Raw genomic sequence first — 72,089 nt, 5'->3', positions numbered from 1 at the left:
ATTGGAACTTCATAATCTACCTCATAGTCCAAGATCACAAAATCAGTTGGCAAGATAAATTTGTCCACCTGGACAAGGACATCATCAATAATACCAAATGGTCTCTTCATAGTTCTATCCGCCATTTGCAATCTCATAGAAGTTAGCCTCGGTTGTCAATACCCAAAGTCTTGAAAGCTGAGTAGGGCATCAAGTTGATACTTGCCCCCAAATCACATAGAGCTTTTGCAAAGTCCGCACTCCCAATGGTGTAAGAAATGGTGAAAGCACCAGGATCTTCAAGCTTCGGGGCCATTAAGTGCACTATTGCACTAACTTGGTTGGTCATCTTGATAGTTTCACAATACATGGATCTTTTCTTTGTCACCAAGTCCTTTATGAATTTAGCGTAGCCCAGCATTTGTTCTAGAGCCTCCACTAAAGGCACATTAATGGATAAGCTCTTCATCATGTTAATGAACTTTTTAAACTGATTCTTATTTTTCTGCTTCGCGAGCCTTTGAGGATAAGGTGGAGGTGGCCTTGGAAAAGGAGCCTTGGCTTTAGGCACAACCGTTTCCAGCATGTCTATTACGTGTTCCCTAGACAGGTTCACGTCATTCTGAGTCTCCACCTCGGCATCTTGAATATGAATCCTCACTTCTTCATTCACATTCTCATCAATCACATTTTCAATCACCAAAGGAATTTCATCATCTTGCAACTCAACTTCATCACTCAAAATTGCTTTTTGCTTGGAGGCATTCACATCACCGCCTCGTCCACTACTTGTAGTTACCGCCATAACATGATTGTTCCCATTCTTAGGGTTAACTACCGTATCACTTGGTTGAGCCCCCTTAGGACGAGTATTCAAGGATTGTGAGATTTGGCCCAATTAAACCTCCAAGTTTCTGATTGAAGTATTGTGGGAAGCCAACTGAGCATCAGAGTTCGAATTCTTTTTCATCATCTGTTCAAACATCATTTTAATTCTCCCCATTTCGTTGTTGGAAGAACTAGGACCTTGGGATATAAATCGGGGCGGATTGTTCGGTTGTTAATACTTTGGGGGCCTTTGAAAGCCTTGCCCCCGATTTCCTTGATTGCCATTGTTCCAACCTTCCTGATTGTTGTTACCACCCCAATTGTTGTTGTTGCCATTCCAATTACCCTGGTTATTTTGATTATTGTTCTGATTGCCCCAATTGGAATTTTGGTTGTTGTTCCCCCAATTACTATTCCCTTATTGTTCTTGATTGTCCCAATTGCCTTGGGGTCTCTATTGTTGTTGGTTGGAAGAATTGCCCCTCTGGCCTTGGTATTTATTCACATATTGCACCTCTTCATTCTGCCCATCATAACCATCATCTTGGAATCCACGACAATCATTGTCAAATTTATCCGAACTCCCTTGATTATGTTGACTTCTTTGTCTTCTTTTGTCCACTAGCATGTTGACACCCTCTATAGCATTTACTTGGTGCGGATTTTGAAATTGTTGTAACTGTGCCTTTGCTAGCTGGTTCATTATAGTTGTTAGCTCTGCTATAGCCTGCCTATGGTCATGTAGCTCTTTGTGCAAGTGAGTGACCGTGGGGTCACCTTGTGGCACATTGGCTCTAATTTGCCAAGCGGAGGATGTGTCTGCCATCTCGTCAAGAATGTCACAAGCCTCATCATAAGATAGCTTCATGGAATTACCCCCAGCAAGTTAGTTCACTATGCATTAGTTTGTTATGTTAATGCCCCGGTAGAAGGCCTGTTGGATCATTGCCTCAGTCATATCATTGTTGGGGAATTCCTTTACCATGGTTCTATATCGCTCCCAAATCTCATGTAATGGTTCGGTAGGCTCCTGCTTGAAAGCTAAGATCTCATCTCTCAATGTTGCCATGTGCCCCAGTGAGAAAAACTTTGCAATGAACTTAAACTCATCCCAAGTAGTGATGGAATGGTTGGGAAGTCACTCAAGCTAATCTAATGCCTTCCCTCTAAGTGAGAAAGGGAATAGTCTCAATCGAAGTGCATTCTCGGACACATTAGTTTGCTTGCTCCCCCAACAGGTATCCACGAAGCCCTTGAGATATTTGTAAGCATTCTAATTGGCAGCGCCCGTGAAATATCCATGTTGCTCCAGCAATGTCAGCATCACATTTGTAATTTGAAAATTGCCCGCCCAGATCCGGGGTGGGACAATTGCACTTGCATATCCTTAGTTGGGAAGCACTCGAGGAGCCACTCTTGGATATGGCGGGGGAGGGTCTGTAATATTATCATGGGTATGGCGACCTCTCCTTTGGCCTTGAGGTACAATAGGAACCTCATCATCAATATTGTCATCTACCTCCTCCCCCGGTGGAAGATCTCCAAGAGGTGGGTTGTTTGCTGCCATTTTGTACCTGAAGTTGTGACACACACAAATTAGTAACACGGAAGGAAAGAAGAACAATACATAAAACTATTTAAATAGATAGCCAAAACTATTAGCTCCCCAACAACGGCGCCAAAAAGTGATCGATGCAACCCTGCACTACTACAAAGTAGCGAGAGTGGTCGAAGCAGCTTTTACCCGAGAAGGTCGGGAACGATTTCCATAGGGAGCTAGAAATGGGAATTGGGTTTCTATCTAAGTTAGAGATGCGTAATTGCTCTTAATTGCACTTCTAATCATAGTTGGTATTTTGATTACTTCTAATATTATGCTAACAAGATGCTAAATTAAGCTAAGAGTGAAATACTTGAGGTTTGTCTAAATAGTTAAGAAGGCACTGGGGAAGTGACTTTCTCCTAGGTGGATACTTAACGGGTTCTCGAGTCTAAGGCTAGGTTGTCATAATGGGGATTATGATATAACCAATGCACTAAATTTCTTACTATATACCTCTCGGTAGTTTGAGTGATTTTGCCCTAATTGACTTTCTCAAGACCAATTGGGTATGATAATTTGTGCAAGCAATTTAGGTTCAAGTCGAGTATTATTATCTCTAGGGTTAACCCTTTAATTGGGGCTATCAATCTCTTAAATATGCCCGAATTCCTTGTTGGACTAATTTTTCTAGACTCAAGTTCTCTTTCTCAAGAAGAACTCAAGTCAAGTAGGCACAAATTAGTGTTTGCAACCACTATTTCAACGTTGAAACCACAAATTAGTCCAAATATCAAACACCCATAGACATTCAAGCCTTAAAACACTAGACCCATCAAATACCCACCCTAGGGTTGAGCCACAACCCTAGCTAATGGGTCTAGCTACTCATGATAATAGAAGAAAATAAAGAAATAGATGAAGATAAACCCATAATATTTAATTACAAGCTAATACTTGAAGATTTAATGATAAAACTACTCTAAAATTACTCAAAATGGATTAAAAACACTATTCATGAGCGCAGGACAAAGTTAAAATACAACTGATGACCTAAAAATGGGAAAAGAAACTATTTATACTATGCCGAATTTTCTGGAAAAAAATAACCCTGCGGGGGTAATGCGGACCGCACAAAATTGAGTGCGTCCGCATTGAGGCTTCTTGACTTAAAACTCTGCCCTCTGAACTTGGCCACCGCGGGCCACATAAAATGCATCGTGGCCGCGGTGGCTTCTATTGCGGTCCGCATAAAAAGAACCGCGGACCGCATTGGTGTCAACCTCAAAATCCCTTACTCTCTGAACTCCAGCTTTGCGGACCGCACAATATTGAGTGCGGCCGCGTGAAGCCAATGCGGTCCGCACAAACTGCTTTGCGGCCGCATTGCTTGAATGTCTGAAATGAGCATCTCTCTGAACCTCCTCACTGCGTACCGCACAGAATGGAGTGTGGCCGCATTGGACCTTTTGCACTATGCTTGGACTTGTTCTTGGTACTTGTGCATGTTTCACTCCTTTTTGAGCTGGTTTTGACGAATTGTCACCTTGTTGACCAAACCCTGCAAACAAGTACAACATGTAAGCCTTTGAGACTATTTTGTATATATTTTTAATCAAACCTCAAGTAAGAAGGAGTATAAAATTCATCATAATTCCTAGTTATCATCTCCCCCAAACTTAAGCTTTTGCTTATCCTCAAGCAAACAAAATAAAACTCACCTCTTAAGAGTAAATCCAAGAAAATTCAGATGATCTAAAGTGACCTCATGTAGCCTCAATTGGGACTAACAATTGCCCTCAATTCAAATAAATCATTAACAACATTCACTCTTTTAAGCACCATGGATTTAGTGCGACACAAGACCATCAAAAGTCGACTCAACACATCAAAGAAACTCTTTCTATTACTTTGGTCATTGTGGAACCCAAACTCACACATCCTCAACTCTCCCTAAGCAAACCTCACCTTTAGGATTGTAGCACTCAGAACGAGGATAGTGGAAACATGCCCATCTCTCTCAAAGAAGGGTCACAAGTCCGGCTTTAAGTACCATAAGCTTGCCCCTTATGTGAGTCACCATTAATGTAAGCTTCATTCAACTCAACATTATAAAGGGCTTTTGTGGAGATATAGTGAAAGCTTTTAGTTAGGTTAGGAAATGTTTGGTCTAAGTAAGTTCCATCTTCCCTTTAGCACTTCATTTGCTTTATTTTGGCACACATTCACTTGACTTTTTAAGTCATTTGCCTCTTTCTTAGGGGTTAGAGAGATACACTGTCACTCTTTCTTGTTCATTTTAAACTTTTTCTCCTTTTCAACTTTCCACACCTTTCATCTCTTTGCTTTTATTGAATCCCTTCATTCTTTTCTACATTGAACATTCTTTTTATCTTTTTGATTTTCTTTCTTTTTCATTGCCTTTCCTTTTCTTCATTTTGTACCTTTTATCACTTTGTTGCATTCCTCGTCTCTCCCCCAAACTTATGTTTTTGCCTTGTGCTACGGAAAGATCGGGTGCTAAGAGAGGGTATTTTTAGAACGGGTAAAGGCTTGTGTCGTGGTTCTTGAATGAAAAGGTCTATGGCTCAAAAGGGTTGACTAGGGATATTATCATTGGTAGGCTATGGAAGTGTTCAAGATAACATTCAGATCAAGGAGAGCCTATAATCACATCTCAAGTCAAATTACACTTAGAATTTCGCCTAGACAAACATTCAGGGCAAGTCCTAGACTAATGGCTTGGGACTTGGACTTGCAATTCGAATTCTCACCACGCAAGCTATGGGATTGCTAAAGAAACAGAGTCGGGGGCCCACAACAACCTCAGCTAAGATTTGAGTAACACAATGGTCCTAAAAAACCACTTGATGATTATCGGCCAACACAAGAGTCTCAAGGTCACCACTTTCACCATCCTATACACAACGATTTGTTTTTTACCATAGGATCAAAGGCAAATGTGTTAGGCCCAAGTGAAGCTTTGCTTGAGGCACTCTTACCAACTAGCTACTAAAAAGCAAAAAGAAAACAGACTCAAACCCTTAAGAAGGTTGTCATGCCATCCATCATCGGGAAGAGCCACCCAGTTCGCACAAATTCCACCTTTGGAAAGAACCGTGGCATTAAGAAAACCAAAGGCTTATTGCAAAAACTCAAAATAAGAAGCTACGAACATAAAATAAGAAGCTATGAAAGGAAAAATGTGGAAAGTAAAATGAATATATACAAGAGGGGATTTAGTCGAATATACATAAGGGAGAATGAATATATACATAGGAACGCAACTTTATATACAAACCAAAAGTAAAAGTACTAAAAGTGCAATAAAATGATAAAATAATGTACAATCCAAAGGTAAAAAGAAAGAATAAAAGAAAAAATAATGTAATATATACAGTCATCCAAATAGGGCTACCCCCTCAAATGAAATCTAGCATTGTCCTCAATGCTAACTAACCAAAATAAGCACAAAATAAGAGAGAGAGAGAGAGGAAAAAGAAACTCCCTATTGGGCTTCCGTCTGGATAAGGACCTGAGTCTGGGTCCCAGAGTCCTCGGTCTACTCGAGAACCTGTGAATGGCTCCTTGTACTCTGTGTCTCCACTAGGACCTGGGCCTGGACTGAGTCCTGGTCCTGTACTGGAATCTGATGTTGGCTAGAGGATCCTCCGTGCGGGTCCTTCAACTCTATGACAGCATCGTCAGTACGGGGAATCACCCTCTTCCTCTTGGGTGGCCTCTCTTGTGGGGATCTACTCATTGTTGTCATTTGTAATCACAGTCATGCCCCCTTCTTTGGGACATATTGTACCGGCGAAGTCCATGAGCTATCAGAAATGGGGTAGACAACCCCAACATCCAACCACTTAATAACCTCTTTCTTAACAACCTCTTGCATGGCCTCATTCAACCTTCTTTGATGTTCCACGAAGGGTTTGGCATCCTCTTCTAATATGATTTTGTTCAAGCAAAAGGTGGGGCTTATACCCCGAATGTCCGCCAATGTCCAAACTATTGCCTTCTTCCTTTTTTGGAGCACCGCAAGGGTGGAATCTACCTGCGCGTTAGTTAAGCACGAGGAAAGAATGACAGGTAAAGTGGAACAAGGGACTAAGAACTCATACCTGAGGTGTGAAGGCAAAGGCTTCAACTCTAATATGGGAGGCTCCTCGATTGAGGGCTTTGTTGGTGGAGTCTTCCGGTTCTCAAGATCCAAGGAAAGTTTCTGGGGCTCATATGTATATGAACCCATTCCTTGCAAATCATTAACATATTCCACCAAGCCTTCATCATCAGTCATATCATGGTTCAACAACACAACTTCCAAAGGGTATTCCACATTAATCACAGCACTTGTGTCTTCAACAATCACTTCGGTCACAAGATCCACAAATGAACATACTTCGTTGCTATTATGCTGCCTTATTGACTTGCAAACATGGAACACAAAATTTTCATCACCCACCCAGAAGGTGAGCTCCCCTGCTTCCACATAAACTAAGGCCTTCCCTGTAGTTAGGAAAAGTCTCCCCAATATGATCGGCACATCATAGTCAACCTCACAGTCAAGTATCACAAAATTCACGGGAAGTATGAACTTGTCGATCCGAACTAGCACATCATCAATTATCTCCAATGGCCTCTTCATTGTCTTGTCCTCCATTTGCAACCTCATGGATGTGAGCCTTGGTTGCGAATCCCTAATTCTTGAACACAGAGTATGGCATCAAGTCAATGTTTGCCCCCAAGTCACACAAAGCTTTGGCGAAATTGGCACTACCAATAGTGCATGGGATTGTAAAGGCACCGGGGTCTTCTAACTTTGGATCCATGGAATGCACAATAGCACTCACTTGGTGTGTCATTTTGATTGTTTCACAGTTCATTGATCTCTTCTTTGTTACCAAGTCTTTCATAAACTTGGCATATCCCGGCATTTGTCCTAGAGCTTCAACCAAAGGCACATTTATGGACAAACTTTTCATCATTTCAATAAATTTCTTGAACTTGTTCTCATTGTTTTGTTTTGCAAGCCTTTGAGGATATGGTGGAGGAGGCCTTGGCAAAGGAGCCTTGGCTTTGGGTACTACCATTTCCAGTATGTCTATCATGTGTTCCCTAGACGGGTTCACATCATCTTGTGTCTTCTCCATGTTGTCATCAATGTATATCCTCACCTCTTCATTCACATTCTCATCACTCACTTGCACATCATTGCTTGGATCATCATCATCTTGTATCAACACATTATCACTCATAACCTTTCTTGGATTAGAGATACTAGCAACTCCACCTCTACCACTTCTTGTAGTCACAACCATAGCATGACCCGTATTGTTTCCACCCATCGGGTTTACTACCGTGTCACTTAGTAGTGGCCCCTTAGGGCGAGTATTCAAAGCTTGAGAAATTTGGCCAAGTTGGACTTCAAATTTGCGGATAGAAGTATTGTGGGAAGCCAATTGGGCATCAGAATCGGCATTTTTCTTCATCATTTGCTCAAACATTGACTCAATCCGTCCCATCTCATTATTGGATGAGCTAGGACCTTGTGATGGATATGGAGGCGGATTGTGTGGTTGTTGATAAATCAGAGGCCTTTGAAAGCCCGGCTCCTCATTCCCTTGATTATTGTTGTTCCAACCCCCTTGATTATTGTTGCCTCCCCAATTGCTATTATTGTTGCCACCCCAATTGCCTTGATTTCCTTGATTTCCCCAATTTTGATTGTTAATATTTCCCCAATTGTTTTGGTTGTTGTTGTTGCCACTATTCCAATGTCCTTGTTGACCTTGATTTCCCCAATTTCCTTGTGACCTCCACTATTGTTGATTTGGAGCATATTGAACCTCTTTACTTTGATCATCATATGAATCATCTTGATTATACCCGCTACCACTTTGCTCAAATTAGTCCGGATTGTTTTGAACTTGTTGACCTCATTGCCTTCTCTTATTGATCATCATATTCACTCATTCCATGGCATCCACTTGTTTTGGCCCTTGAACTTGTTGCAACTGAGCTTTGGCCAATTGGTTTATGGTAGTAGTCAACTCAGCTATTGCTTGGTCGTGGTCATGGATCTCTTTGTGTAGGTGAATAACATTGGGATCACCGTGGCACACTAGCTCAACTTTGCCACGTCGAAGAAGTATCTGCCATCTCATCAAGTATTTCACATGCTTCGGCATATGGCGTGTTCATGAAGTTTCCCCCGGCGAGTTGGTTAACTACACATTGGTTTGTAGTGTGGATTCCATGGTAGAATGTTTATTGGATCATGGCTTCAGTAATATCATTTTTCGAACACTCTTTAACCATCGTCTGATACCTTTCCTAGATCTCATGAAGCGGTTCATTTGGCTCTTGTTTAAAAGCTAGGATTTCATCTCTTAGCGTCACCATATGTCTCGGAGAAAAGAAATTTGCGATGAACTTCTCGGCCAACTCATCCCAAGTGGTAATGGAATGGTTAGGCAACCTTTCTAGCCAATCCAAAGCCTTCCCCCTTAGAGAGAAAATGGGAAGAGCCTTAACCGCAATGCATCCTCGGAGACATTAGTTTTCTTGCTCCCCCAGCACGTATCAACAAAACCTTTGAGATGCTTGTAGCATTTTGGTATGGAGCTCCGGTGAAAAAAACCCCTCTGTTCCAAGAGTGTAAGCATGACATTGGCTATTTGAAAGTTGTCCACCCTAATCCGGGGTGGGACTATTGCACTTGCATAACCTTCGTTGGGCAACACCCAGTGTGTTGTCCTTGATGGAAGTGGGGGAGGGTTTGGAATATTATCATGAGGCGGTCAGCCTCTCCTTTGTGCTTGAGTTTCGGGTTGAATCTCATCCACATGATCATCATCTACCTCCTCCCCCAATAGCAAATTTCCGAGGGCATCATTGTTAAGAGCCATTTGGTACCTAAAAGCAATTCACAAACAAATAAGGAAAATGGAAGGAAAGAAAAATAAAACATACAAATACTCGGATATATAGCTAAAACTATCTAACTCCCCAGCAACGACACCAAAAATTGATTGGGTCCAAGCCTGCACTACTATTGAGTAGCGAGGATGGTCGATGTAGTTTTATCCAACAAGGTGGGGATCGAATCCATAGGGAGTTAATTTGTTAGGAGTTAGGTTTATATCCAAGTCTAGATGCGGGTTTTGCTCTTAATTACACTTCCACAAATGGTTGATTATATTTTCTACTTCTAATTTTATTCTATAGCATGCAATATTTAAAACTAAGTACAATGTTTTTGTTGTTGATTTCCAAAGGTTTAAAGGGACTAGGGTAGTGACTTCTACCTAGGTGGATATCTAACGGGTAGAAAGAATCTAGGACAATCATGTGATTAATTGGGGTCGTAATATGGCTATCACACACGGGTACTCACTGTATACCTCTTGGTAGTTTGAGTGATTTTGCCCAATTTGGCTTTCTCAAGTCCAAATGAGTATGCATGCAATACAAGTGATATTGCTCAAGTCGGGTATTATCATCTCTAGGTTTAACTCTTTAATTGGGGCTATCAATTTCTTGAGTTCACCCCAATTCCTTGTTAGCCTAGTTTTCCTAGACTTAGTCCCTCTTTCTCAAGTAGAGACTAAGTCATAAAGGCATAAATCAGTGTTTGCAACCACTAATTCAATAGTTCTAGCAATAACTAGGCTAAAGACTACTAACCCATACACATTCAAGCCCTAAAATTCAAGACCCATCAAATCAGTATTTGCAACCACTAATTTAATAGTTCTAGCAAGAACTAGGCTAAAGACTACTAACCCATACATATTCAAGCCCTAAAATTCAAGACTCATCAAATACCCACACTAGGGTTGGGTCAAAACGCTAGATATAGGTTTATCTACTCATGGAAATAACAGAAATCAAAGATGAAATAAAGATAAAATTTATAATATTAGATTAAAAGATGAAAAGCTAATGTTAAAAGTTGAATCTAATACAAAATTTCCCAAAATGGAACTTGCAGCCACCTCACGTGCTCAGCAAAAATAAAACTTAACCTAGAAACGTAAAAAAGATCTATTTATTCTAAGCTAAAATTTCCAAACAAAAATTCCCTTGCGGAGGTTTCCCAGCCGCGTAATTTTGACAGCTGCCGCACTCTTGCTTTCACGGCCGCATAATTTTAATCGCGGTCCGCATTTCTTCACATCTGGGACTGGGTTGAACCTTGTTTCACTGACTGCATAATTTTTACTGTGTCTGCGTGAGAGCCTTCTACGGCCGCGTAATTTTGATACGGACCGCTCTTAACATTTTAGCATAACTTGTGAGTTCTCTTAACCTTAGCAACTGCAATCTGCGAAATTTCAATCACGACCGCGGTGGTACTTTCACGGCCGCCACTTACTGACGTAGTCCGCATCCATGTTTGTGGCCAAAAACAGCCTCTCTGATTCTCCATTTCGCGAGCCACATAATTATGACCGCGTTCGCATTGATACTTTTGCGACTGCACTTTTCTGTCGCGGTCCGTGTTTCATAGCTCTTGGTCCAGTCTTGGTCTTTGTTCAAGTTTTGACTCCTTTATGAGTTGATCATGGTTATTTTGGCTCATTGTGAACAATCCCTGCAAGCAAACATATTACATCAGTTTTCGAGGTTACCTTTACGCATTGTAAGTCCAAAGTGAGAGTAAAAGAAAGCAACTAATATTTAAAATCCCCACTTATCAAAAACCTGCGGACAACACCAACTGCATGAGCAATATTAGGTTTACTGCATATCATGCATACATCAAACTTTTGACGGCAGAAGAATAAGGAACTTTGATCATGCTCTCCTTTTCCTCCATTGTTGTAGGACACATCTTCTTACTCAACTTCAGATGAATAACAAGAGGTTTGTTGACTGGCTTAGCATTCTTCATGTTGAAGCGTTCCAATACACGTTCAATGTACTTCTCTTGAGACAGCCACAACTTTTTGCTTGTTCGCTCTCGAACAATCTTCATTCCTAGAATTTGTTGTGCTGGGCCCAAGTCCTTCACATCAAATGACTTGGACAAATCTCAATTCAACTTTGCTATCAGCTCCTTGTCTTTTCCTACAATTAATATGTCATCCATATAAAACAACAAAATAACAAAGTTGTTGTCAAAAATATTTTGTAATATACACATGGATGAGAATATATCTTTATGTAAGTTTGACTTTTTATGAATGAATCAAACTTCTTATACCACTGCATTGGTGCCTCCTTCAACCCATAAAGACTTATTCAGTTTGCACACCATGTGTTTCCTTTTAGCTACTTCAAATCCTTTTGGCTGCTCCATATAGACCTCACATTCCAAATATCCATGAAGAAATGCATTTTTCACGTCTAACTACTCCATTTCAAGATCTAGGCTAGTTGTTAAGCTCAAGATTGTCTGAAGAGAAGTCATTTTGACAACAGCTGAGAAATTTTTTGTCAAAATCAATACCTTTATTTTGTTCGAAGCCTTTTACCACAAATTGAGCTTTGTATCTGACCAGCTTGCCATTTCCATCTTTCTTGAGTTCAAATATGCATTTGCATTTGAGTGATCTTTTACCCTTTGAATGTTCAACCAACTTGTACGTGCCATTTTTATGCAGAGATTCCATCTCTTCTTGCATGGCTTTCATTCGTCGGTTCTTTTCTAGATGGGACAACACATCCTTAAGACTTTTTGTCCCCCTCATTAGTGATAAGGACATACTCCGTGGAAGGGTGCCTGCATGACTCTACCCTTGGCCTCTCTGAACTCCCCAGAGGTTTAGGTTGTTCTTTTTCCTGAGTGTGGTACTCCACTTGCTCGACATCATTATCAAGTTGCTCCCCTGCTCAATAACCTGACCAGGTTGATCCCTCTGTTCGGCAACCTCATCGGTCGTACTTTCTACACTTGCGGGATAGTTAGAAGTAAAAGAAATGGTAACAAGGTTAGGGATTATACCATTCTTTGTTGTATCTTACTAGTCATCTGCAGTTCCAACTTCACTTTCTCGAAATACTACATCTCTGCTTTTGATGAGCTTCTTCTTTACAGGATCCCACAATCTCTACCCCAAATCTTCATCTCAATATCCGATGAATATGTAGGGAACGGATTTATCATCCAGCTTTGTTCTCTGCTCCTTTGGTACATATGTAAAAGCTCTGCAACCGAACACCTTCAGATGTGAGTAGGACACCTCCTTATTGGTCCAAACTCTCTCTTGGATGTCAAACTCCAATTGAACTGATGGACTCCTATTGATCAGGTAACAGGCTGTCTGAACTACTTCACCCTTGAATGACTTAGGCAGTTTAGCCATTCTGAGCATGCTTCTCACCTTCTCAACAATGGTGCGGTTCATTCTCTCAGCTACACCATTATGGGGTTCTAGGAACTGTCTTTTTCATGTCTGATGCCATGTTTTAAACAATAATATTCAAATTCTCTTAAAGTGTACTCACCTCCATTGTCACTTCGGAGACGCTTTAGCTTTTGCCTTGTCTCTCTTTCCATCAAAGTATGAAACTTCTGAAAAACTTGAAACACCTGATCTTTGGTTTTCAAAATATAAACCCACAATTTTCATGAAGCATCATCAATAAAGGTAACAAAATATTTGTTACCGCCCATTGATTCAATTTCCATTGGACAACAAGCATCAGAATATACCAAAGCAAGTATATTCAATTTTCTTTCAGACGATGTCTAAAATGACACTATATACTGCTTACCAAATAGACAGTAGTCACAAGGTTTTACCATTGTACCTTTGGCATAAGAAATGAGTGATTTCTTGGAAATAAGTTGCAATCCCTTCTTGCTCATATGACCCATTCTTTTGTGCCACAAATCTGTAAAAATCTCATCTTGTGCTGCATTCAATTCACCTCGGCATATTTTTGCATTTGTCCTGTACAATGTGCCACGAGCAACTCCCTTTGCAATCACCAATGATCCCTTGGTGAGTCTCCACTTTTGATTTGCAAAATAGTTCTAGTATCTATCTCGGTCTAAAGCAATTTCCCAGATCAAGTTCATACGCAAATCAGGTACATGTCGCACGTCCTTTAGAACCAATTTGCATTCGACGTTTGTCTTGATACAAACATCACCGATCACCGTAATCTTTGAGTAACTCGTGTTATCCATTCTCATAGTGCCAAAATCACCTACTACCTATCTGTAAAAAAAATTCTCTTACCGGTGTGGCATGGTAAGATATTGTTGTATCAACTACCCATTCTGACTCTAGACCTGCCAAGTGCATGCATTCCTCTTCCTCATTTATAAAGAAGACAACATTATCATTGTTTTGCACCATGGAGGTTGTGTTGTCGTCATTCTTCTGGCCATTGCTTTCACCTTTATGCTTTTTTAGATTTGGGAATATCTTTTGAAGTGACCTGGATGATCACAATTGTAGTAATTTCTGGCTTTTGATTTGGATCGGTTCTCAGACTTCCCACGATCTTTGGATCTACCATAGTTTCTTGAACTCCTTTGGTAACTCCTGTATCTACAATCTGTGATGAGAGCATATCCTTGATTTTCAGGCTTCTTTCTCATCTTTTCATTGAGTAGAAGAGTCGATGTGATGGCCTTCAACTCAATGATGGTTTTACCGTGCAGGATGGTTGTTGCCAAATTATCATACAAAGATGGCGATGAGTTCAAGAGCAAGATGGCTTTATCCTCTTTCTCGATCTTTACTCCGAGGTTGGCAAGCTGCGTGATTAATCCATTAAACACATTTAAATGTGACAAAATTTGTTTACCTTTACACATATGTAGGGCATATAACTGCTTCTTCATGTACAATTTATTTGTCACCATTTTGGACATGTATAGGCTTTCCAACCTTGTCCAAATGCCACATGTAGTATCTTCATCAATGATATTATTTATCGCATCATTTGATAAGTGCAACATGATTGCACTAGCAACCTTTCCATCGAAGTCAGCTTAATCCTCTACTTTTATGGTATTAGGTTTCTTGGCATCATTGTCTTATACCTTGTGTAATCCTTGTTGGATGAGCAGATCCCTTATCCTTCTTTGCCATGTTGAGAAACTGCTATCTCCGTTGAATTTTACTATTTCATACTTTACTCCGGACATTTTATTTTTCCACTGAGTATAGAACTACAGGTCGTGAAGAGTATTTTAGTGAACGGGGAGAACATGTGCTCTGATACCACTTATTGGGAATAACCTCCCATATAAATAATATTTACGGTTATAACAATGAAATAATAGCGTATTACCGAGATACAGTAATCAAGAAAAAGAACAACAAGAACACAAAGAATTTAACGTGGAAAACTTTTCTGAATAAGGAAAAAAACCACGGGCCTGAGAGGAGCAAAGTAATCCACTATAATGAGAAATTTTATACTCCGTAGTCCCGAGTAAAGTACTCCAGGGACCACTAAATAGTCAAAAGAATAACCCTCTTTTGAGATTTTCATCCCACTAAAATATCACTACACTCTCTATTTTCTCTCATAGACTATACCGCCTGTAAATACCACACACTGTTCTCTATGCTCTCAGATATATCTCTATCTGAGATTGGTATGATCAAATGAGAAGCTGGAGGCTTCTACTTATAGGAAGAAGTTGCCATAAATCTTAACCAATCAAAAGTTGATTTCCTGCAACTTGCGATTTGTATATTGCAAATCGAAAACCATAACCAATTTTGGTCAAAATTGTTTTTGGCATTTATTTTCTCTTTCTTTTTTTTTTGTTTTCTTGATGGGGATGGACCCGCACGACATGCTTTATCAAATTCGAACATTAGATTTCTCGTCAAAATGAGGGTTGGAGGGGAGCATAGTGAGTTTAAATTAATTAATATCCATTAATAAACTTGTTACTCATTTTATTCTCATAATGTTTGACAAAATTAATGGCTATAATTGTAACTAAATATATTTAAAAAGTACAAAGGTTGTACACTTATATTATGTGATGAAAAGTAAAAAGTTATGTTAGTTTTTGTATTCAAAAATAACTTTTGCAAAAATAAAACAATAACAGAAACAGAGACAGAAGAATAACAAATTTCGAGCCTAATAGAAAACCGTGTTTCCTTATGGAATTTAATCCTCTCATTGTTTTCCAAGGTTATTGGATTAATTCCTCCCAGGATAGAACGGAACAACTATTCTGTAATACCGATAATAGAAATTACAGAACTTCGTTGAACTCAACAAACGTTGGTAAACCACACTTATGCTTATGTTTTGCTTTGAAAAAATAATGCAGAAATCAGAAGAGTGAGGGAAGAGTTTGAAGATTTTCGATGGTGTAAAAGTGATGCCAAGCCTCTGAATTTATAGCCAAACAATATGGGTTGAATAGGTGTGAAGGTACCTATTCACATGAGGTACCATTTCGGTAGAAAATAGTTCTGTTTGGTCGCGAATTTTAAATTCGAAAACTACCGTTAGGATTTTTTGGAAATTAACCGCGAAATAAAATTTGTGCGAAAAAATATCAGAAAAAAAGAAAATAAATAACAGAATTTGGTCCAAAAATTATCAATCAATCGTATCAATTTTCCAAATCCGAAGCCGAGCGAGCTACTATGACGACGGCGCAAGGCATCACTTCTTCTCAACTTTTTAAGAGCTAGAAGATGTGCTTCTCTATATAAGCACAAAAACTTTCTTTCTATTTTCCGATGAAGGATAAAGTGTCTTAGTAAAAAGAACACTTCAAATATTTTGTTTTCCTGCGTTATCCATTCACACCTGCTTATTTTAATTAAATAAAAAATCCAAAAATCCCCACATCAATGGGGAATGGCTATTTGAAAATATGCATGCATGAAAAACTGTGTGAATTATAAGCAAGGATTAATCGCATATAGATAAGTAGGTTTCTCTTTGAACTTTTCATAGTGAACTTATGCCGGATATACTCGGTTAATCAGTAGATTTGATATTGTTAAATCGTCGAACTTTGGTGTATACCTAGACAGCTATAAGTCACACAATCAAACATTTAACCGTCTTTGATTCTCATTGTTGTATTTGTTTCAGCCATGAACACCGCTTGGTTCATAAATGTGTAGAGAATTGGCCTTACAGAATTTTCCTTGAAGCGGCTTACACTTCACACTTACATAGGTGATTCGTAAACGTGTTATCTCGTAGGTATACTATTTGATATACTTCGCATAAAACTTAGAAATTATTAAAAATCCTTAATGCTTTATCCTGGTATTGAACATTATCTTCATCACGAGAATGGATCAAAGTTTTATTTGACCATGTTGAACCATCATTAGTGACTTTGTTTGATCTCCTTGAACCTATATCATGGGCTCTCCAGTCTTCTAGGTAGAGTTATCGCCATAATGACTTGTTCTCGACCTTAGTCCCATTCTCTTCGATGATGTATCAACCGCCTCTCTATTTAGGCCCTTTATATGTGAATCTGAAACATTATCTTTTGATTTTACGTAGTCAATTGTGATAATTCCACTATAGAGTAGTTGTCTAACGATATTATGTCTTCATCATATGTGACGAGATTTTTCGTTATACATAACGCTTCCATCCCTTCCTATTGTCGCTTGACTATCGCAATATATGCATATAGGAGCCACTGTTTTTGGCCAAAATAGAATATCTTCCAATAAATTCTGGAGCCATTCAGCTTCTTTTCCAGCCTTATCTAAAGCTATAAACTCAGACTCCATTGTAGAGAGAACTATGCATGTCTGTTTGGTTGATTTCCAAGACACTATTTCTCCACCAATAGTAAACACGTATCCATTGTGGACTTTGTTTCTGATGCCCCTGTGATCCAATTTTCATCACTAAATCCTTCAATTATCGCATGATACTTATTGTAGTGCAAAGCATAATATTGGATATGTCTTAGATATCACAAAACTCATTCCATTGCCATCCAATAAGTTTGGTCATGATTACTTGTGTAACGACCCAGTTTACATACTGCACAAGATATATCGGGATGTGTACAATTTATGATGTACATTAAACTTCCCAACACACGAGCATAATCCAGTTGAGATCTACTTTGACCTAGATTCGTTGTAAGATCCATATTTACGTCAACTGGGGGCTTTGCGACTTTGAAGCCTAAACACTTGAATTTTTCAAGTACCATTTTAACATAATGAGATTGAGATAATGCCAACATTGTTTGGTCAAATTTATCACACTATTTGTTTTGGAGTATTTTTAATTTAAGCACATTTATCACACTCATTAGTCTTAAATGTATTTTCCAATATTGTTTGGTCAAATTTTACATGCCATTGTGGAGTGACTTAACAAGTCGGTACACTTTCTTCTCTTTTTCGGGAACCACGAACCCTTCAGGTTATTCCATATAAATTTCTTCCTCTAAACATCCGTTTAAGAAGGTTGTCTTCACATCCATCTGATGGATTTCAAGGCCATACACAACGGCTAACGCTATTAATATCCGAATAGATGTAATCCTCGTTACCGGCGAGTATGTATCAAAGGTTTATTTCCTGAAGGAAGAAAGTATGATTACTTAATATGGATTCTACCTCACTATTAATTGCCTCTTTTCAATATTGTACTTCTGAGAAAGACATTCCTTTTTAAATGTCCGAGTCTCATTTTCCAACAAAATGTCAGAAAGTCTAGTCCAAAGGAAGTAATTGTCCTTTAACGTTTACTACGTCTTGGATTTTCCTCATTAAACATACTTTTCTTTGCTTCTTCTCGAAGTCACTTAGATATTTTACTTGACGACTCACATTCATTCTTATACAAATAGATATTCTCAAAGAATTCAACATTATCAGATTCGATTATCGTATTCATATGAATGTCGAAATTTTTTGATTTATGAACCATAAAACGATATGCCTTACTATTTCTTGCATACTCTATGAAAACGCAATCAAATATTTTCGGTCCAATCTTCACCCTTTTGAGTTTAGGAACTTGCACTTTAGCCAAACACCCCTACACTTTAAAATATTTTAAGTTGGGTTTCCTACCTTTTCATTTTTCATATGGAATGGATTGCGTTACTATGGGAAACTCGATTGAGTATTTGGCTAGCTGTAAGAATAGCATTCCTCCACAAGTTTTGGGGTAAACTCGAACTTATCAACAAGGCATTCATCATTTCATTTAATGTTCTACTCTTTTTTTCCGCAATTCCATTAGATTTTGATGAGTAAGGGGCAGTTGTTTGGTGAATAATGCCATATTCCACACATATTTCTTCAAAAGGAGATTCATATTCGCCACCCATATTACTTCTTATTATTTTGATCTTTTTGTTTAGTTGCGTTTTAACTTTATTTTTGTATTGCTTGAATGCCTCAATTGCTTCATCCTTACTATTAAGTAAGTAAACATAGCAATATCTAGTATTGTCATAAATAATAGTTATGAAATACTTTTTCCCACTGCGAGATGGTATTAACTTCATGTCGTAAATATCTGTGTGAATTAAGTCTAAAGGATTTGAGTTTCTTTCAACTAACTTATAAGGATGTTTAACATACTTAGATTTCATACATATTTGACATTTCAAATTATTGCATTCAAATTTAGGCAATACTTCCAAGTTAATCATTTTTTGTATAGTTTTGAAGTTGACGTGACTTACACGCGCATGCCATAAATTATTTGACTCAAGTAAGTAAGAAGAAGCTTGAACTTTATTGATATCAATAGCTATTACATTCAACTTGAAAAGGCCCTCAGTTAGATAACATTTTCCTACATACACATCATTCTTACTTATTACAACTTTTTCAGAAGCAAACATACACTTAAATCCATTCTTGATAAGAAGTCTAGTAGAGATCGAATTCTTGTGAATTTCAGGAACATGGAGAACATTTGTTTAGAGTCACAACTTTAACCGGAGTCATCTTCATAAATATCTTCCCAACTGCTTCAATTTTTGTTGTTGCGGAGTTTCCCATAAAGATAGTCTTGTCGGGCCCTGCGGGAATATAAGAGGCAAATAACTCTTTGTTAGCACAAACATGGTGAGTGGATCTAGAATCAATCCACCACTCCTTGGGATTTCCTACCAAGCTGCATTCAGATAGCATGGCACATAAGCCCTTCACTTCATTCTTTTCAACCATATTTGCTTGACTCTTCTTCTTGTCCTTCTTCGGTGCATGATAATCCACACTCTTATGTCCAACTTTGTCACAGTTATGGCAATTACCTTTGAACTTCTTCTTGCTCGGGTAATTCTTCGGTCCAAACAGCTTCTTTCTCTTTTTGTTTCTTGTAGATGATTCCTCAACAATATTTACTCTCATTATTGTTGAGTTTCCACGGGACATCTTTTCGGCAGCTTTGTTGTCCTCTTCAATCCGTAGACGAACAATAAGGTCTTCAAGCATCATCTCATTGTGCTTATGTTTCAAGTAATTTTTAAAATCTTTCCACAGCAGAGGCAACTTTTCAATGAATGTCGCAACTTGAAATGCTTTATTTATGACCATACCTTCAATCACCAATTTATAATTAGTAAAATTATCAATATCTTGAACAAAAATATTGACTCGGTTTATTCCTTCAGCAAGGAGGTCATAAATAATAACTTGCAGTTCTTGGACTTACGTTATTATAGATTTGCCGTCAGCCATTTTAAAGTCCAAAATTAATTTCAAAAAGACAAAACCGAAGCCGAGTAATGGCGATGACGGCGCGAAGCACCACTTCATCTCAACTCTTTAAGAGTTAGAAGATGTGTTTCTCTATAGAAGCACAAAGATTTTCTTTTCATTTTCTAATAAGGGACAAAATGTTTTAGCCCCCGTTTGGCCATAGATTTTGCCAATTTTTTTCCAATTTTTTTTTTTTGGCAAAACATGTTTGTTTATAGATTTTATCCATATTTTGGCAGATTTTGAAAACAAATTTTTCAAATCCCAAAACTAGCTCTAGACCAGTTTTTGGCCCAAAATATTATTGCTTGATTTCTTAACAATCTTAAAGATTACCCCAAACTTTTTTATTTTATAAAAAAGCTCACCATCTATTATGACCCAACTAATCCATCAGCCAACTACTATCATTTTCTTTTAGACTGATGGATCTTGTAATATTATTGTAATTTGACGAATTATAGTGGCTAGTAATTATGTTATTAGCAATTGATATTAAAATACCAGGTTATGATTTTAGGATAGTATATTGTGTAGTTCATTATAAAAATGATAGTTTTGTGCCAAACTTATCTATGTTCAGGACTATGGTTTGTGATAATGATAATGAATGGCATCGATGAAGGTTTTGCATATACAAGATTAGCAAGTGTGTTTGTTTGGTATTGTTGGGTATTTTTGATAGCTTTTGGAACTCATGGATATAATTCACCTTTCATATTTTTTTTTTTTTAAAAAAAGTAAAATATGTTTTGAAAAATTATGTCCAAACAGATTTTTCATCTTCAAACCAAATTTCACCCAAATCAGGTATTTTAAAATAAATTTGGGAATCTATGACCAAACGTTGGTTTAATAAAAAGAATACTAAACACATTTCGTTTCCCTCCAAATCTTTTTCCTCCATTTCTCATTCACACCTCCTTATTTTAATTAAATAGAAACCCTAACAAGTTACACTTACCAAAAGGTGTGTGCTCTCTCACTTGTTAAGTCGTTTTGTGTTTCTAAATGTTCAATCTAAAGTTGATTTCGATAAATCTTATAAAAAACCGAAAGATGATCGATTTGTTTTCAAATTGAAGTATGGGGTGTTGAACATAATTATACAGACACACACATATGCAAGCTTTCACGTTAAAAGTGTACACAACATTTATAGGTTGAAATCTGATCTTTGAACAGTCATTTTTACTCTCCTATCCTTCTCAATATAATTCAAATTGATTTCACGTATGATTACTGAATTTTATCTTATTATAAAATTATTCTTATTACATTAAATTATCTGAATTTTAGCTTTATTCAATATGTGCAAAAATGGAGGAATTGGTGGTATATTTTTAGGGAAAAAAATGAATAACAATATGATTTTTTTTAAACGGATACTTGGCATCTCTTAGAATCAAGCACTTACCATCACACCAAAAGCTATAGTTGATGTTAAGGCACAAAATCATTTCTTAACAAGCCACTAAGCAAGTGTCACGTTCGACCATGATTTTAACTCCTGCCACCCCAACTCCTCGTGGGCCTTGCCATAGGCAGGATATTAGTATTATTTAGAAATCCCCTTCCAACACCTGTTTCATGCAACATGTTGGCTTGGAATCGAACTCATGACCTTACATCTGATACCATTTGTTAGGATCAAATGCTCATGCCAAAAATTATTGGGTTTACGTGAATCCGTACCTATTGCGCTAAATCCGCCCTTGCAAGCAAGCATCATGTTTGACCATGACTTTGATTCGGGCCACCTTAGCTCCCTTGCGGGCCTTGCCATAGACAGGATATTAGCGTTACCTAATAGTGTCCACATGAGTGTTCAGGCAAAATTTCAACTTTCACTTACCTTTTCGTTATGTATAACTCACGTACGTGTCATGTAGCCAAACAGATGTGTATTAGACAACATTGTAGAAATATTTGGTGTGTTAAAAAATTCCCGTGATTTAGAGGTGTGTCAAAGGGATTTCAGTAGAAAATTAAATTATTTCTCTTGGTTGGAATATATATATATATATATTAGTCATAAATGATATTTATTTATATATATAGAATATATATTTATAAATATTGTTATTTTGTGACTTTATTGTCCTAGTGAGTATAAATTAGATATTCTAATGTGACAAAAAATAATTTTGTATTTTACTTTATAATGGATAAAATTAAGTTACATTAAAGTGACTCAATTAATTATCTGATTTTACTATGATGATTAATGAGTAAAATTCAGTGTAAAACTCACCCTGCTTGGTTGGTTGATGCTTGAGCTTAGAATATGCAACTAATCTCCGTATACAGACCCCATTGCCACCAACTTATCAAGCTTCCATATATATTTTTCCCAAATCCATTTAAGGAGAGTAATTAACTACATGACCTGTACTTTTCTGAACTTTATCACATTCTGAATTTCTCGAATCGTATTATATAGATTTATAGGTAATGGAGAAATGCATGTCAATGACGTAGAGGGAGGAAATACCTGCAAAATTGCTAGCTTATTAATTTCCTATGTTTTTTATAGGATGGTGAATCAGCGTGAAATTTATGAATCATACTTCTGGTTTGGTGCACTATGCATGGTCCTATATCTACCCATCAGACCACACGCTTTCTTTCATATCCAATGCAAGTGTCGTTTATGATTTTAGTACGTTCATTAAAAATATATTAAATGTAATATATAGTTTACTAATTAATCTTATTTATTTTTTGACTATTAAATGTTACTATTGGAGTATATTACAAATCACTTTTACCACTTTAATAAAGCTGCCGTTATTTTGAGATCATTTTTTGAGTTAAAACGACACTTAACATGGGACGGAGGATAATTAGTTGTCTACTTATTTATTTCTGTTATGAAACAATAAAAGAAGAAGAAGAGTATTGCAGAGAAAAGTGGAGAGAAGAGAATTCTTATTGATATGGGATGAATTACAACGGAATAGAACCCTCTATTTATAGGGAGAGATTGGCTTAGCCACCAAGCAATAAACCCTAGAATCTCTCTAAATATGGACATTCACCATAAATAGAATTCTATTTAAAACACTCCCCCTTGAATGTCTATTCAACAGATAATGTGCCTCGTTAAAACCTTAACTAAAATAAAACCCAATGGGAAAAAATTGTAAAAAAGCAAAAAGAGTACACATATCTAACAATACGCCTTTTGGTTGCCTCGTTAAAAACTTTGCAAGGAAAACCCAGTGGGACAAAATCTTGTAAGGGAAAAAGAGTGCAACGCGCATTAACTCCCCCTGATAAGAGCATCAATTCACATCTTTAAGCATTTGCATTCCAATCTTGTGCACCATCTTCAAAATGATCTTTGGTAGAGACTTGATAAACAAATCAACCATATTAACTTGAATGAATATATTGCATCTTGAAATCATCATTCTTGATACATATATAATGTCTTCATAAACTTCCGTAGAATGGCCTTTTCAATATCTCCATAGAGGTATTCTCGCTATCACATTATCATGCTTATAGTTATAGCAAGATACATATGTGCACAAATTGCACTTAGGATGTGGTACTTCAAGACCAAGAATTGTATATGCTTTAAGCGACTTAAATCCTTCATGGATTGTCATATAAGTTAAGTCATATAAGCCATATAATAGACTTTAGATGCATATCAAGTTTTTATGTCATGCTAGACATATAAGATATCGGAAACTGATTGCACATACTATTGACTTTATATTTTCAAGTATTTGAACAACATAGACAAAATTATATGTCTTTCATATGGAATCAATTCTACTTGAATTATGTCTCTTCCATTTGGCCAATACTTTTGTGTCTATATTCGATAGACTTAAGATCCTCATCTATACTTAGCGCTATGATAGATGTCGTCGACAAACATTTTATATCGGTTCCAATATATTTTCATAAAGACATAACATAGAGATCTCTTAATTCATATATTCAGGTACCTGAATCTCTCATGAGATTTTATAAAGTGTTATGTCATGTGATCTTCTAGATCACTTGCCTCCTTTATTATGATCATTTTGATCATTTACTCATCTTCTTTATCAAGAAGTTTATTTGAAACCGATTTGTCTATATGGTTTAAGCGTACCATAGACTTTGTCCTTCTAGGACTTAATAGGAGCATTTGCAATGAGAATATAGTTACTTTCTTTGGGTCAGCAAATGCGTCTAGCATACTTTGTAATATATTACAGATGAATTATCTTTTTATGAACTTCAAGTTCATATTATCTTATTCGAGGATCTATATGTATAAATAATAATTCATTCCATGTAACTTTTTTCTCAACTGTTGTATCTTGTCTCCCCCTCATGTTAGAAAAACTAACTTGCTTCCTCAACTTTGGAAATCCATCTTTGTGCATTATGGTGTTAATGAAAATATACATCGCGCATCAATAATAATAAGATGAAATTATTTGGTTCCTGACCCTGATCCACTTGTGAGGGGAAAATGCAATATACTTTCGTATATAACATATATCAAATTGATATATATAACTTTGTTCTCATAAGAAATAGTTTAGCTATTAAGTGGAGGCACTCAATAAATTATTTTGCTAAACCAACTGTAATGTAAACCAACTGTGATGTAAACCAACTGTGATGTAAACCAACTTATCAAGATGAACTTCTTGAATAGAAAATCTGGAAATTATGCTCGAAATTAAATTATTGAGCAAGTTACCTCACAAGCACCGGCCATGTTGCGGGTTAATAATAATCGCACATGTAACCATCTCATAGATACATCTTATGTGGTATACATGGCAGTTGAATGGGCCCATATTCACCTTTGATATTTCCAGAATTCATGGGATTCAATCCCAACTTTAGTTGGTCAATTAATTAATGAGAGCAAGCAATATAAGAGAATTCATAAAGAACTTTCTAGTTCTTTAATATTTACCCATGTGAATTCTCTATTATTTTTGCACATCATACTTAAATTGATATGGCTAAACTGATTATGCCAACTGAATAAATTATCAATATTGATAAGTTCAGGTTTACAGCATGACGTGTGCAATTATCAATAAACACCAAGTTAATTATGATATGGGTTTTTATATCAGTAAACATCCACTTTAGTGTGGTGTTCTTTTATTTGTGTAGTACAAACTGGAGAATAAAGCGGGTAGCTTTTCACATACATATTATCCCGCTACAAGTTGTAGTAATAAAAGATATTAAATCTTTCCTTTATTATAGTCTCAATATAATCAACCGCTTTCGCGTGTACTTTGGAAACTGAATAAGTTTCTTTGAGATTTGCTATAACACAATACCTTATTGGTAATCAATTGTGTTTCTCCAAAATAGTATAATTGGCTCTTGCAGAATTCTCAATTAATTTTGTACTACCACATATTCATCAACATCAGTATGGTGAATATCTCTTTTAAAGAGAAAGTTATACCATTATGGTTATGGTCAAAATTATATGCAAGATATGTTTCTTGCATTAATGTTATTCTTTAATAATTGCATTATCAAAATATTTTAGTGTGCAATTGGTACGTGACCAATGACCATTCATCACATAATAATGACATTATTTTCTTATATCATCTCAAACCTCATTCTAGAGGTGAATGTGGTATATTCACTACCACTAGCACGTTCATATTCTTCCAAGAATGAATATGTATTCATAAATTAGATGTTGGCATATTCACATCATGAATGGACCATAATCATCTATATGTGTTTTATAAAATCTCATGTCAAATCGATGACAAATATTACTTTCACAAAGTGAATGATTATTTTGAGAATCCTTATTGTTCTCATTACCACAATGATGACGATTATAATTTCGTCTATTGCCACGTCCACATCCATTAATACATTCATAGTAATAATTTTGTCTTCTTTCAGACTTATCACATACTGCTATCACATTCTCTAAAGGGAATGAGAATGGAGCAAATTTAATGGGACATGTTTTCAATTCTTTGCCCACAATCATACATGAATTTGATCATGGCAAGGCATAGAAATTTTACCACTTTGGGTGGTTATAATATCTTTCAAACTCCATTAGAGTTGCAATCAAAATTTTCGTCTTTGTTTGTATTTAAAAATCAAATTATAGAATGTCAAGAATTTGAAAGAGAAAAGTAAAATACTTACCTTAAATTCAGAATTTAATCATGAAGGAAGTTCATAGAATAATTGACAATCATTATGCTCAATCCCAAATCTTCTACTCAATTGGTTAGAGTCTCGTGCTTATAACGTGTTATGAAACAATAAAAGAAGAAGAAGAGTATTGCAGAGAAAAGTAGAGAGAAGAGAATTCTTATTGATATGGGATGAATTACAATGAAATAGAACCCTCTATTTATAGGGAGACATTGGCTTAACCACCAAACAATAAACCCTAAAATCTCTCTAAATATGAACATTCACCGTAAATAGAATTCTATTTATAACAATTTCCCATTTTTTGACATTCATCAGTTTCTCTTGCTAGTTGAAGGTAAACTAAAGTTCACTAGTTCATTTATTCATATTGGACCATTTATTTATTTATATATTCACATATAGCTCTAAGCTTAGATAGATTCACTAATTTCTAGGAAGGCTTCAAGCTTAAGAAAGTGGGGTCAGAATAATGAATCAGTTGGATAAATACGAAATAACATGTCATGATAATCCAACTCAAAAACCACTTTCAAACGAATTTCAGTTATTATTGGGTCGAAAAGATTTTGGTAAAAGTAAAATGTCTCTTTGTTTGTTTTTCTTTTTAAAATTTGTTTTTAGTTAGAGATTGGAAATTTATTGCCTATTACTCCCTCCGTCTTGTGTCATGTTTCTCTTTTACACGCTCCTTACGAAATATTAATTAGAAAAATGATTGGACTGTTCTATCCTTATTTATGTTTTAAGATATAAGTTTTCTTCATTAAATATTTATTTTACTTATGTGTTATCTCTATCTTTAAGAACAATTATTACTAAAATAAAAAAGGGAAAAAAATAATTAATTTTACCTTAAATTTTTAAAAAAATAAATAATTTGAGATAATTATTTTTAGTAACTACGACTGTTAATATGAGATGGAGGGAGTAGTTTAGAGCTTCAAAAAGTAATTACAAATTAATTTGTCGGGCTGCACTCTTCTCGTCACTTCTAGCTCAATGGTCCCTTCTTTAATAAATATAACACACCCACCCAACGCATACAAATTTTGACAAGTTGGGAGGGTATATAAAATTATGCTAATTTTGACACCTATATTTAAATTGGTAAACTTGTATTAGATCTTCAATTAGAATGGATATTTTTGAAGTTTTACAAAGCTTTGAACAATAACTTCAAAATTTTTGAAATTTATGGAGCTCTTGATTTGGAATCCTTTAATACGTTCAGCTAATTTGATCTTTAGCTCAGATACATAGTAATTAATACACTGTATCCCATATACCCAACGTTGTTCATTCACTGCTTTCCCAATACATTGGTTTTGTCACTAAATAAAAGGAGACATATAATAGGATCTACAACTAAGAGACAATAAATTACTTATCCTATTTTAATTGTTCAAAAATCATCATAAAGTAACATAACTCAAAAAGATCTACATGCAATTATAAGTTTATAACTTACCTATTATTTCAATAATGTTAATGATAATTGATGTTGTCGAAATTAATCAAGATTTCCCAAAAGATTATTGGATTGCGATTACAATGAGATTGTTTCAATTCAATCTCGGCATCCGAAACATGTATATATCGAACACTGGATACAAAATAAAAGAACAAGGTTATTTCAATTCAACTCTTAAATGGCTTTATTAGTATTACATTTTCCACATCAAATAATCAAGTTACAAAACATTGATTCTCATGCAGTGTAATTTATTTATGTAATTAGTTCATTTATTAGTTTTAATAAACATAAGTTAATTTTGTTGTCGTGTGTTATGATGAATTCATGATAACTCGTTTGAAAACTTAGTAATTCATTTAGATTCAAAGTGTTACCAAATTATGGTCATGCAATTACTAATTAAAAAATTGCTTGTTGAATTAACTCGACAAAAACTTATTAGTACTAACTATTCTCCATTAATCCGAACTCTCACCATATCCATATAAAAAGTTACTAAACCAAAAGTAACATCTCTACCAAGGAAGAAAATGGAGACATTCATTTTAACAAGAGTAGTGATGTGTGGCTATAATTCCATAGTTTTGTACATTATTTGCCTTGCATTTTATATGCTTTAATGATAAATTATATTTTATTTGCGCGTCATGGAGTCTATTTTATGTGTAAATGAATTGAAAATGAAAGTAGAGCAAAAGGGATACTTAAACGTTGAAAGCGTACTCGAGAATAGTAAAAAGGAGAAAGCTGGCGACGCCAGGCCTTAAGCATGCTTTAGACCTGGCGAAGCCAGACAAAGGCCAGCTTAACCAGGCATTAGACCTGGCGAGGCCAGCTTAACCAGGCGTTAAACCTGGCGAGGCCAGGCAAAGGCCAGCTCCACCAGGCGTTATGTCTAGCGACGCCAGGCCTGGGGCGAGATCCATTCCGAGTTTTGAAGATTTATTTCTTCTCTTGGTTTGACTAGGACTTGGCCTACATGTTTAGGTCTTTTCCTACACATATAAATAGACCTAAAAATGCCACTTTTAGGGGAGATCAAGATTGGACAGATTTGAGAGGGGATTCGACCTAAGGAGGCAAGAACACACTTGGAGCAAGGCAGAGAATTCTTCTACGAGTTTTTCACTTCCTTCTTCCTATTTTCATTATTGGTTATGAATTCTAGTATTGTAGTTATGCATACTATTATGAATAGCTAATTTGTTATCTAGGGTTTTGATAGAACCTATTGGAGGATGATTTTCCTGTTACGTTAATATAGACTTGTTGTAGCTTTTTCTCTGATTGTTCAACTAGTTTATATTGTGGTTGGTTGAAGAGCTCTCAATCGACTGTGCCTATTTAGTATGTATTACTCGGTAGAGAGTGCATATTTAGGTAGTTGTTGAAAAACATCACTCCTAACGTATATGAGGGATTAATACGGAGGGTTTAAAGGTGGGATTAGGGATAACGAAATTTTGGTGCGATCCGAGTAAGCCGTACTTAATGCCATAGCTTAATTCGGGGGAATATGTCTTGTAAATTGTGATAATTACTCGGGAGAGAGTTACGACAATCAGAGTGCTCATGATCGGTAGAGAAGACTTAGACAAATTTATAGAAGACATAGCAAAAAAGATTCTGACAATAGGGGAAATCATAACTCTAGACCTCCTTAATCTTGTCTCCAATCCTTGTCCTTGTTAATTGATAGTTTTACTATTTTATTATATTTTTATTTAATTAGATAAAAATAAATATTATAATCTTTATAATTAGGAAATTGTTTGGACTTGTGTTTCTTAGCGTTATTGAACAACTGTAGCTACGCCTTAGTTCTCTGTGGGATTCGACTCCGGACTTGTAAACCGGATTATATTTGTAATGACCGCTTAGTCCTTTTTATAAGGCATAGGTGGGCGTGATCAAATGTTGGCGCCATTGCCAGGGAACTAACAGTGTAGTTGTAGGTGTACATATTGCTAGGTTGCAAGTTTGAACTTTTATTTAATTTTTTATTATTTATTTGAATTTTTTATTTTATTTGTTGATTTGACAAATATGACATCTTGGAATTATGAGAGTTTTGATGTTGGTAATTCTACTATTGATCTTCCTAATGCTTATTGTGGAGGAAACCGCCAATGGCAAAACTATCAAAATATTCCCAATAGTGAGTTATATGCACCAACTCAATCTGATGTGTGGAATATGTGTGATATGTGTGGTAGTCAAGATGGTCACTTTCATGGTTGTACTTATATTTCTTATCTTCCCTCAACCCCTTACTTTGATGGTTCTTCTTTTTCTTGTGAAGTTAATAGGAACAAAGAACCCAGAGATGATGACCTGAAAGAGTTCAAGGATATGTTAAAGTGTCTTGTGGAACAAAATAGTAAAGTACAGCTGCAGATAGAAATGCAAGAGAAAACTATTCACAACCTGGAGGCACAAGTGAGTCCACTAGTTGAAGCATTTAATGCTCAACAATCCAATACTGTAGATAGTATCCAAGAAGAGTGTGAATTAGATACATGAATTGAGGTTCTAATGGAGGAGGTCAGAGTAGAACACCAACAATCATTCGAACTAGATTTTGAGGATGCTGATGTTATAGAAGAGATACTAGAGTCAACCAATGACATTGATGATACGTATTTAGTTGACTCTAGTGTCATTAGTGTTGAGGATATTGACAATCCAAATGTTTATGTAGTTAAGCGCATTGGTCCACACTCCAAGCATTTTTCCACATTATGTTTGGATGATGATATGAAAATAGAGTCGTCCGAGCCATTTGAGGAGTCAAGGGATGAGGAACAAGATGTCTACATTCTGGAATTCTTCTTGCCAGAAAGTCGGGAATACACATCTCATCTAAAGGCCAAGAAATGCAGAATATTATATTATTTTATTATGCCAGTCATATTCATTCCACCACCCCAGGAGCATGATCATAGAGCAGAATCAAAACTTGGGGTCCAATTCATAAGTTCGACGTGGAGGCAAAAAGTGATTCATGTCGTGTCGCAACATTAAATCAAGCGATTTTTGGGAGGCAACCCAGCTTTACTGCTTTCTTTTATATTTTTTAATTGTATTATTTTTATAGTGTAGATTTTTAATTTTCTAGGAGCATGAAAAGCAAATCTATTGGAAGGATGCAACAACAAACCAGATGGTTGGAACTAAGTGTGAGGTACCCACACGAAGGACCAAGCCTGGGAGAAGTCTGATTATCCCATGAGTTACTAGTGCTTCGGCCTTTGGCCTACCAAGATGTTTCTTTACCCTCTTATTAGTATGGTGTGCATTGAGGACAATGCACAATTTTAAGTGTGCGGTGAGTAGATTGTCTGGGTGACTTTCTGTGCAACTTTAGCTGTGTTAGTTTAATTGAATAATGCTTTCTTTTTTTAAAAAAAAGATGATTGGACTTTGCCTAAATACGGATCTATTAGACAATTTTCTTGAGGGATTTAAGTCTAAAAAAAAAGATTTTCTTAGTATGTAGTATAGTAATTCCCCCTTAGTTTTTCTTTGTGTCGCGGTTCTTTTTCAAGGATTTTGTTTGAACCGGGTAGTAGTTTTTTTGTGTGTTTAGAGTAGATTAGAATTAGGAAATAAACGGAGGAAGAAAGATGAGATTCCTAGGCGCGTTTGACTTGTTTGATAGTAGCATATTTAGGCTTTGGCATGTGTAGTATCTTCCCTATGAGCTAAAATTGCTTATGATGCCTTAGTTATTTGGATATCATGTTTTGTGATGCATACGTCTCATTTTATTGACTTATGTTCACTTTATGCTTAATTTGGGTGTTCAGGCCATGAGTGCATTGTGAAATTGAGTTGATTTTTGAGGCTAGGATTGTTAGGAGCATGTGTCTTTGTTGTGAATATTCGTGAAGTATGACATAAGAAAAAGAGAAGTGTATGTGATTGCATATGCTAAAGTTTAATTGTTGCTATAAACCATGGTCATTGGTGTGGTGTGCCTCAATTGTGTAAAAAGAAAGTGCTCAAGGTTGTGTCTATAAGTGTAATTTGATTGCTCGAGGACGAGCAATGTTTAAATGTGGGGTATTGATGTGTGGCTATAATTTCATTGCCTTGCATTTTATATGCTTTAATAATAAATTACACTTTATTTGCGCGTAATGGAGTCTATTTTATGTGTAGGTGAATTGAGGATGAAAGTAGAGCAAAAGGAATACTTAAACGTTGAAAGCGTGCTCGAGAACAGTGAAAAGGAGAAAGCTGGCGACGTCAGGCCTTAAGCATGCTTTAGACATGGCGAGGCCAGGCAAAGGCCAGCTTAACCATGCGTTAGACTTGGTGAGGCCAGGCAAAGGCCAGCTTAACCAAGCATTAGACCTGGCGAGGCCAGGCAAAGGCCAGCTCCACCAGGCGTTATACCTGGCGACGCTAGCCTGGGGCGAGATCCATTTCGAGTTTTGAAGATTTATTTCGTCTCCTGGTTTGACTAGGACTTGGCCTATACGGTTAGGTCTTTTTCCTACACATATAATAGACCTAAAAACGCCACTTTTAGGGGAGATCGAGATTGGACAGATTTGAGAGGGGATTCGACCTAAGGAGGCAAGAACACACTTGAAGTAAGGCGGAGAAGTCTTCTACGAATTTTTCACTTCTTTCTTCCTATTTTCATTATTGGTTATGAATTCTAGTATTGTAGTTATGCATACTATTATGAATATCTAATTTGTTATCTAGGGTTTTGATAGAACCTATTGGAGGATGATTTTCCTGTTACGTTAATATAGATTTGCTGTAGCTTTTTCTATAATTGTTCAACTACGTTTATATTGTTGTTGGTTGAAGAGCTCTCAATCGACTGTGCCTATTTAATGTGTATTACTCGGGGAGAGAGTGCATTTTTAGGTAATTGTTGAACAACATCACTCCTAACGTATCTGAGGGATCAATACAAAGGGTTTAAAGGTGGGATTAGGGATAACGACACCTTGGCGCGATCCGAGTGAGCCGTACTTAATGCCAGCTAGTGTAATTCGGGAGAATATGTCTAGTAAATTATGGTAATTACTCGGAAATAGTTACGACAATCAAAGTGCTCATGATCGGTAGAGAAGACTTAGGCAAATTTATAGAAGACGCAGCGAAAAGGATTACGACAATAGGGGAAATCATAACTCTAGACCTCCTTAATCTTGTCTCCAATCCTTATCCTTGTTAATTGATAGTTTTACTATTTATAGTATTTGTTAGTTAATTATATAAAAATAAATATTATAATCTTTACAATTAGGAAATTATTTGGACTTGTGTTTCTTAGCGATATTGAACAATTGTAGCTATGCCTTAGTTCTCTGTGGGATTCGACTTCAAACTTGTAAATCGAATTATATTTACAACGATCGCTTAATCTTTTTTATAAGGTATAGTTGAGCGTGATAAATAGTTAAAAAAGTTCTGAGATCCAAGGATGTCGTTCAAATCCCATCAAACTTAAATCAATTCATGCTATGTAAACACGAAAAGTTTGTCCTCTTCATAAAAAAAGTGATGACAGATTTTTCGCAAACAAAAGAAATGAACAATAACTTGTTATAATTGTACTAACAGCTTCTCAAAATTCCTCATATAAGTCCTGAAAGTTTGGAAATTACATGCCAGTGCAAAACTTTATTGATAATAATAATTTCATATGTAAGAAATAATTAAGTCTCAAATTCATAATGTTTTTTGTGTGTGGGGACAAAAGAAGTTACACTCTCTAGTCTATTTTTTTTGTTTGTTGTTTTTACACATATTAAGGAATTCACTTTTTAGTATCAATTAATAATAATATTGATTATATTAATTTTAATTTATTCATTAAAAACATAACAAATATTTGAAGGCTCTCTACTTCAAGGAAAACTTCGAAAAAAGAAGTTAATTGTTTCTTGATATTTGAGAAAATTAAGGGCGCATTGGCCATAAGAATTTTTTTATATTATTTCCTAATTAGTGTTTGGCAATTTGAATTTCAAATTTGAAAAACTCCATAAAATTATTTTTTTTTTAAAAAATTCACTTTAAATCACTCACAAAAATTAAAAAACAGCTCCAAATTATATTCATCCAAATATAATTTTTTGAAATTTTATATTTCTCATGTTCAAACGCCCACCAAATATTGAGGATTATAAAAAAGATAAAAAAATGTGGACGGAAGAGAATAAAGTAGTAACAACGAGGTCAAAAAAGGGGAGAAGTGAGACACGCGCCAACTGAAGGAGTCAGAAATCCAGCGCGAGGCGGACATCTCGAACACTGTTTAGAAAATAGGGAAACCTCAACCCCCAATTTCTCTCTCAAAAATAGAGTGGGCCCCCATTTTCTCCCCTACTACTGTCTATGGAGCTGTAGCCGTACATAGCCACTACTGCTACTTCTCCCACACACACTGTATTTATTTTCTCTTTTTTTTTACTGTTCTTATCTAAATTTTCACTATTTTTTCTTTTAGATATTGGATTAGTTGAGTGAACTGGAGGAAGAATTACACGCAGTAGAAGCTCCGTATATTATTGTTTTAATAATATTGAAGGGAATATCGAGACGTGGAACAAATTAAACAATTCTATTGACTAGCGTGCTATACTGTAAGTCAGCTCTTAATCTGCTAAGCGCCATTTTCATTGAATTTAATTCTTGTGCATTTATTTTTTAAACTCCATTAATTTAATCAACTCTCTCTGTTAACCTTTCTACGGGGATCCCAACATGAGCATCTGGAGTTATGGACTCTTGGTTAAGAGAGAGAAACAAGTGTGTTGTGCGTGTGGATTTTCAATAGGTCCACACAGAATCTGAAGCTTTTGTATTTACTTTACTTTACAAATATTCAAAAGTCTTTTTTAACTTTTAGCGTATGAGAAAGTTGATCAATTTAAAAGTTTATACACTTTTTTGGCTTTTTTTTATCCGTACAAAAGGCTTTTTTGGTTCGTGATCTATGAATTACAGAACGAAGAAAGGAGAAAAAAAGGGGGTGGGTTTCTGGAGAGTCAACACAACAGGGTCTTTTCTTCTGATTTTGTTGCTTTCTGCAGTTTTATTTTGTAAGGTAGTATTGAAAAGTCCACTTTTTTTCATTACTATATAATTTTTTTTCCTTAGGTCCTCTTTTTAAAACCTTTCGTTTTCCTCTTTATGGGACTGCTTCACTGTTCACAATGACAGCTATAAGTGGTCAAAACCCATATCTTTGATTGAATGAAATACTAGGGTTTCCCTTTTTTATTTCGGCCACCCCATATCTCACATTTGCTCTCAAAGAGCGAGAATAGTACAAGTAGAGAGAAGGTGCAATAAGGGTTCTTGGTTGTCCTATACCAACCCAGTTTGGTTGTTCTTAAATTTTGTGGGTTTGGGTTGGTGGAGTTATGTTCATTACTTTTTATTGGGCTTAAGGCGGTTGCAAACTTTGGAGTTAAAATCTTATACAAATACTGAATACTATAGTCTATGAAAATACTTTACTTGGGGTCTAAAAGTATATATAAATATGAATAGTTGAGATCTTGAGAAACATAGTAGTGTGAGTATTACCATTTCAATGACCATTTAGATAGAAAAGAGTGACCTGTGTAACAGAAAGTTTTGAGTCTTTTTATACTAAAGTTTTGATCTTTTTATATTTGGTAACAAAAGAGGGGGTTTCATTTTGTGGTTGGTGGCTAAGTTTTGATGAGTTTTGGAGGCTTCATTGGGAGTAGTAGTAGTGGTGGAAACGGCGGCGGGGACGGTGGTTCTGGGGTTTCAAGAGTGGTGGCTGATAGTCCATACAACAACACCATGCCCCCTGCTGCTACCATTGCTCATCAATCACAACAACTTGTCACATCACCTTTAACTCAGCCTATGTTTAACTCTTCTCCACTCTCTCTTGCTCTTGTAGGCCTCCCCTTATAAATGATTTCTTTTTTTGCTGCTTTTTGTGTTCTTGTTACTTGGGCTTTTTAGTTGAATTGATATATCTTGATTTATTTTGCAGAAACCTAAGATGGAAGGTATAGGTGACATGGGTTTGATAGGGGAAAATTTTGATGCTGTTGCAATGGGAAGGTCCTCTAGAGAGGATGAATACGAGAGCAGGTCCGGCAGTGATAACTTAGATGGTGGTGCATCGGGCGATGACCAGGACACTCCTCTTGGTAAATCATCCAGAAAAAAGAAATACCATAGGCACACCCCATACCAAATCCAACAACTTGAAGCGTATGTATTTTGCCACTCTTATTTGTATCTTCTTAGTTCGTTAGGATTTTTATTTCTGAATTTATATGTATTCTGCTGACAGTGCTTTTAAAGAGAATCCACATCCTGATGAAAAAGCAAGACTAGAACTTGGTAAGAGACTGACGTTGGAGAGCAGGCAGGTGAAGTTTTGGTTCCAAAATAGAAGAACCCAAATGAAGGTAAATGCTGCATTTGCTTTATTTTCTTTAAATAATTCTGCACTTGTGTGAGATTGGTCTCAAAGATGATTAAAGTGAAACTAATGTTGTTGTTTCAGACCCAATTGGAACGCCACGAAAATGCAATCTTGAAGCAAGAAAATGATAAGCTTCGGATAGAGAACATAGCAATGAAGGAAGCCATGAGAAGCCCAATGTGCGGCCATTGTGGTGGTCAGGCAATTCTTGGTGAGATACACATTGAAGAGCATCATTTAAGGATTGAGAATGCTCGGCTGAGAGATGAACTTAATAGGATCTGTGTCCTGGCGAATAAGTTTTTGGGAAGGCCTTTGGGATCTTTTCCTGGTACAATGCCGCCTGGAATGGCTAATTCTGGTTTGGAACTTGCAGTGGGAAGAAATGGCTTTGGTGCTATGAACTCTGTTGACACTGCATTGCCAATGGGGCTTGATTTTGGCAATGGTCTCTCAAGTCCTCTAACAATGATGTCCCCTAGGCCCACCCCAAGCATGAGTAATACAGATGTATCCTTTGATAAGTCCATGTTAATGGAGCTTGCGTTTGCTGCGATGAATGAGCTGCTTAAGCTGGCCGAGATTGGTGATCCTCTGTGGTTTAGAAACTTTGACGGAAGTGGGGAAGCATTGAACCTTGAGGACTATGCTAGGTCCTTTCCTCCATGTATTGGCATGAAACCGTCCAATTTCACGACAGAAGCAACAAAGGCAACTGGTACAGTGATGATCAACTGTCTGGCCTTGGTGGAGACTCTGATGGATACAGTAGGTTCCTTCATCTTTATTCCAGTGCCTTCGACCCATTGTTGAATGTGAACATGTTTATCCAATTTGCTTCTTGACATTCGAATTTTTGCTTCTTGACATACAAATTTTCCTTTTTATTTAAAGGGTATGCCATTAATGGCTGCCATGATCTTTTGAGAAAAAAACCCATCACTTTTTAGTAGAGAAAACAGGCATATTGTTGGTTTTCTTTCGTCTTGATTTCCATGTAACATTCAAGTTCCATTGATGCAGAGTCGATGGGTGGAGATGTTCTCAAGCATTGTTGGAAGAACCTCAACAATTGATGTGATTTCCAGCAGCAGCACAAGTGGAAGCAGGAATGGCAATCTGCAATTGGTACGTTTTTTTTGATTATTTTGTTGGAAGTCACCGATCCTATGTTTCTTTTCTTGTAATAAAGCTTTGAAATTTGCAGATTCAAGCCGAGTTCCAAGTTCTTTCTGCTTTAGTTCCTGTCCGTCAAGTAAAGTTTCTCCGCTTCTGCAAGCAACACGCTGAAGGCGTCTGGGCTGTGGTGGATGTGTCTATTGACGCAATCCAAGAAGGTTCACAACCACGTGAAGCTGGAAATTGCAGGAGGCTCCCTTCTGGATGTATTGTGCAAGACTTGCCTAATGGTTACTCCAAGGTAATTTTTTAATTAGTCCTTATATGTTTTCCATTTGGCATTTCACACAAGGCTCCATAAGTTGCTGACAAGCTAGGTGTTTGGACTTATCTTTTGTTGTTGGTTTGTGTATTTATTTGTTTATTTATTCTTAATGAAGGTCTATCTTGTCATTTTGTGTGCATGGTTCTTTTAAATACAACTGCTTCATACTACTTTTTGTGATGTTGATTTTCTTGACCTTTGCTTCCGAAATATATTTTATTCTCAGCATCTTTTGGAAATGCTGTCAATAAAATAATTTGACAGTTGTAGCCTAAGAATCTGAACCTTCTAATGTAATTTAATTCTGTAGATGCTTCTGTACTCTGTAGTATATAAGTATTATGTTATCATCAAGTTCAAGGCTAGGATTTTTCGTGTTTGCTTGATCAGGCTTCTGCCAGATTAGGAAAACGGGTAAATCGAGGATATCAACCTTATAATATTTCTAGATGCCTCAAGTACTTTTTCTGTGCCTTGAACTTTAAATCTATGATCATTGTATGAAGGCAAAGCCTCTGTAGTTTCATCCTTACTGTATAATCTATATGTACAAGTGAGTGTGATGCTGCGCTTCCCCGCTTCCCTTCCCTTCCGCGTGCTTGTGAACCTATGCTTGCGCGTCGTTCACTTTTTACCAGTAGTGTTATTTGACCTCAATATATACTTGTATTGTACTCTTCCAATCTAGGAATTAAAATAATTATGCAGTTTGTGTAATATATTTGCATTTTCTAACCTATCCTCTTATTCTCTGATCACTTCATTTTCTTGCAAAAACACAAGTAATTTTTTTTTACCTTTTTCACTCATTTATGCTCTCTTTTGCATCCTCTTAAACAATTAAAAAAAGGAGCAAAACTAGTCATTTCCCTACAAAACCATAAGAGCTCATTTTCTGAGAAATTGTTGGACCCTAACTAAAAGTAGGTGTTTGTGCCTTACGAGGCATGTACCTTCTACTGCAGCCTCGAGGTGTTAAGTGCACTTCGGCTGTGCTTCAAGCCATTCAAACTATTGAACGTGACTATCTATGTGGAGCAAAATAGTAAAAATGTGGCTAACCTTTCTTGGAAGTTTGATTTGGTGTGAACTTTTTTATCTGTTACTCTAGTTTGTTTCCGTATGTGAAACCAAAATATTCCAGTCTTTGACTGCATGGACAATTGATAGTTTGTGCCAGTTATAATTTGGGTCTCTTCCTTCATAGTGCTTTGTAAGCCAAACTATTGTTTGCTGAAAGTTTGTTTTCTCATTTATGACATTCTTATTATTCCCTTCTCCTAAACAAGAACTGCAAAATTCATAGTGTCAATTCATATGCTTTTGATTCGGACATGGATTTCTTGTACCTTTTTGAAATAAATATTATATATTTATAAACTATCTAGTTTCTGTAAGTAACAATTTTTTAGTTGAATTTTTTTTTAAGAGGAAGTCGTGGAGTAGTTAAAAGAATTTTTGTTTATGATTCTACAAATAGTAATAGTATCATTCATTTTTGGACCCAGTATATCTCATGAGTTATGATTTCATTTACGTTTACTGGATGTGTTCCTCCCATGGTTTGGATTTGTTTTGGACTCATGCTCACTGCTACTGGGAGCGTGCAGGAAGATTTTCCACAAATTTCGACCTACTGCATGTGAGATTAGGTTCAGGATAATTTTCATGGTACCTTCCTATTTTACCAATAGATTTTCAGCTTATTTTTCTATTTCAAGGAATATGTTATATAATTTTACAAGGAAATAAGAGATTAGTGGTAAATGTTAAAAAAAGCAGATGATAGGATTCAGATGAAAGGGAGCATTCAGTTAGGGGTGCAAACGTTAAAAACTCACGTTTCTTCGAAAAAGAGGAAATTGGGAAGCAGATCATAGAAGAGGATAAGCAAATCGCAAAATGACGCATACATAATGGTTGGGAGGCGCAGTGAACTCTTTGAGTATCTGACTATACTTAATTTATCTAGAAGGAGAAAGAGAAACTTTTCATTGACTTTTGGGAATACATCTATTATGTAATTAATTCAGAGGTGGTCTTTCCTAAATAATTTTGCTTGACCTTCTAATTTTCCATGAAGTACTTATTTGCAATTGATCTTTTTGAATAATATAACCCTTTAATTGTCTCGATTTGCTGGTTAAGCTACCTAAGTTGCCTCCACACAGGCCACTGGATGATTCATGTCAAAGCTATCTTCATTTACTCACTTTCTATGTGTGTAAAACTGCTAGCAAAATATTGACAGATAATTTCAGGTTATTTGGATTGAGCACATGGAATATGATGAGAATACCATCCACAATTTCTACCGCCCTTTCATCAGGTCTGGCCGGGGCTTTGGTGCCCAACGGTGGATTGCCACCCTGCAAAGACAATGCGAGTGCCTGGCAGTCATCACGTCTTCTGCTGTACCCAGTGGCGATAGCGCAGGTACCGCATCATGTTGTTCATTTGAAACACTTGAACTTCGAAATGATAATGGATTCTTATGGAGTTCCATTTTTAGCAGTTGTTAGTCCCAGTGGTCGGAGAAGTATTGCAATGCTGGCTCGACGCATTACTCGCAACTTCTGTGGTGGGGTTTGTGCAACTTTTTACAAGTGGGAACCGATCCAAACAGGGACCGCAGAAGATACTAAGTTGATGATGAGGAAGAGCATTGGTGAACCCGGTGAGCCTCCTGGTATCGTGTTGAGTGCCACCAGGACCATCTGGCTGCCGGTGACACATCAACGTTTGTTTGACTTCCTGCGAAATGAACAAACCAGGAGTCAATGGGATGTCTTGTCCCATGGTGGTCCCATGCACCAAATAGTACACATTGCCAAGGGTCAGGATCTTGGCAATAGCATCTCTCTCTTTCGCGCTAATGTGAGTGATAAACTGGTGGATTATTTTTGGAAATGTGGCATAAAACTACACAACTTAGTGCACTTACTATTAACCACTGATCTCTGAATATATTTTGGCTTGCCTTGCAGGCGGCTGCCAGCGATGCTAATCAAAATAGTATGTTGATCTTGCAAGACTCTTGCACGGATGTATCTGGTTCAATTGTAGCATATGCAGCAGTTGATACTGCAGAAATGAATGTCGTGATGAGTGGTGGAGATTCTTCCTGCGTGGCTTTCCTGCCATCTGGATTTGCAATAGTTCCAGATTGTTTTCAAAATTCTAACAACGGAATGCTTGAAAAAGAGGACAATGGGGGTAGCAGTAACGGGTCTTTGTTGACGTTGGGATTCCAAATATTGGTGAATAGCTTGCCAGCAGCAAAGCTCACTATGGAGTCGGTCGACACCGTTAATGCACTCATCTCACGTACACTTCAGGGTATAAAAACTGCTTTCCAGTGCAATTAATCCCAAGCCAAATTGGTACTATTGGTTAGTTGCATTCCAAGGTTTTGCTCTTTTGTTTTTTTGGGGTTTAACTTTAAAAGTTATATGTCCGAGAATTAACGTGCAACAAAGTGTGGTGCATGTTAAGACTCTAAATGTACAAGGTGATAGAAAAGGGGGTTTGAGTCAAGAACGAACCGAGGTGGTTCCTCGTGATGACCATAGTACTACAATTGCGTGATTGTTCAGCTTTTTGCCAAGGCATCGAGGAGATTGGTGGTTCGGGTATTGACTCTGGTGCCCCATTAATATAAATTGTGTGCTGTTCTATAGCTGTGTGTTTTTTCTCTTGTTGAAAAAATGATACGCGATCTGTTTTTTTTCATGTCTGAACCTTAGTATGTTCTTTTGGGTGATATATGGTGTAATCACACACTCTAAAGCTAATTTTATGGTTTAATGTGTTGCTTTTTATGTCACTTGTATCTGCTTGCGATATAAAGGTTGTTTGGTTTCAATTCTACCATAAAGATTGACACCTTCTGGTGGAGTGCTTTCCATTGCAAGTAAATTTATATGCCCGTTTGTGCGCATGCTGGCTGTAGTGATAAATAATTTTATATTATTACTATCCCAGTTTGATTGTTGACTTCTAGTAGAAACTACTACTGATAAATTAAACAAGTTGGCAATATGGTATTCTTGAGAAATAGGGCAAGTGTATGTGATTTTCATGTTGCGGCGAAGTACTATAATAGAGGATAAAGTTGTGAACGAATAAGACTGCTTTCTGATAACTATTTTGATGTGTCAAACAAGTTCATTCAAAATTGATCGATGCACTAGTATTGTTAGGTCTGTCTCCATTTATTATTGATATTCTTCTACGTCAAATTAATGGGATCCTTAATGAAAAAATGACACTGTATAGCCGTTGTAAAAATAATAGCCGAGTAAATATATAAAATTTGCATATGTTTTGTATGTATATGCCCCCACCAGAAACTATTTACAAATAAGTTCATTCAAAATTGATCGATGCACTAGTATTATTACGTCTGTCTCCATTTATTATTGATATTCTTCTACGTGAAAGTAATGGGATCTTTCACCCATAGTTTTCCAAAGAAAACAAGAGAGGCGAATTGGATTTTAACCCATTCTTTAATTTCCCAAATAATCTCATTTGTGACCATCAAATCATGACTCCTTAATCTTATTGAACCAATACCATCAAAATTGATATATGGAAGTCAAAAGAGTTGAAAGGAGGATATTCAACATGACATGTGAAATCTGTATTACTAAAGTCAATTTAACCTTTACCTTCGAATTTTGTACGGCGTATTACGAAATGACTCATAATGGTTCTTGCTCTGGTCACCCAACAATTCCAAGTCTCTGGCTATTCTCAATTTCTCATTCTTGTGCAGCAGTAATTTTAAACCTTTTCCTAACAGACGGAAACGATTACAAGTGAGTTTCACGTGTGATTTTGTTGCTGCATATATTATATATATATGGGTTTTATTCATGCAAACAAATAGTAGGAGATATGGTAAGGTTGTATGTACTATGTAGTGCCAGCCCAGAGACACCTTTGCTAAGTAATGCTGTTTCCACAAAAATATCCATTGTAATGTACTAATGGAGAATTTGGAGATGGCACCATCCACCAACCAAAGTACAGTTATTTAAGGCTCGTAACATGGATGCATTATGGAAAATTTTTAATATTTTTTTTAATGCATTATGGAATTTTTTCTGTTTTTTCAGACCAATTTAGCAAGTCTATTACAAGAAGCACAAAAGAATGTGCAAAAAGCAAAAGTATTACTACTACTATATCTGTTATAAGTTGAGAAGGCCAAGTCTTGAGGTCACGAAGTGTTTCTTTTTTCTTTTTCTTCTTTTTGAACGACAACTTTCCGGATCGGAGTATGATTTTTCACTGTGCATTTTTGACTGATAAAAGATCAAATATTACTCTTAAGGCAACTGCCTTGTCCCAACTCTCACACTGTCACACACCGGTGTTAGGGATATAGTAGATATGCCCTAAATCCAATCTCATATTTGATGATTTGAACATATTTTTGTGAACGTCATTCGATATAAAAATATATCGCATTCTTTTATCATAGTTATTATTAATTGTTTGATTAATTTGATAAGGTCCTTGATTAAATTTTGAGGCTTGTCATCGTGATAGAGATCATGATAATGAGAGCAAAGTCTCTTACAATTTAATCTAAATTTGTTCTTGATCGTAGGATTATTAATTTGGACATTAGTAATCCGGTTAGATCAATATTTATGTGATCGTCTTTATGGGATAAAAATTAGTTGATATCATTAACTAAATCACATAGATAGATGATGCATATAGAGATATGATAATTGAACCGACTCATTAGATAATTCCTAATGGTTAGAATTACCATAAACTGTCAATAGGATATTCTCTTGAAGAATGTGATATAAGAATTTCCTTTGATCTGAGATCGTCATAGTAATTGACAAGTTATTTATTGTGCTGTGATACCAGACACCTATGGCCCTAGAGCGATAGTTGAAAGGATATTGGGTACGATTAAATACTTGTAGAATTAGTGATTGATCAAGATGGAATCTGTCAACTCTTGGTAATGAGTTTAAGCACCATGTTGTCATGAATTATAAACGACCAAATTAAGACCTTGGCCAGGGCAATTGAATGAAAGAAGAAAAGAGTTTCTTAGGTCATTCAATGGTCGATTATACTTGACATGAACACATAGTTGGTCGCCTATTAGGATTTGACAGTTGAATCATATCCTAGGGTGATCCAGAGCTATAAGGACAGAAGGAATTACTACATTATTCTTCTACTGGTTCTTGAGAGTAAATTGTATTCTTCATGCTATCCGGTCGTTAAGGAGTGTTGCTAGACGCCACCCTTGATTAATATGTGGTCAATTTACTACCGGTTTAGTATTGAACCTATGGGGTCGCACACAAACGAGTGTTCTGATCTTTGCTAAAGAATTACTTACTTTATTATTTGTTAATTAAATTAAGGAATTTAATTAGTCAAATAGATTCAGTTATTAGTCAAAATAAAATATTATTATATTCTTTGCTAGCACAGAGGATATAATTAATTTGTGAACAAGTTGAAGTTTTCTATTTGAAATAGAAAATTAAAATTATCTCTTGGTTGAAATATATATATGATATATATAATTAATATTTATTTATATAAGATATGTATATAAAATATTAATGAATGACTTATGAATCAAATCCAATTAAGAACTAGATTTTCACGTCAAAGTCAATAATTGGACGAGTCGCTACCTAAATCCATAAAAATGGGATTTGTATTTTTCTATAGTAAAAAACTAATAAGGATATTATAATCCAATTTGGTATTGGAATTTATGGAAAGTCCATAAATCATAAAGTCCAATAAGAACGGCAGTAACGAAATCTCCCTACGAAATTCCATAAAGTTAATTTGTGGAATTAAAATTATTACCCTAAGTAAATCATTACATCAACCAAATAGGAATAGAGTTTATAGGTGATATTATATAAAGGATGATGGAGAAAATTTGCCGCACTAATTCTGGAGAAGAAAATCACTTTGTGAAAGTGAGAATACAATACAAAGTCAAGAGAGAAAATACAATTACAAGAAAAAGTGTTTCTTGTTCTTCTACAGTTGAGTTGAGATTTTTGAGAAAAATTTTCAGCACAAGGTTTCAATCAATTTGTTCGCGTATTTCATTGTTCAAAGAGTTGATAGCAAGGATCAGTCTCGGTGTGGATACGCATAGAGTCTTCGCACTATCGAAGAAATTTTGAAACGAGACTCTCTTCACCAGGTACGTCTTAGATTCGATCTTTGACATGTAAATAAATTTTAAACACGAAAAGATCTTTCTAGGATTGTTATTGTCTTTCGCTGCGTGTTACGAACACCTATATGCAATCATATAGTGGTATCAGAGCCGTGGTTTATTGTGTCTAAAATTTATTTAAGAAATATTTTAATATTATATTTGAAGAGTTCAAATCATAATACATGTGTATTGTGCAATAGTCAAATCGTTTGAATGTTGATATTATTTTATTTGGGATAAATGTCACGACCCGGATTTCCCACCATCGGGTGTCGTGATGGAGCCTACTATCGGAGCTAGGCAAGCCAAATATTTAAAACACCTTTCCTGCTTTCTTTCAAATAATATAATAAACGAGGCAAAATTTAAGCGGAAGACTTTAAATCTAAAGCAACTGAAAACCAAAAGTGCGGAAGTTTAATACACATCACTACCCAAGGTTTGATGTCACTAGCTCACGGACTACTACAGAATACTACAAACAATGTCTGAAAGGAAATACATCATGTTTGTCGGATACAAGATGAACAAACGAAAAACATGGAAAGGGGCTTCGGGCTACGAACGCCAACTAGGCTACCTCGAGAGTCCCTGGACTGAAAATAGCTCCCAGAAGTCCTACTGCTGTGGTCCGTAAGCTGCTCCCTGATCTGTGCACAAAAATGCACAGAGTGTAGCATCAGCACAACCGACCCCATGTGCTGGTAAGTGCCTGGTCTAACCCCGGCGAAGTAGTGACGAGGCTAAACATGACCTACCACAATTAACCTGTACAGATATATAAGTGGACGGCGTGCCACACGATCCCATAATATCATATATAAGTGGACGGCGTGCCACACGATCCCATAATATCATATATAAGTGGACGGCGTGCCACACGATCCCATAATATCATATATAAGTGGACGGCGTGCCACACGATCCCATAATATCATATATAAGTGGACGGCGTGCCACACGATCCCATAATATCATATATAAGTGGACGGCGTGCCACACGATCCCATAATATCATATATAAGTGGACGGCGTGCCACACGATCCCATAATATCATATATAAGTGGACGGCATGCCACACGATCCCATAATATCATATATAAGTGGACGGCATGCCACACGATCCCATAATATCATATATAAGTGGACGGCGTGCCACACGATCCCATAATATCATATATAAGTGGATGGCGTGCCACACGATCCCATAATATAATTCGAAATATCTGATTTTGTAAGGAGAGTCCCATTAGGGGAAATCAACAACATATCACTCCAACCCGGCAAGGGTACAACTAACATCCCAAAATATCCCGACAAGGGAGAGTATATATATCGGTCTACACATCCCGGCAAGGGAGTAATCACAACACGTTCTCTTTTTAAATCCCTTCTTCCTCAACTAACACATTCATGTTCGAGCTAACGCTCCAAAAGTACACCGATCACAATTTTACCTTAACCGTTCACATTATTTGAAACTCATCAAATAAACAAGGAGATTGTGTCCCGTTATTCGAACTAAAAGTAATTAAGACTCACGGTCATGCTAGACTCCGGTGCATAGATAACCGTCACCATGCCTATACACCGCACTCCACATTAGCAAGTAGCAAATAGCATCCTAATCCTGTTCCCTCAAGCTAAAGTTAGAACAAACACTTACCTCGAATGTTCCAAACTCAACTCACACTTCTAGTATAGCTTTACCTCTTGATTCCACCACCAATCCGCTCGAATCTAGTCATAAGTTACTTAATCACATTAATAATTACTAAATGAATCACTCCCCATGCATGAAAAATAAATTTTACAAGGTTTTTCCCAAAATGGTCAAAAACACCCCCCAGACCCACGTGGTCGAAACTCGAGGTTCGGACCAAAACCCGGTTACCCATTCTCCCACGAATCCAAATATATGATTTGTTTTGAAATCGAACCTCAAATTGAGGTCCAACTTCTCAATTTGTAGAAAACCTAGGTTCTATCCAAAACACCCAATTTCCCCCATGAAAATCTTTGATTTGAATTTGAAATTATGTTAAAAGATGTCAAGGAATAAAGAAATTAAATTAGAAATCACTTACCAATCGTTTTGGAGAAGAAAGGTTGTTTGGAAAATCGCCTCTTAGGTTTTGGGTTTTTGAAAAGTGGATAAAATGATTGAAAATCCTGAATATATATATATATATATATATATATATATGCTGGGGGCTGGCACGGACCGCACAGAAATGCACCGCGGCCGCGTGGCTACCAGCGCGGACCGCACGGAAATGTACCGCGGCCGCGCCGAGGGAGGGAAGAAGTGGGCTCTCTGAACCCACCCAGCGTGGACCACACTAATTTTGTGCGCGGCCGCGCTGGTCGACCTGGATACCGACCCTCTGAACCCCTACCACGCGGACCGCACAGAAACACACTGCGGCCACGTGGCTGCCAGCGCGGACCGCGCGGAAACGGCCGCGCTGGGCCTGCAACACCTGAACCTGCATTTTTTTTAAGTCTAAGACCTCCCGGGCCCCACTTAAAACTCACCCGAGCCCTCGGGGCTCCAAACCAAACATACATATGATCTTAAAAACATCTTACGGTCTCATTTGTGCGATAAAATCACCAAAAGAACATCATATACATAGAATCAAGCCTCAAAACACATGATTTTCTTTCAACTTTCATAAAACTCAAATTCCCCATTTTAAGTCCGAAGCACGTCATATGACGTCCGTTTTTAGCCAAACTTTACAGATAGTGCTTAAAATATATTTAAGACTCGTACCGGGTGTAGGAACCAAAATACGAGCCCGATACCACAATTTTCTGATCAATTTCCTTCTTCATTTTCCTTAATTAATTTCAGAAAACAATTTCGCACAAAATTTCATTTCTCGGGCTTGGGACCTCGGAATTTAATTCTGGGCACACGCCCAAGTCCCATATTTTTCTATGGACCCTCCGGGACCGTCGAATCACAGGTCCGGGTCCGTTTACCCAAAATGTTAACCGAAGTCAATATTATGCATATTAATATCAAAATCCATCAAATTCTTCACATAATTCACATATTCTAACATAAAAACTTTCCGGTCACGCGACTGAGCTACGCACGCAAATCTAGGTAACTAAAAGCGAGGTTTTCAAGGCCTCGGAAGCATGGAATCAGGAAGAACTACGGTGATGACCCCTTTGGGTCATCACATTCTCCACCTCTAAAACAACCGTTCGTCCTCGAACGGACAAAAGAAAGAAGTACCTGAGTCGGGTAATAGATGAGGATAACGACCCCGCATATCAGACTCGGACTCCCAGGTCGATGCCTCAGGAGGCTGACCTCTCCACTGAACACGCACTGAAGGAAAACTCTTCGACCTCAACTGTCGAACCTTCCGGTCTAGAATAGCCACCGACTCCTCCTCATATGACAGATCCTTGTCCAATTGGATAGTGCTGAAATCTAACACGTGTGATGGATCTCCGCGATACTTCCGAAGCATAGATACATGAAACACGGGATGCACAGTTGACAAGCTAGGTGGCAAGGCAAGTCTATAAGCCACCTCTCCCACACGATCAAGAATCTCAAATGGACCGATGAACCTAGGGCTGAGCTTGCCCTTCTTCCCAAATCTCATCACGCCCTTCATAGGCGATACACAGAGAAATACCCGCTCCCCAACCATGAAAGCAACATCTCTGACCTTGCGGTCTGCATAACTCTTTTGTCTAGACTGAGCTGTACGAAGTCTATCCTGAATAATCCTGACCTTGTCCAAGGCCTCCTGAACCAGATCCGTACCCAATAATCGAGCCTCTCCCGGCTCAAACCATCCAACCAGAGACCGACATCGCCTACCAAACAACGCCTCATACGGAGCCATCTAAATGCTGGACTGGTATCTGTTGTTGTAGGCGAACTCTGCTAAAGGCAAAAACTGGTCCCACGAGCCTCCAAAATCAATGACACAGGCTCGGAGCATGTCCTCAAGAATCTGAATGTAACGACCCGATCGGTCGTTTTGAGCTCTGGCGCGTCATTCAACAGTTTGAGGCCATGAGCGACTTCATCTCAGGTATATTGACTTGTGTGTATGGTCAGAATTAAAATTCAGGAAGTTTGGAGTCAAATCTAAATGGAAATTCTCATTTTGAAAGCTTAAAATTGAAGAAATGAACTAGGATTGGAATTTTGAGTAAACGACCTCGGAATTGGGATTCAAAGGTTCCAGCAGGTTCGTATGATGATTTTGGACTTGGGCGTATGCCCGGATCGGGTTTTGGATAACCCGGGAGCGTTTTGGCGCCTATTGTGGAAGATAGCATTTTAGAAGAAATTGCATCAGTTTGGCTTAAAATGCATTTCAGTGTTATTGATGTCCGTTTGGAATTCCGAGACTGGGAGTAGCTCCGTATGGTGATTTTGGATTTGGGAACGCGATCGGAAGTGAATTCGGAGGTCCGTAGGTCATTTTGGAGCCGTTTGGCTAAATATAGAAATTTGAAGGTTTTTGAGAAAATTCGACCGGAAGTGAAAATTTTGATATCGGGGTCGGAATGCGATTCTGAAAGTTGGGGCAAGTCCGTAATGTCGAATGTGACTTGTGTGCAAAATTTGAAGCCATTCCTGAATGATTTTGGTAAGGTTTGAGACACTTAGTCTCTTTTAAGGAAGCTTAAGTTGGAAAAGTCAATCGGATATTGACTTATATGTTAGAGCACTCGAAATGCAAATTTTATGGTTTGGATAGCTTTGTTAGGTGATTTGGGACTTAGGAGTGTATCCGGAATATTTTTGTGATGACCGGTGTAGAATTAAGCTTGAATCGGCAAAGTTAGTATTTTGGCGAATTCCGGTTGATAGGTAAGATTTTGATCTGAGGCTCGGAATGGAATTACGAGAGTTGCTGTAGCTTCGTTATGTCATTTTGGACTTGTCTGCAAAATTTGAGATCATTCGGACTAGTTTTGACGTGTTTCGACATCGGATGTGAAAATTTGAAGTTTCAAAGTTCACAGGCTTGAATCCGTGGTGAATTTAGTATTTTTGCGTTGTTTTTGGTGATTCGAAGGAACAACTAAGTTTGTGTCATATTATGGGACTTGTTAGTATACTTTGTTTGGATCCCATGAGGCTCGGACAAATTTTGGAAGAGTTTTTGGAAGATTTTTGCCGTTTTGAGCATAAATGTAATGATCTAAAGGTTCATTTTTAGTTCTAGAGATCCAAATTTAATTCCGAGACTTTCAAAATTTTGATAATGAATTATAGGACTGATATAAAAAATTTAGTCTAATTTCATCAAGCCGCGATTAGGTTTTTGACGCGAAACATGAGTAATTGTTTAACGAGCGAAATGGATATCGCACTGGGCAAATGAGCTCCGAATTGAGTTTCGATTGAAGTGTTGTGTTCGTATTATTATTTGTGACTCATAGGAACAAGAACCGTCTAATTCCGAGTTCGTATGATGGAGTTAGAGCTATTTTAGTGAAAAATGGTTGTGCTGCAATTTAAATTGGCTGCTGGTGCATTTTTTAGCAGCAGTGAACAGTAACCCGCACGTGAACAGTACCGCGCAGGTGAACAATAATTGCGAAAAATCTGGGCAATGAGTTTATATCCGATTTTGGGTCATTTTTCCACCATTTTCAGTCATTTTGAGAGCTTTTGGACGGGGATTGAAGGGAGTTTCAACTGAGATCGATTGGAGGTAAGTTTTATGAGTTAAATACATGATTTTATTGAAGAATCATCCTTGAAATTCATGAAAACATAGCTAAATTATAAGAAATTAGGGCTTGAGATTGAAATTCTAAAATGAAGATTTGAGGGGTCATTTGAACTCCGATTTTGGTAAATTTTATATGTATGGACTCGTGGGTAGACGAGGAATCCGGTGATGTGACTTTTGTAATTTTTCGAGAAGTGGGCTCGGGGCTCGGGTTTTGCAAATTTCGTGCTTTTCGATATTTTTCGAGTCTTTTCGATTGAGTTATATTCCCTTAGCCTATTGTAATATATTCCTTGTGGTTTTGGCAAGATTCGACGCGCGAGAAGGTCGATTCGAAAGGAAAGGGCATCGCGGAGTAGACTTTTGGCCGTCTTGAGGTGAGTAATAGATGTAAATGCTGTTCTGAGGGTTTGAAACCCTGGACTTTCACATCGTAACGCTATATTGAGGCGTGACACGCACTCCATGGCGAGTGCGGGGTCGGATACTATTGGGGATTGTGACTTGGTCCATCCCGTGTAATGTTTATACTATACTGGTGATTGATACACATACTTCATTGATATTACTGAGCTTGATGCCATGTTTGGGGCCTTGTGCCGATTTGTAAAATCCTTCGAGGATTGATATTACTGCTTAGCATGATTTGCATATCATTTAATTTCAGTCCAAGGTTTTAAATGCTGTTTTGCAAACTCAGCCATAATTCTAAGTGTTGAAAACTTAAATGATATTTTTAAATGTATTCCGGGCTGGGAACTTCTGTTTTGTAAATGCCCAAGGGGCTTATTATATTATTTTCTGGACTGATTATAAAGTGACTTGAAACAGTGGTAACAATGACACTGTGTGATATACTTGAAATAGTGGTAACAATGACACTGGATGATATACTTGAACAGTGGTAACAATGGCACTGTATGATATAAATTGGTCAAGTAACAATGGCTGACCGGTCAGGTAACAATGACTGACCAAGATATTGCGCTTGGGCTGTAGGAGCCCCTCCGGAGTCTGTACACACCCCCAGTGAGCGCCGTCGACGATAAATAAATATGGATGGCTCGGGCTGCATGCCGCAGTGGGTACTGGAATGTACCATCATATGCATTGCATTGCTTTCATGTATTTGTATTTATACTGGTGTTTAGATGCTCAGTTCCATATGTTGCTGTATATTCGGATTGTAGCTTACTTTGTGTATTTACTGGATTTTCTTATCTTCGGACTGTAGTTACTTTTATTACTCACTGGGTCGGAGTACTCACTTTACTCCCTGCACCTTGTGTGTAGATCCAGGGCAGTCTCAGGCTCAGTAGATCCAGTTGATCAGCAGATCTATCCTCTGGGAGTATCGAGGTAGCTGCACGACGTTCGCAGCCATTGATCTTCTCCCTCCTATCCTATCTCTTTATTTCCGCATTATCAGACTTTGGATATACCATGTATTAGGATGATATTCTGTATTCTAGAGGCTCAGATTCGTGACACCGGGTCCTAGTGAGATTATATTGTGTATTTTGTTAAATTCTTCAGTACTTTAATCTTGCTTAATTGATATTTCTTTCCGCTATTTTTGATAAATTGGGTTAAGTGTTGAATAATGGTCGGGCTTGCCTAGTAGTGTGCTGGGCGCCATCACGACCGGGATTTGGGTCGTGACAAGTTGGTATCAGAGCCTAGGTTACTTGGTCTCGCGAGTCATGAGCCGGTTTAGTAGAGTCTCGCGGATCGGTACGGAGACGTCTGTACTTATCCTCGAGAGGCTGCCGAACCTTTAGGAAAACTTCACATTCTTGAATTCTTATCGTGCGTCCTTGATTCAGCTTGAAAAGAAACTTTTGAAATTCCTTCCGCGTGATCGTATGCACCAACGGGCGCTCAGTATCAGATGTGTCTCGATGGCTTTTGATTCCCCGATCGAGGGGCGAGGTGTAATCTCTATGAGTTTGAAGTTAGACCAGTCTGGAGGACTTGAGGCCAAATCTTTGCCAATGGCTTGAGCACCGAGGTGCTGATTTTGTGAGCAAGTGTTTTGAACTCATATGTTCATTATTGTCCTTGTTAGCCGGAATGGCGGTTGGATATCCACGTGATGAGTATGTTAGTGTTGCGAGGTGTATTTGTACGACTTGGTAGTGGCGAAGAAGCCTACTGGATAGTAGATGAACTGTTAAATGATTCGTTTCTTATTATGATATGTTGAGTAGCCCGAGTTATGGGCGCGTGAAGAATATTTTTCGTGTCTCCTAGTTACATAAGTCTGGGAGCTGAGATCGCTTCCGTAAATGTATTATGACGAAATCGTTGAGTCAAGGAGACCACCTTGAAGGTCGAAAATATTAAAGAAAGAATATGTTCCTACTTGGTTGAATAGCCCAATAATGGAGGGTTGAAGGGTATTTTCTATGTGTTATGATTCAAATAGGTGCAACGCATGTCCATGCATCAATTTAGATTTATGTAATTGATATGCATTGTGATGCTTTGTCAAGTTGTGGATGTGTTGTTAGGATGGTTTTGGTGATTCTCTGGCAGGTGGATAGGACCAATTACAAAGGAGGCTCTGCTGAAATTTTTGAAAAATTTAGGACTTAGTAAAAAAAAAAAAATTTGGTCGCCTAGAGAGTGGGCTTAACTGTTGTGTGAGTAAATGCAAGAATTGCAGAAGAGTTAAAATTCTAGATGATTCGTGTTTCCACGAGCTTATGATGGAGTGAGTTTAATCTCACCATGATATTACGATAGCAATAGAGTATATGTGTTGTGATGTATGGCTTCGAGCCAAGTTGGGGAGCTTGCTGTTGATTAGCTGATTGCACGGTTTATTACCTGCGTGAATTCTGGTTATTGGCATATTGGTAGGTTATTGCAGCTACGGAAAAGGACTATGAGTGGTAATTTGAGTAAATGAATTGTTGGATGCATGCTATGGTTAGCCTTATTGGATCATGTTTAGACTTGAGGGAAGATTCATTATTTATGCCTCGTATAGGTGCAGGCTTCGAGAGAAGTGATCCCTCTAGGTGCTTTATCGAGAGGGTATTCATATGTTATAAAATTCAGTAGAGTTGGTTGCATTCGGGGCCAAGTCAGAGCTAGGTGGCTCTCAATAGTGGTCCTAGTTAATTCAAGAGGTAAAGTGTGGTGCCTAATGATTTTGAGTCTATAAGTACGGTTAAAAGTCAAGCTTTTGATGCAGCTTATGAAGAAAGGCACAGAATGTTCTATGATGTTTTGACTTGCGGTGTAGCATTTGAGAGACATGAAATGGTCATGGTATTTGAGACAGCATGGTCTCGTGATTTAAGGTCACTCGGGGTGAGTTTTGTTGAAATAAGTTAGGTGTTAAAGGGAGATATTAATATTTCTAAGGCAATCAAGGATAAATTGGAAGGAAGTAGATTGATTAGCCATAGTTGAGTTGGTATACTGGTGTCAGTGACCGGTTCGTTCAGCGTGATCGAGTTATGCATGTGAGGCTTGTCGGCCGCAGTGATTGATGTTATTCTGAAGCATTCTTTTATTAGGGCCTATTATGAGTAGGCGGATCCCAGAAAGTGTTATGGTGGCTTGGACAACTACTTAGAGATTGGCATATTCGACGATTATGAGGATTCGCCTGTATGCTGCTATAGTTCTCCTAAAGTGAGTTAAATGGAAAGTCTTATGTGATGAAGTATTAGCCTATTGGCAGTTCCAGAGTTGTGATGGAAATCGCGTCTATCGTATATTGGCACGTGAGGTGCAGTGAGTGGTATGGAATTTGAAGTAAGGACCAAGGTTGCAGTTTGGTCAATGACTGTGATGTCACGATCTCAGATGAGCAGTATATGAGTTTCAGTGTTTTGAGTAAGATGGGTATTAACGTCAGTATCACCTGAGATTGGTGTTCTGTGAGAAAGGCCTTGCATCCTGGTTAGGGATTCCTGATCGTTTTTCAGTGTTAGTGCAGCCGGTGGTTTGAATGTGCAGGCCTGTTAATTATTTCGGAAGATGGTGGGAGCTTTTCCCGTGGGAAGATTGTATAAGTGTGACATGTAGTCACTTGATTAATTAGAAATTTAAACCAAGTATGAGGATTTTGGTAATATCATCCATTTGAGAATTTATGCCTGGAGGGCACTCTGTTTATTGGGTTATAGACCTGTGAAATATTATTGGCCTAGCTTGGCACGATCAGGATCGACTTGAGGTCGGTGGATAGATTTAAATGTGGAAGTGAGCCTTACGTCAGGCCAGTTGTGTTTATTTCAGCAATGCGCTCTTTATGGAAGGATAGTCGCGGTCTTATTTCGTGGTCAGTTAATTCATGTAAAGATATATTGCACCGTATAAGTTGTGAGACGGCTTGGTAAATTTCTTATGTGTTGAGGTTCCGCTCAGCGGTGATGTTATATGAGCAGGATGAGACTTAGATCATGTATCGCACCTCAGTTGTGCTTGAGTTTGTAGCCTATAGCGCTATATGTTTCCTTGGGAATGATATTATGCACCTTAGTGTGTTTATGATCGATATTCGGTATTTTTATGTGATGAGCTATTCAACTCGACGTATATCTCCTTATGTGAGTTCAATATGTGGATCGGGTGGCACACCGCCATGGGTATGTTGTTTGGATCGGGTTTCACGCCGCAACAGTGTGATGTTTAGTTCATTGCCCATATTTGCTTTTATGTGTTCTGTTTTCCTGTTTTCTGAGGAAGTCCATGTTAGTGTGCGAGTTGAGTAGTTCCTCCCAGAGTTCGCCTTCCTTTTGTATCGCGTTCGAATTGGTAGCCCACTGGCACATTGTGGCATCTTGTGGGATTTTTGATTATGTCCGAGGTGACTTATTGCCTGAGCAGTTCGTACTGGATGAGACGAGGTTACTAGATTTGGGGTCAGTGCAAACTGATTATATGAAGTATATTATAGAGCAAAGATCATTCTTTGATTTGAGACAAGGTAATGGAACTTGTCAGGAGTATAGATGCAATGAATTGTTGATTCAACAGTTGATTATGAATTTCGGCACATCTCTTCAGTCGTATCGGTGTTGTAAAAACTAGAGCAAGACCTATGTAGGTCATGAGATGCAATGGGAGCATCCGATTTGTGGAATTTCGACTATTATGTTTAAAGAATGTTATTGTGGTCCTATGAGTAAAGCGATGCAAAGTGTGAATTCAGCAAAGTTATGCAGCCATGTTGGGTACAGCGTGTGGAGATTGATATGATGGCCGTATGATGGAAACAGGCTTGGCAGGAAATTCAGGATGTTGGAATTGGACCTAATGGCTTATTTGCTTGAATAAGGGAGTATACCTACAGAGTTGTCGAGCTAATGTGCTCAACTGAGTGGTGGTAGCACGGGAAGGTGCATGAGGTGTTAAACAAGTGATTTCAGACTACTTTAGTGTAGTTCTCAGCACGTTCGAGGACGAACGTATGTTTAAGTGGGGGAGATTGTAACGACCAGATCGGTCGTTTTGAGCTCTGGCGCGTCATTCAGCAGTTTTAGGCCATGAGCGGCTTCATCTCAGGTATATTGACTTGTGTGTATGGTCAAAATTAAAATTCAGGAAGTTTGGAGTCAAATCTAAATGGAAATTCTCATTTTGAAAGCTTAAAATTGAAGAAATGAACTAGGATTGGAATTTTGAGTAAACGACCTCGGAATTGGGATCCGAAGGTTCCAGCAGGTTCGTATGATGATTTTGGACTTGGGCGTATGCCCGGATCGGGTTTTGGATAACCCGGGAGCGTTTTGGCGCATATTGTGGAAGATAGCATTTTAGAAGAAATTGCATCAGTTTGGCTTAAAATGCATTTCAGTGTTATTGATGTCCGTTTGGAATTCCGATACTGGGAGTAGCTCCGTATGGTGATTCTGGATTTGGAAGCGCGATCGGAAGTGAATTCGGAGGTCCGTAGGTCATTTTGGAGCCGTTTGGCTAAATATAGAAATTTGAAGGTTTTTGAGAAAATTCGACCGGAAGTGGGAATTTTGATATCGGGGTCGGAATGCGATTCCGAAAGTTGGGGCAAGTCCGTAATATCGAATGTGACTTGTGTACAAAATTTGAAGTCATTCCTGAATGATTTTGGTAAGGTTTGAGACACTTAGTCTCTTTTAAGGAAGCTTAAGTTGGAAAAGTCAACCGGATATTGACTTATATGTTAGAGCGCTCGAAATGCGAATTTTATGGTTCGGATAGCTTTGTTAGGTGATTTGGGACTTAGGAGTGTGTCCGGAATATTTTTGTGATGACTGTTGTAGAATTAAGCTTGAATCGGCAAAGTTAGTATTTTGGCGAATTCCAGTTGATAGGTAAGATTTTGATCCAAGGCTCGAAATGGAATTACGACTGTTGCTGTAGCTTCGTTATGTCATTTTGGACTTGTCTGCAAAATTTGAGATCATTCGGACTAGTTTTGACGTGTTTCGACATCGGATGTGAAAATTTGAAGTTTCAAAGTTCATAGGCTTGAATCCGTGGTGAATTTAGTATTTTTGCGTTGTTTTTGGTGATTCGAAGGAACAACTAAGTTTGTGTCATATGTCCTGTGACTTGTTAGTATACTTTTTTGGGATCCCATGAGGCTCGGACAAATTTTGGAAGAGTTTTTGGAAGATTTTTGCCGTTTTGAGCATAAATGTAATGATCTAAAGATTCATTTTTAGTTCTAGAGATCCAAATTTAATTCCGAGACTTCCGGAATTTTGATAATGAATTATATGACTGATCTGGAAATTTTGGTCAAATTTCATCAAGTCGCGATTAGGTTTTTGACGCGAAACATGAGTAATTGTTTAACGAGCGAAATGGATATCACACTGGGCAAATGAGCTCCGAATTGAGTTTCGATTGAAGGGTTGTGTTCGTATTATTATTTGTGACTCATAGGAATAAGAACCGTCTAATTCCGAGTTCGTATGATGGATTTAGAGCCATTTTAGTGAAAAATGGTTGTGTTGCAATTTAAATTTGCTGCTGGTGCATTTTTTTTAGCAGCAGTGAACAGTAACCCGCACGTGAACAGTACCGCGCGGGTGAACAGTAATTGCGAAAAATTTGGGCAATGAGTTTATATCCGATTTTGGGTCATTTTTCCACCATTTTCAGTCATTTTGAGAGCTTTTGGACGGGGATTGAAGGGAGTTTCAACTGAGATCGATTGGAGGTAAGTTTTATGAGTTAAATACATGATTTTATTGAAGAATCATCCTTGAAATCCATGAAAACATAGCTAAATTATAAGAAATTAGGGCTTGAGATTGAAATTCTAAAATGAAGATTTGAGGGGCCATTTGAACTCCGATTTTGGTAAATTTTATATGTATGGACTCGTGGGTAGACGAGGAATCCGGTGATGTGACTTTTGTAATTTTTCGAGAAGTAGGCTCGGGGCTCGGGTTTTGCAAATTTCGTGATTTTCGATATTTTTCGAGTCTTTTCGATTGAGTTATATTCCCTTAGCCTATTGTAATATATTCCTTGTGGTTTTGGCAAGATTCGACGCGCGAGAAGGTCGATTCGAAAGGAAAGGGCATCGCGGAGTAGACTTTTGGCCGTCTTGAGGTGAGTAATAGATGTAAATGCTGTTCTGAGGGTTTGAAACCCTGGACTTTCACATCGTAACGCTATATTGAGGCGTGACACGCACTCCATGGCGAGTGCGGGGTCGGATACTATTGGGGATTGTGACTTGGTCCATCCCGTGTAATGTTTATACTATACTGGTGATTGATACACATACTTCATTGATATTACTGAGCTTGATGCCATGTTTGGGGCCTTGTGCCGATTTGTAAAATCCTTCGAGGATTGATATTACTGCTTAGCATGATTTGCATATCATTTAATTTCAGTCCAAGGTTTTAAATGCTGTTTTGCAAACTCAGCCATAATTCTAAGTGTTGAAAACTTAAATGATATTTTTAAATGTATTCCGGGCTGGGAACTTCTGTTTTGTAAATGCCCAAGGGGCTTATTATATTATTTTCTGGACTGATTATAAAGTGACTTGAAACAGTGGTAACAATGACACTGTGTGATATACTTGAAACAGTGGTAACAATGACACTGTGTGATATACTTGAAATAGTGGTAACAATGACACTGGATGATATACTTGAACAGTGGTAACAATGGCACTGTATGATATAAATTGGTCAAGTAACAATGGCTGACCGGTCAGGTAACAATGACTGACCAAGATATTGCGCTTGGGCTGTAGGAGCCCCTCCGGAGTCTGTACACACCCCCAGTGAGCGCCGTCGACGATAAATAAATATGGATGGCTCGGGCTGCATGCCGCAGTGGGTACTGGAATGTACCATCATATGCATTGCATTGCTTTCATGTATTTGTATTTATACTGGTGTTTAGATGCTCAGTTCCATATGTTGCTGTATATTCGGATTGTAGCTTACTTTGTGTATTTACTGGATTTTCTTATCTTCGGACTGTAGTTACTTTTATTACTCACTGGGTCGGAGTACTCACTTTACTCCCTGCACCTTGTGTGTAGATCCAGGGCAGTCTCAGGCTCAGTAGATCCAGTTGATCAGCAGATCCATCCTCTGGGAGTATCGAGGTAGCTGCACGACGTTCGCAGCCATTGATCTTCTCCCTCCTATCCTATCTCTTTATTTCCGCATTATCAGACTTTGGATATACCATGTATTAGGATGATATTCTGTATTCTAGAGGCTCAGATTCGTGACACCGGGTCCTAGTGAGATTATATTGTGTATTTTGTTAAATTCTTCAGTACTTTAATCTTGCTTAATTGATATTTCTTTCCGCTATTTTTGATAAATTGGGTTAAGTGTTGAATAATGGTCGGGCTTGCCTAGTAGTGTGTTGGGCGCCATCACGACCGGGATTTGGGTCGTGACACTGAATAGTCCTCTCGGACTGACCGTCCGTCTGGGGATGAAATGTTGTACTCAACTCAACCTGGGCGCCTAACTCTCGCTGAACCGCTCTCTAGAAATGCGAGGTAAACTGCGTCCCCCGATCCGAAATGATAGATAGCGGCACCCCATGAAGGCGAACAATCTCCCTGATATAAATCTTGGCTAGCCTTTCAAACGAATAGGTGGCTGCAACAGGAACAAAATGCACTGACTTGGTCAGCCTATCAACAATGACCCAAACTGCATCAAACTTCTTCCGAGTCATCGGAAGCCCAGTAACGAAATCCATCGTAATCCTCTCCCACTTCCACTCGAGAAGTGCAATCCTCTGAACTAGACCACCAGGTCTTTGATGCTCGTACTTAACCTGATGACAATTCAAACACCGAGCCACATGCACAACGATGTCTTTCTTCATCTTGCGCTACCAATAGTGCTACCTCAGATCCTGATACATCTTCGCGGCGCCCGGGTGAATAGAATACCGAGAACTGTGGGCCTCCGCTAAGATCAACTCTCGAATCCCATCAACATTGGGCACACAAACTCGCCCCTGCAATCTCAATACGCCATCATCATCTAAGGTTACTTTCTTGGCACCTCCACACTGCACCGTGTCTCTCAAGACACACAAATGGGGATCATCGAATTGCCGATCACGGATACGCTCGAATAACGAAGAACGAGCGACCGTTCAAGCTAATACTCGACTAGGCTCAGAAATGTCCAACCTCACAAACTGATTGGCCAAAGCCTGAACGTTCAAAGCAAGCGGTCTCTCACCGACCGGAATATAAGCAAGATTGCTCATACTGGCTGACTTCCTACTCAAGGCATCGGCCACCACATTGGCCTTTCCCGGGTGATATAAGATAGTGATGTCATAATCTTTCAACAATTTCAACCACCTCCTCTGCCTCAAATTCAACTCTTTTTGCTTGAACAAATACTGAAGACTCTTATGATCCGTGAACACCTCACATGCCACACCATACAGATAGTGCCTCCAAATCTTCAATGCGTTAACAATGGCTGCCAACTCCAAATCATGCACTGGATAGTTCTTCTCATGAACCTTCAACTGCCTCAAAGCATAGGCAATGACCTTGCCATCCTGCATCAACACTGCACCAAGTCTAATACGAGATGCATCACAATAGACTGTATAGGGCCCTGAACCTGTGGGCAAAACCAACATCGGTGTCATGGTTAGAGCTGCCTTGAGCCTCTGAAAGCTCGCCTCACACTCGTCTGACCATCTGAATTGGGCACCTTTCTGGGTCAATCTGGTCATAGGGGCTGCAATGGATGAAAACCCCTCTACTAACCGACGGTAGTAACCTGCTAACCCCAGGAAACTCCGAATCTCCATAGCTAAAGCTGGTCGAGGCCAGTTCTTGACTGCCTCTATCTTATTTGGGTCTACCTGAATACCTGCTACTGATACGACATGACCTAGGAATGCGACCGAACTCAGCCAAAACTCGCACTTCGAGAACTTAGCATACAACTGACTACCCTTCAGGGTCTGAAGAACCGCTCTGAGGTGCTGCTCATGTTCCTCCTGACTGCGGGAGTATATAAGAATATCGTCAATGAAGACTATCACGAACAAGTCCAAATAAGGTCTGAACACTCGGTTCATCAACTCCATGAACGCTGCTGGAGCATTAGTCAATCCAAATGACATGACCAAAAACTCATAGTGCCCATACTGAGTGCGAAATGCTGTCTTAGGGACATCAGACACCCTAATCCTCAGTTGGTGGTAGCCATATCTCAAATCTATCTTTGAAAACACCCTCGCACCCTGAAGCTGGTCGAATAAATCGTCGATCCTCGGCAGTGCGCACTTGTTCTTAATCGTCACCTTGTTCAATTGCCGGTAATTAATGCACATCCTCATCGATCCATCCTTTTTCTTCACAAATAGCACCGATGCGCCCCAAGGCAAAATACTGGGTCTAATGAAACCCTTCTCAAGCAAATCCTGAACTTGACCCTTTAACTCTTTCAATTCTGGTGGCGTCATATGATACAGCGGAATGGAAATGTGCTGAGTGCCCAGAGCTAGATCAATACAAAAATCATTATCCCTGTCGGGTGGCATGCCCGACAGGTCTGAAGGAAGACCTCGGGAAACTCCCGAACAATAGGAACAGAATCAATAGACGGGACCTCAGCGCTGGAGTCGCGAACATAAGCCAGATAAGCTAGACACCCCTTCTCGACCATGCGTCAAGCCTTCACATAAGAAATAATGCTACGAGAAGAATGACCAGGAGTCCCTCTCCATTCTAAACGGGGTAAATCCGGTAAGGCTAAGGTCACGGTCTTGGCATGACAATCCAAGATTGCATGATACGGGGACAACCAATCCATCCCTAATATGACGTCGAAATCCACCATATCCAAGAACAACAAGTTAACACGGGTCTCAAGACCCCTGAATACCACAACACATGAACGATGAACTCGGTCCACCACTATAGAATTCCCCACTGGCGTAGACACATACATAGGAATACTCAAGGCCTCACTAGGCATAACCAAATAGGGTGCAAAATAGGACGACACATATGAATACGTAGATCCGGGATCAAATAACACAGAAGCATCCCTATCATAGACCAGAATAGTACTTGTAATCACAGCATCTGATGACTCAGCCTCTGGCCTGGCTGGCAAGGCATAACAATGGGGCTGGGCCCCACCTCCCTGAATCATATCCCTAGGACGATCTGCTGCTAGCTGACCCCTACCTCTAGCAGTCTGAGCTCCACCTCTAAGACCTCTACCTCCACCTCTATGTCCTCTACCCCCGCCTCTAGCTAGCTGGGCAGGCTGTGGGGCAACTGGTGCCTGGATCATCGGGCGAGAACCCTGCTGCTGCGAGCTGCTGGAAGCTCGAGGGCAATATTTGGCAATGTGACTCATATCGCCGCAAGTATAACAAGCCCTTGGCTGCTGAGAATAATGAAGTGGTGGTGCACTGATAGGTGCTGATGGTGAACTGAAGAGCTGCTGGTCAGAATACTGCGGCTGAGAACCACGACCACCTGGTGTACCATGAGAAGCCTGGAGAGCTGGCTGAAAGGGCCTCGAAGGATGGCCTCTACCATAAGAATCCCTACCTCCAGACGAGGTACCACTGAATCTACCAGAATAACGGGGCCTCTTATCAGACCCATGACCACCTCCTTGAGCAAGTGCCATCTCTATCCGACGGGCACCATCTGCCGCCTCCTGAAATAAAATCTCACTATCGACACTCGTGGCCATCTGAACACGGATCGGCTGGGACAACCCATCAATAAACCTCTGCACCCTCTCTCTATCGGTGGGGAGTATCACAATGGCATGACGAGCAAGATCAATGAACCGGGTCTCATACTGGGTGACCGTCATAGGACCCTGCTGGAGACGCTCAAACTGCCTGCGAAGAGCATCTCGCTGAGTAACTGGAAGAAACTTCCCCAGAAATAACTCTGAAAACTGATCCTAGGTCAATGATGGCGACCTTGCTGGCCTGGCTAAACAGAAATCCCTCCACCAAGTTTTGGCGGATCCTTCCAGGCGAAAAGTGGCGAAGTCGACCCCATTGGTCTCTACAATGCCCATAGTCCGTAGAACCTCATGACAACTGAATATGAAATCCTGAGCATCCTCTGAGGGGGTGCCACTATATGTGGTTGTGAAGAGTTTGGTGAAATGATCAAGCCTCCACAAAGCATCCGCGGACATAGCCGCACCATCGTTGGAATGAGCCGCAATGCCTGGCTGGGCTGCCACAGCTGGCTGAACTGCCACAGCTGGCTGAACTGCTGGAACCTGAGCCTGAGGAGCTACAGGATCTGGAGTACGAGTATCGGGAGTCTGAACTCCTCCCCCAGCCTAAGATATGGTTGGATCTACGGGAAGCAAACCCGCTCTAGAAATGCCCTCCATAAAGCCTACCAGTCAGACCAAAGCGTCCTGAAGCACTGGAGTGGCTATGAAACCCTCTGGGACCTGAGCTGGGCCCACTAGAGCTGCTGGAGCTTGGACCCCTGCGTCGTAGTCAACATGAGGCTGCACCTTTGGGACTGCCGCTCGGGGCTAAGCTCTGCCCCAGCCTCGGCCTCTGGCACGGCCTCGGCCTCGCCCCCTACCCCTGATAGGAGCTGCTGCTGGGGGCTCGGGCTGCTGCGCGGTAGAAGAGGAAGCACGTGTCCTCGCCATCTGCGAAAGAACAGAGTGGAAAGACAATCAGTACTTGAGAAACAGAATCGCACGACAAGAATGAACAAGGTGAATTTTTCCTAACTCAGTAGCCTCTGCGGGATAAATACAGACGTTCTCCGTACCAATCCTTCAGACTCTACCAAGCTGTCCGTGAATTGTGAGACCTAAGTAACCCAGGGCTCTGATACCAACTTGTCACGACCCGGATTTCCCACCATCGGGTGTTGTGATGGCGCCTACTATCGGAGCTAGGCAAGCCAAATATTTAAAACACCTTTCCTGCTTTCTTTCAAACAATATAATAAATGAGACAAAATTTAAGCGGAATACTTTAAATCTAAAGCAACCGAAAACCAAAAGTGCGGAAGTTTAATACACACCACTACCCAAGGTCTGGTGTCACTAGCTCACAGACTACTACAAAATACTACAAACAATGTCTGAAAGGATATACATCATGTTTGTCGGATACAAGATGAACAAACGAAAACATGGAAAGGGGCTTCGGCCTGCGAATGCCAGCTAGGCTACCTCGAGAGTCCCTGGACTGAAAATAGCTCCCAGAAGTCCTCCTGCTGTGGCCCGTAAGCTGCTCCTTAATCTGTGCACAAAAATGCACAGAGTGTAGCATCAGCACAACCGACCCCATGTGCTGGTAAGTGCCTGGCCTAACCCCGGCGAAGTAGTGACGAGGCTAAACAGGACCTACCACAATTAACCTGTACAGATATATATAAAAGTGCATGAAAACAATAACAAGATAATACAAAGTAAAGCTAGGAGGGGACATGCTATCGGGGAGTAACAGATAAAAATGAAGTATCAGAAATAAACAGAAGAAACACCGGTTCCCATGATATATATATATATATAGTGTACGGCGTGCCACACGATCCCATAATATCATATATAAGTGGACAGCGTGCCACACGATCCCATAATATCATATATAAGTGGACGGCATGCCACACGATCCCATAATATCATATATAAGTGGACGGCGTTCCACACGATCCCATAATATCATATAAAAGTGGACGACGTGCCACACGATCCCATAATATCACATATAAGTGGACAGCGTGCCACATGATCCCATAATATCATATATAAGTGGACGGCGTGCCACACGATCCCATAATATCATATATAAGTGGACGGCGTGCTACACGATCCCATAATATAATTTGAAACATCTGATTTTGTAAGGAGAGTCCCATTAGGGGAAATCAACAACATATCACTCCAACCCGGCAAGGGTACAACTAACAGCCCAAAATATCCCGACAAGGGAGAGTATATATATCGGTCTACACATCCCGGCAAGGGAGTAATCACAACACATTCTGTTTTTAAATCCCTTCTTCCTCAACTAACACATTCATGTTCGAGCTAACGCTCCAAAAGTACACCGATCACAATTTTACCTCAACCATTCACATTATATGAAACTCATCAATAAACAAGGAGATTGTGTCACGTTATTCGAATTAAAAGCAATTAAGACTCACGGTCATGCTAGACTCCGGTGCATATATAACCATCACCATGCCTATACACCGTACTCCACATTAGCAAGTAGAAAATAACATCCTAATCCTATTCCCTCAAGCCAAAGTTAGGGCAACTCACGCTTCTAATATAGCTTTACCTCTTGATTCCACCACCAATCTGCTCGAATCTAGTCATAAGTTACTTAATCACATTAATAATTACTAAATGAATCACTCCCCATGCATGAAAAATAAATTTTACAAGGTTTTTCCCAACATGGTCAAAAACACCCCCCGGACCCACGTGGTCGAAACTCGAGGTTCAGTCCAAAACTCGGTTACCCATTCTCCCACGAATCCAAATATATGATTTGTTTTGAAATCGGACCTCAAATTGAGGTCCAACTTCTCAATTTGTAGAAAACCTAGGTTCTACCCAAAACATCCAATTTTCCCCATGAAAATCTTTGATTTTAATTTGAAATTATGTTAAAAGATGTCAAGGAATTAAGAAATTAAATTAGAAATCACTTACCAATCGTTTTGGAGAAGAAAAGTTGTTTGGAAAATCGCCTTTTAAGTTTTGGGTTTTTGAAAAGTGGATAAAATGACTGAAAATCCCGAATATATATATATATATATATGCTGGGGCTGGCGCAGACCGCGCAGAAATGCACCGCGCCCGCGTGGCTGCCAGCGCGGACCACGCGGAAATGTACCACGGCCGCGCCGAGGGAGGGAAGAAGTGGGCTCTCTGAACCCACCCAGCGCGGACCGCACTGATTTGGTGCGCGGCCGCGCTGGTCGACTTGGCTACCGACCCTCTGAACCCTCACCACGCGGACCGCACAGAAACGTACTACGGCCGCGTGGCTGCCAGCGCGGACCGCGCGAAAATGGCCGCGGCCGCGCTGGGCCTGCAACACCTGAACCTGCATTTTTTAAGTCTAAGACCTCCCGGGCCCTACTCAAAACTCACCCGAGCCCTCGGGGCTCCAAACCAAACATACATATGATCTTAAAAACATCTTACGGTCTCATTTGTGCTATCAAATTGCCAAAATAACATCATATACATAGAATCAAGCCTCAAAACACATAATTTTCTTTCAACTTTCATAAAACTCAAATTCCCCATTTTAAGTCCGAAACACGTCATATGACGTCCGTTTTTAGTCAAACTTTACAGATAGTGCTTAAAATATATTTAAGACTCGTACCGGGCATCGGAACCAAAATACGAGTCCGATACCATAGTTTTCTGATCAATTTCCTTCTTCATTTTCCTTAATTAATTTCAGAAAATAATTTCGCACAAAATTTCATTTCTCGGGCTTGGGACCTCGGAATTTAATTCCGGGCACACGCCCAAGTCCCATATTTTTCTACGGACCCTCTGGGACCGTCGAATCACAGGTCCGGGTCCGTTTACCCAAAATGTTGACCGAAGTCAATATTATGCATATTAATATCAAAATCCATCAAATTTTTCACATAATTCACATATTCTAACATAAAAATTTCCGGCTACGCGCCCGTGCTGCGCACGCAAATTGAGACAACTAAAAGCGAGGTTTTCAAGGCCTCGGAAGCGCGGAAAAAGGAAGAACTACGGTGATGACCCCTTTGGGTCGTCACAATAAAATATGTATTCATATAACTATTGAGATAGTTCAAAACTTGAATTTGAAATTTTCTATTCGATACGACAGGAATCTATAATAGGTTACATGATTCTATTGTTATTTTTAATTGTTATTAGTTCATGAGATGTTAATTAATAATGATATTCTGGCATGAATTATTTTTTTGTGATATATGTGGTATACAGATTAAACATGTCAGAAGAATGTTGAATTTCATTTTTATGTCACATGCATGTTCGTCACATAATTTTGAATTATTTGATACATGTGATGTAAATTAATTTAGGACTAAGCATGTAGACAACTTGAACTAAATTCACATTCTATAAAAGAATTGATCTTCATGTTATTAAAAATTATTTTAGTAACAATTCCCTCTTACTAAAATTTGAGTTCTTAAATAATAAAAAATAAGATATTTTATTATAGATCTATCCATCAAGGTAAATAATTTTATTTATTTCTTGTTTATAAGGAGCGGCCTGACTACCAGGAGACTTATAGTTCGAGAATATGATAAAATTATTTATTGCATTAGATGTATGGATTGAAAGAATTATTCAATTTTACACTAGACGCCTGGACCACCAGGGGGAGTATAAAATTTAATAAGTTCTTTGCTATCATGATGGTTGAACTCAACTATGCCGATAGGATCGACCTGACTACTAGGAGACTATCTGACATAGAGCTATTTAAGGAAATTGTATGGGGATACAGTTGGTAAGAGTACCTACCTTTAAAATATATGTGAGAAACGACTTGACTTCTAAGAGGCTCATATATATTGTTAAATGATTCCTTTACTCCACTAACAGAAATATAGATTTCGTAAACTATAATGAGGGTAAATAGTTTAAAATAATTAGTGAAAATATCATTTAGATAAAAATCCATGTCTTTGTGATATATGCAAATATGTTCTTATATCATTACCTTTTCTTTTCTACATTTTAGATTTCTCAATATGTCTGTTATATCACTGCGTGAAATACTTGAGACCAACAAGTTGGTAGGACCAAACTTTGATGACTGGTATATAAATTTGAGAATTGTTCTCATGCACGAAAACTCATTGATATGATCGATAAGCCTACAAAGATAATCCCACCAAATAATGATGTTCAAGGCACCAAGGTTTATCAGAAACACTTGGAAGAATGCCTTGCTATTAAACACATCATTCTCGCTTTTATGAGTTCTAAACTCCAGAGGAAACATCAGAATATGGATCCAACTGCAATCATTGAATATCTTAAGAAGATGGTTGATACACAGTTAAATATTGAAAACTCTCCAGTTGGACCCCTTGTCAATCATATGATTGTTCTTACCGAAGAACATGAGAAGTTAGGGTACAAACTTGGTAAAGAGATTTTTGAAGATTTGATCTTGCAGTCAGTATATGATGCTGAATGTTTTCACTGTAAGAAGAAATGGCATTGGAAGAGAAACTGCAGGAGTATCTTGCAACTCTAAAGGACAAGAAACAAGGTGAGACATTAATGAAAAATGTTTTCAAGGTTTCTTTAGCTACTACTAATTCTTCACTGTGGGTATTAGATACTAGCAGTGGTTATAACATCTGTAATATGTTGCAAGGGTTCAAGATAAGTAGGAGGCTAAAGAAAGGAGAAGATAATCTACAAGTTGGAAATGGTGCAAAAGTTGCGGTCGTAGCTGTAGGATCAATTTCTTTAATAATACCTACGAGAAAAGTACTTATGTTGGATGATTGTTATTACGTTCCTAAATTTGTTTCGAACATAATTTCAGCTTCTATGTTAGACAAACGTGGTTTTTGCATTATTATAGGCAATGGTATTTGCTTTATTAATTATGGTGATAATTTATATGTGAATGACTATCTCCAACATGATGTTTATATCTTACCTAATGTGAATGCTAATTTGATTATGCATGTTTCAAGTCTTAAGAGGAAAAGAGACGATCATGTAATTCAAACATACCTTTGGCATTGTAGGCTTGGTCATATTGGAGAGAAAAGAATTAACAAGTTGTACAAGGAAGGGTACCTTGACAAGCATGATTTTGAATCATATCCAACTTTTGAATCTTGTCTTAAAGGAAAAATGACCAAATCTCCATTTACTGGAAGGGAAAAAAGAGCTCCTGAATTACTGGGACTAATTCATATAGATGTTTGTGGGCCCATGAAAATTCAAGCTAGAGGTGGATATTCTTACTTCATCACCTTCACTGATGATATGTCAAGATATGGATTTGTATATCTTATGAAACACAAAAGGTTCTGTAGTGAAGTTGAGAAGCAGACTGGTAAAAGTATCAAAGTACTAAGGTCTGATAGAGGTGGAGAATATCTTAGTGAAGATTTTACCAAATATCTGAAAGAGAATGGGATTTTCTCACAATAGACACCTCCGGGAACATCAAAACACAATGGTGTGTCTGAAAGGAGAAATCGAACCTTATTAGATATGGTGGGATCTATGATGGGGTTCACTGATCTTCCAATAAATTTATGGGGATATGCTTTGGAAGCAGCAACATACTAACTTAATAAAGTTCCCACTAAGTCAGTCTCTACAACACCATATGAGATATGGAAAGGATGTAAGCCAAACCTTAAACATATTAAAGTTTGGGGTTGTCTAGCTTATGTTAAGAGACTATAATCTGATAAACTTGACTCAAGATCTGATAAGTGTAGGTTCATTGGGTATCCCAAGGAAACAATGAGATATTATTTCTATCACCCTTCTAACCATAAAGTGTTTGTGACCAGAGGAGCAACCTTTTTGGAAAGGGAATTTCTTTTAGAAGGAAATTATAATGGAGAAATAGAACTTGATGAAGATCAAGAACTAATGAATCAACACAATATAAAGATCATGAGACCCAAGTTGAAGAACCTTTATTGGATGTTTTGAAGTTGCCAAGAAAGTTGCCATCTTTAACGGTTGAAGTTCAAGAACTAAATGAAGTTCAAGAACAGGTTAATGAACCAGTTCCAAACCAAATTGAACAACAACCAAATCCAGCACAAGGTGAACAAGTTGTACAAGTACCTCTTCGAAGGTCTACACGAGAACGTCCTGTACCAACTAGATTAAATTTAATGGTACAAGATGATGTATCAAATGAGGTTGATTATAATGATGATGACCCTAAGACCTATGAAGAGGCTATACAAAGTTCTGATTATGAGAAGTGGCAAAAGTCCATGGAATCCGAAATGGAATCCATGAAGGAAAATAAAGTATGGACTTTAGTTGAACATTCAAAGGATATAAAACCTATTGGTTGTAAATAGGTTTTTAAGAAAAAGATTGGAGCAGACGGAAAGGTGGAGACCTAAAAAGCCCGTCTTGTTGCCAAGGGATATCGTTAGAAAGAAGGATTCGACTATGATGAGACTTTCACTTCCGTGGCAATGCTCAAATCTATTCGGACTTTGCTTGCTATAACAGCATACTATGATTATGAAATATGGAAAATGGATGTGAAAACAACTTTCCTTAATGGTGAGCTAGAAGAGGATGCGTACATGACACAACCTAAAGGTTTCACATCTTCGTCTAATCATAATAAAATTTGCAAGCTACAAAGATCCGTTTATGGACTAAAGCAAGCTTCTCGAAGTTGGAATATTCGCTTTAACAAGACAACTGAAAAGTTCAATTTTGTTAGATGCGAAGAAGAATCTTGTGTGTACAAAAAGGTTAGTGGGAGCACAATTATATTTTTAGTGTTGTATGTTGATGATATATTGCTCATAGGGAATGACATACCGACATTTCAAAGTACCAAGATTTGTCTATCTGAACAGTCTCCATGAATGACTTGGGAGAAACAGCTTATATATTAGGAATAAAGATCTATAGAGATAGATCTAGGAAGCTGCTTGGACTTTCCCAGTCTTTGTATATTGATACCATCTTAAAGAGGTATAATATGGATAATTCCAAAAGAGGCTATCTACCGATAGACACTGGAATTACTCTCAGCAAGGAGGATTGTCCTAAAACACCTGAAGAGAGAGAACGCATGAGTAGGATCCCATATGCTAGTGCAGTGGGAGCTATCATGTATACCATGACATGTACACGTCCTGATGTGGCTTATGCACTTGGAGTGACTAGCCGCTATCAGGCAAATCCTGGTGAGGAACATTGGAAGGTGGTGAAGACCATTCTTAAGCACTTAAGAAGGACTAAAGACCAATTCCTCATCTATGGAGATTCTAAGTTGAAACTTGAAGGTTACACTGATGCAAGTTTCTCTTCAGATAGAGATGATAGCAAATCTATTTCTGGTTATGTATTTACCTTAAATGGTGGTGCAATGAGTTGGAAAAGTTCCAAACAAGCTACAGTAGTTGATTTAGTGACTGAAGCAGAATATATAGTAGCTAGTGAAGCTGCCAAGGAAGATGTATGGATGAAAAAGTTCTTAACTGAACTTGGCCTTTTCAAAAATAGTTAAACATTAATAAACAATTTAAATATGATATAATGATATAATTAACGAAAGCACAACCCGACATAGCCCTAACCGGGGTGTCACAAGTCACGAGCATCTACTAGGGTATAAATACAACTGAAAGCCTGGAATGTACAAATATAGACTAATGAAATGAGGAGAGAGAAAAGCAGTGTTGCGAACGCCGGCAGCTACCTTGCTAAACCCTGATGACTCTGCCTCCGATCAGCCAAAACATACATGAATCTGCACACAAGGTGCAGGGAGTAATGTGAGTACTCCGACTCAGTGAGTAATAATAATAAATAAAGACTGAAGGCAAGAAATCACGCAAAAACACAAGGTATTCCATACTGAAGCAGTAAAATCACTTTAAACAGTAAAGTAGTGAGAAATCAAGTGAAAATCCCTTTTTTCCAACGAGTAAAGCAAGTAGTTTACAAGTGAGTAACAAAAATGATAGAAATGTAAACAGCCCCTCGAGCAAAACATGTACAACAAACCGCCCCTCGGGCATAATATCAACAGAACCAGCCCCTCGGGCTCAATATCAGAAAAGTGCCAGCCCCTCAGCTCAATATCAGAACAGTAACAGCCCCTCGGGCTCACTCTCAGAATAGTATCAACCCCTCGGGCTACCTCACAATCACGCATATCAGCCCTTCGGACATAGTATGAATCACTCAGAACAATGGGTACCCGCCCTCACTATGGGTATGCAGACTCTGGAGGGGCCCCTTACGGCACAAGCGCTATATCAAGCCACCTCGTGGCATCATCACTCAACATATCCTCACATCATTCAAGCCACCGCGTGGCATATAAAGTATCTCAGGCCCTC

At 38.4% G+C, this 72,089-nt stretch overlaps 1 protein-coding gene across 5 annotated transcripts; it reads left to right on the top strand.

The window, feature by feature from the left end:
- Nucleotides 1-33,927: 33,927 nt before the first annotated feature.
- LOC107790624 (homeobox-leucine zipper protein HDG1) lies at nt 33,928-41,374 on the top strand. Of its 5 annotated transcripts, none has more exons than XM_075255360.1 (9): nt 33,928-34,269; nt 35,664-35,887; nt 35,970-36,087; nt 36,186-36,872; nt 37,128-37,232; nt 37,312-37,524; nt 39,810-39,984; nt 40,064-40,425; nt 40,536-41,374. In XM_075255360.1, exons 2-9 carry the CDS (start codon nt 35,673-35,675, stop codon nt 40,914-40,916), a joined length of 2,256 nt encoding a protein of 751 aa, XP_075111461.1. In that variant the 5' UTR covers nt 33,928-34,269; nt 35,664-35,672; the 3' UTR covers nt 40,917-41,374. The 5 variants fall into 5 exon arrangements, with proteins under 5 accessions (XP_075111461.1, XP_016468064.1, XP_075111460.1 ...); XM_016612578.2 differs by having other exon boundaries at nt 40,061-40,425; XM_075255359.1 differs by lacking the exon at nt 33,928-34,269 and adding an exon at nt 34,555-34,733 and having other exon boundaries at nt 40,061-40,425.
- Nucleotides 41,375-72,089: the final 30,715 nt, after the last annotated feature.

Source organism: Nicotiana tabacum, chromosome 6, assembly GCF_000715075.1.
Source record: "Nicotiana tabacum cultivar K326 chromosome 6, ASM71507v2, whole genome shotgun sequence".
In the NCBI taxonomy this organism is placed as follows: domain Eukaryota; kingdom Viridiplantae; phylum Streptophyta; class Magnoliopsida; order Solanales; family Solanaceae; genus Nicotiana; species Nicotiana tabacum.
The sequence above is the reverse complement of the archived record's forward strand: the minus strand, read 5'-3'. Positions and strand labels throughout refer to the sequence as shown.

Bases quoted from the DNA above. Each gene is read 5' to 3' on its own strand.
- LOC107790624 (XM_016612575.2), top strand. From the start codon at position 35,357: ATGAGTTTTGGAGGCTTCATTGGGAGTAGTAGTAGTGGTGGAAACGGC. The intron at 35,888-35,969 runs GTATGTATTTTG...TTCTGCTGACAG, and splicing joins CAAATCCAACAACTTGAAGC to TGCTTTTAAAGAGAATCCAC. The intron at 39,985-40,060 runs GTACCGCATCAT...TTCCATTTTTAG, and splicing joins ACCCAGTGGCGATAGCGCAG to CAGTTGTTAGTCCCAGTGGT.